At 35.3% G+C, this 72,089-nt stretch overlaps 1 protein-coding gene and 1 non-coding gene across 2 annotated transcripts; one reads left to right on the top strand and one right to left on the bottom strand.

Moving 5' to 3' along the window:
* Window positions 1–49,025: 49,025 nt before the first annotated feature.
* Window positions 49,026–49,132, bottom strand: LOC121228396 (small nucleolar RNA R71). The gene has a single exon (XR_005925972.1). It is a non-coding gene; the product is annotated as a small nucleolar RNA R71 (small nucleolar RNA).
* A 3,321-nt stretch (window positions 49,133–52,453) lies between these two features.
* Window positions 52,454–65,083, top strand: LOC121228077 (uncharacterized). The gene is made up of 4 exons (XM_041111209.1): window positions 52,454–52,698; window positions 63,129–63,171; window positions 63,875–64,367; window positions 64,500–65,083. Exons 1-4 carry the CDS (start codon window positions 52,454–52,456, stop codon window positions 65,081–65,083), a joined length of 1,365 nt encoding a protein of 454 aa, XP_040967143.1.
* The last annotated feature ends 7,006 nt before the right edge of the window (window positions 65,084–72,089 follow it).

Below are 72,089 nucleotides of genomic sequence, written 5' to 3'. Positions count from 1 at the left end.
TTAGAATTTTGTTGGAGCTCCGCTGTAAGTTATAATAATAAGAACAAGTCTTAACTAATTCTATAAGTTAAAGTTAATAAAATTTGAATTAAATCATTTGGGGCTGAATTTGGTAACTTTTTTTACATTGGGGTCTAGACTTTTTTTTTATTTAAGTTAGGCCCTAAACTTGATAATTGTTTTTATACTGAGGCTTGGACTAAGCAACTATTCCTACATTGGAGATTAACTTTTTTGCCCAAGTTAATCCCTGAACTTAGCAATTGGTCCCATATTAGGGCGTGAACTTTAAGGTTTCTCCAAGGATTAACTTGGACAAAAAAAAGAAAACTCAAGTCTCAATGTGGAAATAATTGTCAAATTCAGGGTTTAACTTGGATAAAAAAAAGTTTAAGCCCCAATGTGAGAATAATTACCAAGTTCAAAGCCTAATTTGAACCAAAAAAAAAATCAGGCACCAATGGAACAAAAATTGCCAAGTTCAGATCACAAAAAGTTATTTAAGTCATTAATTTTTTTGGTAATGTCATAAATTTTTATATTCCTTCATAATTTTGGCACCCTTATATTTTTTGATATTTTCTCATAATTTTAGGTATTCTTTATTATTTTTGGTATACTTTCAAAGTTAAGTTTTAATATGATGAATATACTCTTGGAATAAAAATAAATTGTTTTTGCATATTAAGAAAATTTATTGAGATTTTTTTGACAAATCAAAATTTAATGCTTTTAAAATTATTAATCTTACAAACTGATATATTGTCTAAAAATATTATCTATAATGAAAAAATAAAAATGAAAAATTAAAGAAAGGAAGAAAATTTTATAAGACTGTAATGCCCCAAAATCCAGCCTAGAAGTTTAGACCGAATCTCGAAGGTTACATTGATCACCGAAATGATCGTAGGTAAAATTTGAGTTTAACCAGCAAGAACTCATACAGTATTTAAGTTACGTAAAACTCTCTGCTATAAAATTCTGATATTACAAAAAATTTAGTCCAAAAGTCGCTTGCGTGCGTAAAACCCAAAATTCATACCACAATATTCAAAATAAAACTTATAGTTCAAACCATTTATTTATAAATGCGGAATTTATGAAAATACTTTTAAAGTTTATTCTAAACGTGGTTGTCCGAGACCTTTGCACTCCGAGTCCAGTTACAGAAACAAAAAAACGAGAGTACTTGAAAAAGGGAAACTAAAGAGGTGAGCTATACAAGCTCAGTGTGCGATCGAATCGATAGACAAAAAAAAATCACAATGGCAATCCGATATCCAAATAATCATCACCATAAAAAAAGACACATCAGTACTGAACACATCGACCTATATACCGTTAATCTCACAATTAGATAGACAGACAAAATGTGGAACAAAAGTATCAACATGAAACCCACCTATCCAACCAAACACCTCTTCGTCCCTCATTCACACCACAAATGAGTTATAAGAAGCTCAACCAACCCTACACACCACATAGGACCTCGAAAGGCCCATCCAATCCTACGCACCACGCATGTGGAACAAAGCCACATAAATATAATATGTAGCTAAGCTGCCAGAAGTATCATATTGTGCGGTAAACTGCAATACAGACATATTGCAATTGAAACTACTATATCATATCAAACTTCCTTCTCTTCATATCCCAAACCCGAAATCATAATGCAAATGCAAGAATGCACACCAAACACTATCAATTACACAGATGCAGAAGCTCGTAATCAGTCAATCAATTATAAAATCGATGTACACATTTCCAAACAGTCACACACTAGTTAAACAGAATCGGAAGTATGCATGTTCAACTGACCAAATCCAGGATCATACATCACATTAATGAGTCACTTAACTAACGCAAAGATTGCATATAACAGATATGTCCAAGAAAAAAATACAGTCCCAACTACCCTTATTAAAACCTAGCCAAGGGTCGGAACACACAGAACCACAAACAGGTCATAAATCAACACAGTACAAAAATTTGGCAAGCTATGACCACATGGTAGTGTGCCCCAGCCGTGTAGAAATGCTCAAGCCGTGTGAAGGTCTACACACTCATGTGAAGGTCACATATGCTCGTGTTGAGAGGACACACGCCTGTGGGAGCAACCTGTGTAACTCATGTCCAAAAGTCCTAAAAATTAATAGCAGAGGAGACACGGCCGTGTGGAGATCTCACATGCCCATATGGGACACATGCCCGTGTGGCACCAAAATTCACCCAAAAGCCTTAATTCCCAATTTCACACAGTTGTGTGAGCCACCCATGTGGGGCGCACGCCGGTGTGGCCACTCGTGTAGTCACGAAACCACACTAAAATAGGCTGCAAAACATGCCTTTGATGTCGAAACGATCCCCAACCCTCGTTAACTCAAGAATAAGTAAAAAAAACACAGAATTCCAGACGATTCCACAACAACGACACTTCAATTGATAAATTTCAGAAACCAACAAACCATTTCGAAATTCACAAAACCAACTCAAAATTTCGTCAATAATAAAAAGGAAAAGTTTTCGAACCCACACCTGAATTCGTGATTCCAAACACCAAAGAAGTTCGCAACGCCTCCTCAACACAATTCTAAAATCTCAATTACACAAACAAAAACCAATATCATCACCATACCAATCTAACACATATGAATAACCTAAAATTGCTCTACCAAAAACACTAGTTACCTCTACTCGAAACCTTGAACTACCCAAAAACCATCAACAAAAATTACAGAGAAGAACTTAATGGCAGAGAAACGTTTAATTTTTAAATCCCAAAGAAAAACAAAAATAGGAAAAAAAAATAAAAACTGATAAGAGAGAGTGGGGAGAGAAACAAAAGAACGTGAAAGTGACTTTGGGAAGTTTTATCTAAAAAAAATAATTAAAATGGTATTTTGGACTTTAAAACAAAACTAAATCAAAATTATTTCCCTAAACCACACACATGATGACTCAAACTCAGAACCTAGAAGCACACTAACACACAACAAACCACCAGACCAGTAGGCCCATTCTATCACCTAAACACGCAACTAAACACAACAGCACAACCTACTCATTGACTCTAACCCTAAAGCTCAAAACTTCTAGCCCCAAAATTCGGGTGTTACAACTCACTCCTCCTTAAAAACATTTCATCCTCGAAATTTCCAACTAACAGAACGGTGGTATAACACAAGCTACACCACTACACTCCCTCTGCGCACTCTAGTCTCGAAGTGCTACCACGCTAGACTTAAACTCAAGACGTTACACACAACCAGAACACTTAGCCACTGAAGCAGATACATATTTATTCATCACACACACAAATGTTATTCAACGAATAAGCAATCAATGTCATTCCCACAAATAACACACAAAATCACTACAACCTACAATCATATCTGTCTCAATGTCATCGCGGACACTCCCTAATTCGATGCTCCATGGACCCGCATCTAAACACGCTCCCAACTTCTTCCAATAGTTGCCCGAATGGCGCTTCTTATAGTGCCCACAAATCGATACGCTTGCCCCATTTCCAAAACCATTCACACAACCTTTACTAACACCCAATTGTGTTTTTATACGCTTTGTAGATTGAAGCTCCAACCTCAAATGACTACAATCCCTTTTCTTTCCACAATCCACACACCTACCCTAAACTAACTCTCTATTCCTCTCTATACTAGCCTCGAAGACTTTCTCTAACACCTCTTTCACCACCTGAGTTAATGCCTTGGTACCAACCTCCAGGTTATAGCTACCCGAAGCTGGCAGAACCGCATTGACTTCTGACTCCTAAACAAGCTCACGTCCCGGAGAAGCCAATGACTCTTTAAGAGTCTCACCAAATTGACCCTTATGATCACGCTTACCATCAGAATCCATATCGTTCTTGTGACTAATTAATATTTTCAGAAAACGAACACAAAATAAATACGAAAATCTATATTTCTAATCTTACAGTTTTGAATTTCCACCCTGGACCAGCATCTGAATCTCAGACATTTTATCTCCTCAAACTCAGTGAAACACACATAATTTCAAAATACTGTGGTACGGTTTACCAATACCTTTTTTTTTAAATAAACACACACACAAACAGATACGTAAAAACACAGGCCGAGTTTTTGCAAACTTGACTTTGATACCACTAAATGTAATACCCTAAAACTCGGCCTAGAAGTTTAGACCGAATCTCAGAGGTTACATTGATCACTGAAATGATCGTAGGTAAAATTTGAGTTTAACTAGCTAAAAATCATACAGTATTTAAGTTACGTAAAACTCTCCATTGTAAAATTCCGATATTACAAAAATTTTAGTCCAAAAGTCGCTTACGTTCATAAAACCCAAAATTCATACCACGATATTCAAAAATAAAATTTACAATTCAAAACATTTATTTATAAATGCAGAATTTATGAAAATACTTTTAAAGTTGATTCTAAACATGGTTGTCTGAGACATCCACACACCGAGTCTAGCTACAGAAACAGAAGACAAGAGTACCTGAAAAAGGGAAACTAAAGGGGTGAGCAACACAAGCTCAGTATGAGATCGAATCGACAAACAAAAAAATATCACAACGACAATCTGATATCCAAATAATCATTACAATCAAAACAGACACATTAGTACTAAACACATCGACCTATATATCATTAATCTCGCAATCAGACAGACAGACAAAATGCGAAATAAAAGTATCAACATGAAACCCACTCATCCAGCCAAACACTTCTTCGTCCCTCATTCACACCTCAAATGAGCTATAAGAAGCTCAACCAGCCTTGCACACCATATAGGACATCAAAAGGCCTATCCAACCCTACACACCACACATGTGGAACAAAGCCACATAATACAGTATGCAACTAAACTGCTAGAAATATCATATTGTGCAGTAAACTGCTATACAGACGTCTTGCAGTTGAAACTGCCATATCAGATCAGACTTCCTTCTCTTCATATCCTAAACCCGAAATCATAATACAAATGCAAGAATGCACACCAAACACTGTCAATTACACAGACGCAGAAGCTCGTAATCAATCATCAATTATAGAATCGATGTACACAATTTTCAGATAGTCACACATCTGTTAAATAGAATCGGAAGTACGCATGTCTAATCGACCAAATCTAGGATCATACATCACATTAACGAGTCACTTAACTAATGCATGAATTGCATATAACAAATATGTCTAAGACAAAATAGAGTCCCAACTACCTTTACTAAGACATAGCCAAGATTCGGAGCCCACAGAATCACAAACAGGTCATAAATCAACACAGTACAAAAATTTGATGAGGTAGGACCACATGGCCGTGTGGAAATGCCCAAGCCGTGTGGGGGTCTACACGTTCAAGTGAAGGCCACACACGCCCATGTGAGCAGCTCGTGTAACTCACTGTCCAAAAGTACTAAAAATTAAGAGTAGAGGAGACACGACCGTGTGGAGATCTCACACGCCCATGTGGGACACATGCACGTGTGGCAGCAAAATTCACCTAAAAACCCTAATTCCCAATTTCACACAGCCTTGTGAGCCACCCATGTGGGGCACACGCCTATGTGGCCATCTGTGTGGTCACGAAACCACACTGAAACAGGCTGCAAAATGTGCCTTTGATGTCGAATCAATCCCCAACCCTAGTTAACTTAAGAATAAGTCAAGAAAACACAAAGTTCCAGACAATTCCGCAACAACAACACTTCAGTTGATAAATTTCAGAAACCCACAAACCATGTCTAGATTCACAGAACCAAATCAGATTTTCGTCATAAAACAAAGGAAAAGTTTTCGAACCACACCTGAATGCGCGATTCCAAACACTAAAGAAGATCGGAACGCCTCCTCAACACAATTCTGAAATCTCAATTACACAAATAAAAACCAATATCATCACCATACCAATCTAACACATATGAATAACCTCAAAATTGCTCTACCAAAAACCAAGAACACCACTTACCTCTACTCAAAACCTTAAACTACCTAAAAACCATCAATGAAAATTAAAGAGGAGAACTTAATGGTAGAGAAACGTATAATTTTTAAATCCCGAAGAAAAATAAAAAGAAGAGAAGAAAAATAAAAACTGACAAGAGAGAGTGGGGAGAGAAACAAGAGAATGTGAAAATGATTTTGGGAAGTTTTATCTAAAAAAATAATTAAAATAAAAATAGGTATTTTGGACTTTAAAAAAAAACTAAATCGAAATTATTTCCCCAAATCACATACATGACAGCTCGAACTCAGAACTCAAAGGTACACTAACACACTATAAACCACCAAATTGGCAGGCTCATTTTATCGCCTAAACGCGCAACTAAACATAATAGCACAACCTACTCATTGACCCTAACCCCAAAGCTCAAAACTTCTAAAGACAATAATATTTGGTAGTATCTTGTAATTTTTGGGCTAAAATATAAAAAAATGTCATTTAAAAAAAAATAGGCCAAAATTTTAAAAATTTATGGGAATAGACCAATTTAGTTTGAAGCATTTTCAATATAACGCTTCCTGTTAGAAGCGCTTTTTGCCACATCAATAATAAAAGTGGCAACACCAATTTTTTTTTATTTTGGTACCACATATTAATGTGGAAATAAAACTTACAAAACATGCTTTTATATAGACCCAAAGTTTCAATTCTCTTGTTTTTTAAACAATGTGGGATATGAGATATGTGAATATATAGACTCAAGAATAGGTCTGCAACTTGTTCCTAAACAATGTGTGATTGCTTCCTTAAATTATGATATATATAGACCATGTGTATATATAGACTCATGAATAGGTTTAATTATAAAAATTAAATTTAAGATTATTTTTCAATATAAATTGTGATTTTTTTGAAGACATAGATTATGAAATTTAAGTTGTCAATATACGGATTGATTTTTTTCTTAAATATATTCCTTAAAAATCATAACTCTTTTCAGAGTAAATTATAAGCCTTCAAATTAAAGTGCAACCCAACTATTTTAAATATACATTTAGAAAAAACAATTAAAATTATTTTTTGAGTATGTCAAATATAGATTTTAATAAAGTGATATAAACTTTAAAAATCATAAAGTGATTGTATTTATATGATTAATAATAAACTCGATGTCTTTTTTTTTAATGTTTAACTATTGTATTTAAAGTGATTGATTTATATGAAAGTGTGAATCTAAAGTCTATATCTAATATAATAAAGAAACAAAGTTAAATATATATTATTTTTAAAATGATTATTTAAAATTATTAATTTTCACGTTGCATACTAGTTAAAATCTATATTTGACAACTTAAATTTCATAATCTATATGTCTTAAAGAATTCACAATTTATATTGAACAATTATCTTAAATTTATTTTTATAATTAAACCTATTCATGAGTCTATATATACACGTTGTCTACTTATTTTTCTCAAGCCTATAGTGAGTTACAACAGAGCTCAAAAAGGTGAAAATTTTGATGCTTCCATCATACATGATTGAGTTGCGAAAACTTCTGAATAGGTATCATACATTTGAACAAAATTCTTTCTAGTTAAAGAATCTCTTTCTAGTTGCTCTGGAACAATTAGGAGATTCTTTAGAAGGAATATGGGGTTCTGCTTTTGGCGGCAATATGCTATGGGGTTGTGGTCCCGCTTATGGGGTCAAATCAATACGTTCTGAACAGAAATATTTGAATATCAATCTCTTCGATATCATCGATCTCATAAGTATCATACCAAATCCCATCAACCAAATCATTTTTTTGAAAAATATGATATATCTAAGTCATACAAATAAAGAGATCTATTCATTGATAAGAAAAAGAAAAAATGTGGGCGGTGGTTGGATTGATGAGAAAATAGAAACCTGGGTCGCGAACAGTGATTTGATTGATAATAAAGAAAGAGAATTCTTGGTTCAATTCTCTACCTCAATGACAGAAAAAAGATTGATCAAATTCTATTGAGTCTGACTTACAAACCTATTCATGAATCTATATATACACATATATTATATCTTACATTATTCAAGAAAACAAGTGAAATGAGACTTTGGGTCTATATAAAGGCATGTTTTGTAAGTTTATTTCCATATTAATAGGTGGAACAAAAAAGAAATGGTATTGCCACTTATAGTGCTGATGTAGCAAAAAGCGTCTCCAACTAGAAGCATTTTACTGGTGAAACGCAGAAAGCACTTCCAACTAGGGGTGAGTATTTGATTGAGTCGAGTTTGAATCGAGTAAAAAAAAATTAAGTTAATCGAGTTAACGAATTCTATTTTAGCAATCGAACTAGATTTGAAATTTTTTCGAATTGAGTCAAGTCAAAAAAATTCGAGTCGAGTTAACAAATCCTATTATTTATACTCAATGTTGCGTTTACATAGATCAATTATTTAACTAGTAGACAAAAAAGTACAAGATTATTTAACTACATAAACAATATAATAGTTTTGCCTTTTAACTTAATGAGTAAACAATTATCAAAATAACATAGTTTTGCCTTATAACTTAATGGTTTTGACTTTTAATTTTAGAAAAGGTAAACATTTATCAAAACGACAGTTTTACCTGTTCTTATTCAGATTTTCGGATAACTCAAATTGTGTAATTCATATTCGAGTTAAACTGAAAATTTTGATTTTTTTTATTCGAGTTGATCCGAATAACTCAAATAACTCAAACAATTTAATTCAAAATTTGAATTTTTTATCTAGTTTTTTGAATCGAATCAGATTTTATTCACCCCTACTTCCAGCTAGAAGCGTTTTACCAAAATCGGGCCATTTCTATAAATTTTCAAAATTTTTGCCTATTTTTGTAATTTCTTTTTAAAAAATGACATTTTCTTAAATTTTAGTCTAATTTTTGGTATTCCATCACATTTTTTTGGTACATGTTTCACATTTTTTTATACATTCTCAAAATTTTTTATAATCCCTTGTTTTTTTTGTGCTACCTTATATATATATTTTTTTAAATTTTCGGTAGCTAAAAATTAGTATTGAGCATGAGAAATATATTTTTGGAGTAAAAAAATATTACTTTTAGAGATTTAAAATTTTTATTGTGATTCTGTTTGCAAACCAAAATTTATTAAATTTTAAATTATTACCTTTTGCATACTAATACTTTATACTAAAAACATTACTTATAACCCTTTAAAAAATAAGGACAATTTTAAAAAATTTAAAAATTAAATAAATAAAGTAAATTTTATAGGACAAACCAATATTGGATAGTCCCTCATAATTTTTAATGCATGCCTCATATTTTTTTATTCTTTTTTTTGGTACACGCCTTTTAATTTTTTTTTTTACCCATTATAGGCTTTGGTATTTTCTCATAATTTTTTTATATATTTTCAAAATTAGATTTTGACATAAGAAATATATATTTGGAGTAAAAAAATATATTATTTTATATATTAAGTAATTATATTAGAATTTGAGCTAAAATTTGATAATTTTTAAATCATTAATTTTGCATACTAATATTTGGTACTAAAAATAAATTTTATATAACGAAATTAGAGGTGAGTAAAACTCAATTCGACTCGAAAAAATCGATTTTTTTTTTTGAATTTTGAGTTAAACGAATTGAGTTATTCGAGTCAACTCGAATTTTTTTCAAATTTCTACTTCGAATCGAGCTTAATTCTCGAATTTGAATAACTCAAATAATTCGAATAAGCCAAATATCAAACTATAATATTTTACATTTTTACCCTAAACTCCCAAACCTTTTTACTTTCCCCCCAAAAATTTTACTCCTCTCTCATCCCACCCCTATCTACCCCAACCCCATTTTCTCTCTATTTTTTTAATATTCTCTCCACGGTTTACTTTCCCTCCAAAATTTTACTCCATTAACCCTGAAAACTTTTTTATTTTCCCCTTAAACTTTTACTTTTACCTTTACCTCAAATAAAAAATAATCCAAAAAATTCATAAACCCTAATAGAATAATATACAATTTTGATTCAAACTTAGCAAAGTTAATGTTTAATCAGGCTTGGAATGTTGATACTCAAAATATGAAATATTGTCATTTAGTTATATCTTATTTCAGTTTCATATATCATTTTTATGTTAATTTGACTCATGAATTCGTAGATTGAATTTCTACTAATGTAAATGTATTTTTCGGTTTATTCTTTGAAAAATAAAAAAAAAGTGTAACACCCCAAACCCGGCCTAGACGTTAAGACCAAATTTAGAAGTGTTACAAAGAATGAGTTTTGATAACGAAATTTACATGTTAAAACCATTTCAATTTTTCAACTCTTATTTGCTCTTATCTATTGTCAAAACGTTTATTCAATTAATCAGTTTGCCTTAAAACGTGTTTTATAGTAGAAGCTTACGAAAAACGTTGTATTTAAAGAAAGCAGTTAGTATTTTTAGAAAACCTTTGTTTTAGTAGAAACCATAGTTTTTAGATATCAATCGCAAATTAAGTACTAAAACGAAAATCCAAATCCAAAAGAAAATTAGCCAAAAGTCCAGAGAGTCCAGTGATTACAAAAATCCAGAAATAATCCTCAAAATAAAACCATAAAACCTAATCAGTTTACGAACTCGTGGTCACCGAGAGGCTCCATCGCACCAATCCGCCTAAGCTTGTAGATTACCTAAATAGAGCAGACAAACAAATGTGATTTTTCGTAAACTCAGTGTGTAACCCAACAGAATTAAGCATGAAAACATACAAAAACAGTATTAGGCTTATGCCTTTTTTCAGATACAGTAAACAGAATCAGATATATAGTTTAGATATACAAAATCCTACCCCCATCCAATACACACCAACTCCGACCATCCCATCACACCATGATGGGTTAAAAACACCCACCCATCCTTAAACACCATAATGTGCCATTACGACACATGTCAGGTAATGTGTCTGAATCAATAACACAACTCCGAAACATATCCTCCAGTGTCTGAATCACCCTCTCAGGTTGACCATTGATCTGAGGATGGAACACAGTACTGAAGTCCAATCGCGAACCCAGAGCCTCATGGAATTTCTTCGAAAATCGAAAAGTGAAGCGAGAATCTCTATCAGAAATAATTGAAACAGGAAACTCATGCAGTCATAATCGAAACAGGAACCCCATGCAGTCTTACTATCTCGGAGATATATAGTTTTACTAACTTTTGTAGAGAATAGTCTGTCCAAACCGAAATAAAATAAGTAGACTTGGCCAATCGATCCACGACGACCCAAACAGAATCCTTCTTAGTGGGCGTCAAGGGCAACCCACTAACGAAATCCATCGTGCTATCTTGCATAAGCCACAACCTTACCATCTTGCATCAGTACACATCCCAAACCGACGTGCGACGCATCATTGTATACCACAAACTCTTTTCCAGATTCAGGCTGTATCAGTACAGGACCCTGAGTTAGAACAGACTTGAGCTTCTCGAAGCTCGGTTGTTTCCTATAAGTCCAAACAAAAGGAAGAACTTATCGCAGAAGCTAGTTAAAGGAGCTGCAATCAAAGAGAACTCCTGGACAAACCACCGATAATACCCTGCAAGACCCAGAAAATTACGGATCTCAAAAACGTTCTTAGGCTATTTCAATCAAACACAGACTCAATCTTCCTCGAATTATCACGGATCCCCTCAGCAGAAACCACATGCCCCAAAAAAGTTACCTCTCGTAACCAGAACTCACACTTGCTCAACTTTGCATAGAGCTACTTTTTCAAGGAGAATCTGAAGCACTACTTTAAGATGCTCATCATGCTCATCCTTACTCTTAAAGTAAACCAGAATATCATTGATGAAGACCATGACGAACTGATCTAGTTATGGCTGAAACACTCAATTCATCAAATCCAAGAATGCTGTCGAAGCATTCGTCAGACCAAAAAGCATAACTAGGGACTCGTAATGTCCATAACGAGTCCTAAATACAGTCTTATGAACATCCACCTCCTTAACTCTCAACTGATGATACCCAGAATGAAGATCAATTTTTGATAACACTGAAGCCCCTCGGAACTGATCAAACAGATCATCGATCCTCAAAAGTGGATACTTATTCTTCACTTTTAGCTTATTCAGTTGCCAATAATTGATGCACATCTTCATGGTGCCATCATTTTTCTTCACAAACAGAACCGTTGCCTCCCACGAAGACACACTAGGGTAGATAAAACCATGATAAAAAAGCTCTTGAAGTTGAGCCTTAAGCTTTGTAAGCTTATTTGGTGCCATTTGGTAGGGAGTGATAGACACTGAAGTTGTACCCGGTAGAAGCTCCATTCTAAACTCAACTTTTCGATTAGGAGCTAAAACTGATAACTCCTAGGGAAAGAAATCTGAAAAATCCCTCACTGTTCTAATATCCCCAACAGAAGAGTCCCCAGAAATAGAAACACTGACATAAGCCAAATATGCCTCACACCCTTTTCGAACCAATTTCTCAGCCATAAGCACGGAGATCGCATTGGATAGATAATCTCGACGCTCACCTATCACAACCACTTCTTTATCATCCTCAGTCCTTAGAACAACCCTCTTAGATGTGCAGTCCAAGCTAACACGGTGTTCAACCAACCAGTCCATTCCTAGAATTAAGTCGAACTCCCCAAACTGAAGCTCCATTAGATTAGCCAAAAAAAAAAACCCCTGCACCAATAGCGGTACATCTCTATAAAGTTTACCAACCCAAACAAACTGCCCTAACAGATTCAATACTGTGATCTCACTAAAAGTGCTCTCGATAGAAATTCCCAAGTTTTCAAAAACAGACTAGTTACATAGGAGTGTGTAGAACCTATGTCTATCAAAGCAATATAAGGTACATAAAAATTAAGAAATGATAACATCTGGAGCATATCTATCCTCTCGGCGTCGAGCAGTATAAACCAATGCAGGCTGCCTTACTTCAGTCTGACAGGCACCTCTACCTGGTGCTCTCTGTCAACGACCTGTACCATTACCACCCGTAGCCAGTCCACACCCCCTAGGTGGCTGCTGAACTACCCTCTAAGTCTGTACAGAACCCAGTCCCGAAGCTTGCATCTAATCAGCCTGCTGAGGACACTCTCTAATACAGTGCTCTAAAGATCCACACCTTAAACAATCTCTAATCCTCCTCCAAAAATCGCCCGAATGACGCCTACCACAATCCCTAGAAGGTTGAATCCCAATAGAAGCAATAGGAGCTACCACTCTAACCGGCCCATCAGGTCTGGCCTTTTTCTTAGGCCTTAGAAAAAACTAAAGGACTCTGAATCCCTCTTATTCTTACCTCTCTCTTGGTCCCTATTCTAGCGTTTCATGCACTTAACATCCTTTGTGATCTTCGTTTTCTCCACCAGAACCACGAGCTCCCACTCCCTCTGTGGAGCAATCAGTACCCTCAAGTTATCCTTCAAGCTACCCTAACCAAAGCACCTCTCATACTCAGACGCCACTATGCCTCGAGCGTAGCGGCTCGGTCTCAGAAACTTAGCCTCACACTCAGCCACAGATCTATCACCTTGTGAGAGATTCATGAACTCACGCCTACGAGCATCCATATAGCTCACCCCCACGTACTTACTCTGAAAGGTGGTCTTAAAGAAATCCCAATTTAGACGATCAGCCTAAGTTCCTTCCTCAATCATTAACCACCACTGATATGCCTCGTCGCGAAGTAAAGAGGCTACACCATTAAGTTTTTACTCAGGAATATAGTATAAATCATTCATAATCATCTCTGTGGCCTCCAATCAATACTTGGCCACAGTAGGGGCGACTCTAGTGACACCCCTAAATAGCTCAGCACTATTAGACCAGAATCGTTCAGTTACCAACCCACGGCCCCCAGGTCCAATATAGGGCCCAGCGACCCTCCCCAATATATCCTCAACATGACTTGAGACAGTACGTCATCCCTAGCTGAACGGCTTTGAGACCCAATCTCAGTGGCAGGCGAAATCGGTGTCTCACCCGTGTCTAGATTTGACATACTGCCCTCAAGCCCCTTACGGCGTCTATCCTAGCCATGAATACCACGTTCACGAGTTCCAAGAATGCTCATTGTATAATTCAAATTTATCTACATTATAAAGTTTATGCATCAGTTCCAGTACTTATTAACAGATATTTTATGCATACATTATCAGAAGTTCAGAGATGTTTTCAGAAGTTTCAGTCTCTAACTATTTTGGTACAGTTTTAGAAAGTGCTATCTACAGTGTTTTCATATTGTACTATTTAAGTTTTAGAAATACTTACGGGATCGATGTCGGAAACTCGGTGTACCATAAACTTTCTCAAATTATTCAAATTACTAGAAACCAATTCTTTCTAAAATACAATTTTGGAACCTAAAATTTCACAGCCTGAATTTTGTAACTTGACTCTGATACCACTAAATTTAACACCCCAAACCCGGTCTAGATGTTAGGGCCAAATTCGGAGGTGTCACAAAAAATGGGTTTTGATAACGAAATCTACACGTTAAAACCATTTCAGTTTTTCAACTCTTATTTGCTCTTATCCATTGTCAAAATGTTTATTCAATTAATTAGTTTGCCTTAAAATGTGTTTTATAGCGAAAGCTAATGAAAAATGTTGTATTTAAAGAAAGTAGTTCGTATTTTTAGAAAACCTTTATTTTAGTAAAAACCATAGAGAGCACCGGGCAGAGGTGTTGGTCATACTGAGGTGAGATAGCCTGTTCTTGTTTATACTGCTCGTTAGCGTGATGACAGAGATGCTCCCGTCATCATAGGTACGTTTTTAATTCATAATGTACCTTATCTTGCACTGATAGACATAGGCTCTACACATTCTTACTTAGCTAGTACTATGGTTGAAACCTTGGGGATTTCGGTTGAGAATACTTCTAGTAGGGTGGCTGTTGTGAGTCATTTGGGGCAATCTGTCTAGGTTAGTAGACTGTATAGAGACATTCTGTTAGAAGTTCAAGGGACAGTATTTCTGGTTGATCTGATGGAGATTCCATTTGAGGAGTTCAACTTAATTCTGGGTATGGACTGGCTGGTCAAGCACTTAGTAAGTCTGGATTGTGCGACTAAGAGGGTCATTTTGAAAACCGATGAGGACGCTGAGGTAGTTATGATTGGGGAATGTCGGGATTTTTTGACTAATGTGATTTTGGCATTGGTGGAAGAAAATTTGGTTTGGAAAGGATGTTAGGCATATTTGGCCTGTGTAAGTGTTTTTGATTTTAGGGATTCTTCGATAAAGGATATCAAAACTGTAAAGAATTTTCCAAACGTCTTTCTGGAGGAGATACCGGGTTTGCCTCTGAACCAAAAGGTAGAATTTAGGATCAAACTTATTTCGGGCACAACTCTAGTGTCTATCCCCCCTACTGAATGGCACTGAAGGAGCTTACGGAGCTTAAAGCTTAGATTCAGGAATTATTGGATCACGGGTTCATTCGTCCCAGTGTGTCTCTGTGGGGAGCACCTGTGTTGTATGTGAAAAAAAAAGATGGGACAATGAGGATGTGTATCAACTATCGATAGCTAAACAAGCTAACGATTAAGAATAGGTATCCACTTTCGAGGATTGATGATTTATTCGACTAGTTCAGAGGGGCTTCTGTGTCTTCTAAGATTGATCTACATTTGGGTTATCATCAATTGAGGGTTAAGGAGGCTGATGTGTATAAGATGACATTTAGGACTCGTTATGGTACTACGAGTTCCTAGTGATGCCCTTTGATTTGACTAATGCACCAGCGGCATTTATGAACTTGATGAACCGAGTGTTCCAGCCCTACTTGGATCAATTTGTGGTGGTGTTCATTGATGATATCTTGGTGCATTCAAGGTTTAAGGACGAGCACGATGAGCATCTGAGAATGGTACTACAGACTCTTCATGAAAAATAGCTGTATGCGAAGTTCAACAAGTGTGAGTTTTGGCTCCAAAAAGTGACATTTTTCAGACATGTGGTTTCTGCTGAGGGGATACGAATTGATCCTCATAAAGTTAAGGCAGTGTTGGATTGAAAACAGCCAAAGAATATGTTTGAGATCCGCAGCTTTCTAGGATTGGCGGGTTACTATCAGCATTTTGTAGAAGGGTTCTCCTTGATCGTAGCTTCGTTGACTAAGCTTTTGCGTAAGAGAGTTCCTTTTGTATGGACTGATGTGCAACAAGAGAGTTTTGAGAAGCTCAAGACTGTACTGTCTCAAGCTCCTATTCTGATTCAGCCTGAGTACAGTAAGGACTTTGTGGTTTATAGTGATGCACCACTTGTCGGTTTAGGTTGTTTGTTGATGTAGAATGGTAAGGTGGTGCCATATGCATCTCGGTAGCTCAAAACTCATGAAACGAACGATCCGACGCATGATTTGGAATTGGCTGCCGTAGTTTTCGCTCTAAAAATTTGAGTATTATTTGTATAGTGAGAAGTGTGATCTACACTGGTAACAAGAGCCTCAAATATCTCCTCACCTAAAAGGAGCTAAATCTTAGGCAGTGTAGATGGATAAAGCTACTTAAAGATTACGACTGCACCATCGAGTACCATCTTGGCAAGGCCAATGTGGTGGCTGATGCACTAAACCATAGAGCTATGACTGATTTGAGGGCCATGTTTGCTCGCCTAAGCTTATTTGATGATGGTAGCTTATTAGCCGAGCTTCAGGTAAAACCAACATGGATCGAGCAGATTCAAGGTAAACAGCAGGGGGATAAGACTCTTGAGTTACGTTTGCGTCAGGTTAAGAATAGTGGCACTACTGATTTTGGGGAAAACAGTGATGGGTGCTTTATTTCTGCGGTCAAATTTGTGTACCGAATGATGAGGATTTAAAACAATCAATTCTGAGGGAAGCGCATAGTAGTCCCTATACTATACACCTCGGTGGGAATAAGATGTACCGAGGTCTCCAAGAGTTATACTGGTGGCCAGGGTTGAAGCGTGAGGTTATTGACTTCGTTGCTCACTGTATAACTTGTCAGTAGGTTAAGGCTGAGCATCAGTTACCTTCGGGTTTGTTGCAGCCGGTTAAGATTCCGTTGTGGAAATGGGAGCGAATAATGATGGACTTTGTTAATGGGATGCCTCTAACACCCACTAAGAAGGATTTTATTTGGGTCATCCTGGATCGATTGACCAAGTCTGCTCACTTCATCCCAGTCAGGACGGACTTTTCTCTTCAGAAATTAGCTAAGCTCTATATATCAGAAATAGTGAGATTGTATAGGGTACCAGTCTCAATCATTTCGGAAAGGGATCCTCACTTCACGTCTTGGTTCTAGAAGAAACTACATGAAGCTCTGGGTTTAAGGTTGGATTTCAGTATTACTTTCCATCCTCAGATAGATGGCCAATCTGAGAAGGTGATTCAGATACTAGAAGCTATGTTGAGGAGCTGTGTGATTGATTTTTGAGGTAGTTGGGAAGAGTACTTACCGTTGGCCGAGTTTACTTATGATAACAGTTTCCAGTCAAGTATTCAAATGGCACCTTACTAGGCTCTGTATGGTCGTAAGTGTCATACTCCTTTTTATTGGACTGAGTTGGGCAAGCAACGTGTTCTTGGTCCTGAATTAGTCTCTAAGTCAAAGGATAAAGTTAAACTAATTCGGGATCGTTTAAAAGTAACTTTTGACAGGAAAAAGTCTTATGCAGATCTAAAGAGACGCGAAATTGAATATTCTGTGAGGGACTTCGTGTTTCTGAAGGTCTTGCCATAGAAGAGGGTTCTAAGGTTCGGCCACAAGGGCAAGTTGAGCCTTAGGTTTATTGGGCCATACCAGATTCTGAAACGAGTGGGACCAGTTGCTTATTAGTTGGAGCTACCTCCAGAGTTAAACCGTATTCATGATGTGTTCCACATCATGATATTGAGTACGCTACCGCTCTGATCCCACGCATATCGTCCTTGTTAAGGAAATTGAGGTTCGGCCAGATTTGACCTTCGAGAAGGAGCCAGTTCAGATCCTGGATCGTGACGTAAAGGTTTTGAGGAGGAAATCTATTCCACTGGTTAAGGTTCTATGGTGTAACCATAGTACTGATGAAGCTACATGGGAGTCAGAGAATGTGATACGTCAGCAGTATCCTCATCTGTTCTGATCAGGTAAATTAGAGGAAAAATTTTCTTTTAGGGGATAGAGTTGTAACACCCTAAAAATTTATTTTTCGACTTTTGTAAATTTTTGACATAAATGTGTATCTGCTTCAGTGGTTAAGTGGCCTGTGTGTATGTGAGAGGTCCCAAGTTCAAGCCTTATCTTGGGTAAATTTTGGTATTTTTCTAAATAAAGCCTTAACTTTACTAAAAGGGTTTAAATTTAATTGTTGGTAAGCTAATAACATAATGGACTTGCTGGTCTAGTGGTTAAGTTGAGTATCAGATTGTTGAAGGTCTTATGTTCGAATCCTTGCGCGAGCATGGGAGCATATTTTTGCTCATTTGACCGAGAGAGTTTTGGTTAAACAGGAATTCTAAGTAGTGAGTTAGTGGAGAGAAATTATTTATATATGATCATTTTTTCTGTTTCCCCAAAAAGTATCTTTTCTTTCTGACGTCAAATTTCTTCCTTTATTTCTCTATCGATTTCTCTTTCATCTTTTCCTCTTTCACTGTTTTCCTTTTTTCTTTCTTCGTTATCGGCAACTGTTTGCTTTCAATTTGCGGTTTCCCTATTCAAGATTCTTCGTGTGTGGGTAAGTACAGTAGTATTCTTTTTATCGAGTAGGGTGTTCTTTTGAATCAATAGAACTATTGGTTCTCTTTTCTTTTTAGTAACGGAATTGTGTTTTGGTATCAGCAAATCAAGAAGGTCGTGACGTTACTTTTACGGAATCATAGTCAAACCGTTTGTGGTGTAGGGGTAAGTGAGGAACGCTTACTTAAACTGTTGTTAGTCTTGTGAGATGCATTTACTTGAGAATTAAAACAAATTATGGAAGGTTTTTGGTATTGATTTTAGGTTCTAGAAAGCTCGGGATAGTTTTCACATCGAAACAGAACCAGGTGTGTACCTAAAACGTAGAAAACAGGGTTCGATGAAAAGTCAAAAAGGCTTACTGTCGATGCTACACGGGCGTGTGGTTGCCCTGTAGTAGGCCGTGTAATGGAACATAGGCGTGTGATCGACGAGCTAAGCCGTACACATATGACACAACCATTTGATGGCTAGGCGGGCCGTGTGCGACAGACAGGCTTGACCGATTTGGGCCATTTGGGCCACACAGGCATGTGGGCCCACACGAGCGTGTGGGATTCTGGGCCAGGCCGTGTGGATAAAACAGTCAAGGCCAATTGGGCCGTGTGGGCCATACGAGCCTGCGGGCCCACAAGGGCATGCCACATGAGCATGTGAACCCATTTTTCTAAAAAGTTCTATAGGGTTGCACGAGTCGCTCAAGTCGACTGTGGACCTACTGTAGGGTCAGTAAGTATTATTTAGACCCCTATATGAGTGATCTGCCTGTCTGTTTTCTGTACTAAGCATGAATTCTGAAATAGGAATGTATGAACTGTAATTGCATAATAGCATGACATTTTATGTATGTTGCATTACATCGGGGTGGGTTGATTATTTATTGGAGGAAGTGTCTGAAAGGCTCTTAAGCCTGTTATCTGGTAGCTTTGCTGCAGTATTCTGACTTTGTGTTGCATTTCACTGCAAATATCTGTTTATGTGCCGTATTCGGTATAGCATGGAGCGTAGGGATGGGTGGGTTGATTTAATCCTCACATGGTGTGTAAGGTTGGACGAAGATGGTGTGTAAAGGCTGGTGGGTAGGATTCTGATATTCTGTTCTGATCTGCATATCATATCTGAGATTGGCTAAGGCCCTAATTTATATCTGATTTTGTATCTGAGTGGGCTAAGGCCCACACTGATTCTGTAATGGGCTTAGGCCCAAACTGTATATACATGATTGATTTCTGATTTTATGCTGTGTGCATGTATTCTGTGGGGATTACACACTGAGTTGCAAAAACTCACCCTTTTCTGTTTGATCTATTTAGGCAATCCCCAGCATTAGACAAATCGGAGCAGCGGAGGACTCGGCGGACCACCACTATTTCGTTCTATTTTAATTCTATTTTTTGAGTTAATTAATTTCTCGTTAATAATTTGGTTATTTATTTTTGGAATTGGGACTTTTGGGACTAACTGTAACACCCCGTACCCGAGACCGTTGCCGGAGTCGGACACGAGGGGTTCACAGACCAAATTCACTTACTATCGCAGTCCATTTTAAAATTTTGCAGGCAGTTGGCTAACTGCGACACTGTCACCTTAAAAATCATATCTTGAGTTTCACAACTCAAAAATCAGTTTCGTAATTTTTCCCTGAAACTAGACTCATATGCCCATCTACATATTTTTTTCTAGAATTTTTGGTTGGGCCAATTAGTACAGTTTATTAGTCAAAGTCTCCCATGTTACAGGGATCGACTACACTGACCTTTACGTATTACGACTTGGATATCTCCCTGCACAGAGCTTCAATACTGATGCCGTTTGTTTCTATAGAAACTAGACTCAGAGAAGAATCTATACATATATGGAATGACTCCTAATTATCTCTGGTTAATTTATAATGAAATTCCAAAGTCGGAACATGGAATCCAGAAACCGTTCTGGCCCTGTCTCACGAGAACCTGAATATCTCTTAACATACTATCCATATGATCATTTCGTTACTTTCCTATGAAAATAGATTCATCAAGGTTCGTTTACATAATTTATTAATTATTTAATTCCAATCCTACTATTTTTAGTGATTTTCCAAATCTACATCACTGCTGCTGCCAGCATCTGCCTTTAAGGTAGACTTTACCTATTTCATAGTTTCCATGATTCAACTAGCCCGTTTAGCATAAATAGCACAAATTATGATAGTGATTAACCATTCCATACCAAATGATTATAACATTATGCTCAAACATATATAAGCCATTTTCGCATGGCTATATACATTAACCAAAATATTCTTCCGCCACTAGTCTATTTTATACATGCCATAAGATAATCCGAAACATAGCAGTACCAAACAGTGGATAGTGATAGTGTGACTAGTTGCTGACGATCCCCGAGCCTATAGCTTCGCAATGAGATCTATAAAACAGAGGAAACAGAGTAAACGGAGTAAGCATTACAATACTTAGTAAGTTTTAAGCAGTGTCAACAGATAACAATCAAATTATAACATAGTTGTTCGTATTTTTATTTCACTCTTCCTTCGGGCATACCATCCCTTTACCGAATATGCACATCTCATCATATACAATATGCAGATAAACTTTCACATAAAAGTGAGCTCATGTGACATAGATATATCGTATGATTTCACATCGCCTCTCACACTGATCCGATGTCACATAATCATAGGAATAGTCTCATAGATTGCTCTCGTATGCATCACTTAACTACCTTATGATTTAGTGCAAATCAAGCTCACATATAAACTTGGAGTACATACCTGTTTAACCTTTCGCATTGAATATATTTATAAGCAATTCTTATTACGAAGTCTTACCCGGACATAATCTCCACACGAAGTTATCGGGTCTTACCCGGACAAAATTCCCACACGTAGTCATCGGGTCTTTAGAGCTCGGATATAGTACGAGCACAAAGCTTACGGACATTAATCAGTGATAATATTCTTGCATAAAGCCTGCGGGGTTTTAACCCGGATATAGTACTGACACAAATGCCCTTCGGGACTTATCACATTTATGCACTTTCACATCCATCACGTTGGCCACTCGGCCCTGTCACATATATACACTTTCACATTCATCACATCGGCCATTAGGCCTTATCACATATATACACTTTCACATTCATCACATCGACCATTAGGCCTTATTACATATATACACTTTCACATTCATCACATCGGCTATTAGGCCTTATCACATATATACACTTTCACATTCATCACATCGGCTATTAGGCCTTATCACGCATATACACTTTCACATTCATCACATCGGCCATTAGGCCTTATCACATATATATACACTTTCACATTCATCACATCGGCCATTAGGCCTTATCACATATATACACTTTCACATTCATCACATCGGCTATTAGGCCTTATCACATATATACACTTTCACATTCATCACATCGGCTATTAGGCCTTATCACATATATACACTGTCTTGGCTGAATCTACATCTATCATTTTCCAATATCACAATTTAGAATTCACATATGGGTTTAATCAATAGCTTATGAGCAACTAGAACAAGTTTATCAAGGTTTACAACACAATCTCAAATTCAGCACAAGCTGTTTTTCCTGAGCAATAGTCACTAAATCATTTATAACTGGAGCTACAAAACTCCAAATCACTTTCCGTTAATTTTTCCTGAATATAGACTCGTATATCTTCCATCCATAAAATTTCAAGAATTTCAGGTTTGGCCAATCAATACCAGATTTTTCTTAAAGTTTCCCCTGTTTCACTGTTTGACTAATCTGACAACTCTTCACTACGAATCAGATTTCTCATTTTACAGAATTCAAAATGTGTTGTATTTGATTTCATTTGAAACTAGACTCATTAAGGAGTCTAAGCATATAAATTTTATCTTATAACCATTTTTGTACAATTTATAATGATTTTCTAAAAACGGAACAGAGGATTACAGTGTCATTCTGCACTGTCTCACACAACTTTAAATATCTCATTATCGGAAATAAATTTTCTTACACGGTTTCTTTTATAAGAAACTAGACTCATTAAGCTTTAATTTCATAATTTATTCAGCCTTCCATTCAACTCCAACAATTTATGGTGATTTTCTAAATTTATGTTACTGGTGCTGTCCTGAGCAGGTTTATCACAATTTTACTCTTCTGACATATCCTTTTAGCACTTCATAATATCATATCCATTTGGCAACATATCATATCAATAACTTACCTATACTTCATAATAGCCATTAGGCTATATGCATAAAAATTTACAATAGAGTTATGATTCTTTTAATATGTGCTTAACATATCATACTCAATCACATTATAGGCTTTAATACTTAAAACTTACCTCGATCGCTAATGTACGTCAATTCCGACTATTCGACCAATTTCCCTTTTTCCACGATCCGACTTTGTTTCCATAAGCTCTTGATGCTCAATCAACAATTTTTAACTTCAAATTTGCAAACAGCAATGTCATCACTTTACATAACAGAAATTAAATTTCATTACTTAAACTATCCACGACGATCACCTTCCGAGCACCTTAATTTTCTTTAAGCTAAACCACCTCATAGTATACATATACACATTCGGCTAATTATAAAACAAATCAGCACTCATAACCGAATCATTGACTAAAATCACATTCGGTAATATGCTTTTAAATAATTTCAATATTTATTAACATCTAAAACTAATTTGCTTGGGGTGCCATGAATTATTCAAATCGGCCGAATATCATTGAATCTCTAAAATCATGCTTATAACCACTTGGCCGAGTTTCACATTTCAAAGCCACGTATATATATTATTCAAAGTATTTAACAACACTTAAAAATCCAAAACCATAAAACTCAATTCATATAACACCAAACTCAATGCTAAATCACCCTAGGCACATTCGGCACTAGCACAAGCACACACACATTTAACTTTTCTAAAATTCAACTTTAACAAGCTTCCTATGCTTCCATGATAAAAACCGAATGCTCATCTTACCACCAACATGCATATTTAATTATCTCAAGCCTCTCTTAGTCAATTTTATTCATAATAGCATGAACTCAACAATCCATTACTCATACAAAACAACATAACCGAAAGTCTTACTCATTCCAAAAATTCAAATCTCAACTTGGTCACAAAAATAACTTGATATCTCACCAACACAACATCAACACCAAGCAAGAATGATGCATCCATGGCCGAGTGTCATTTCCATCACATAGCAAGATTTAGACCATGGGCTAGGTAGAACTCAAGCTAACAACTAAAACATGCATGCATCTCATGGAACATCATCAAACATACCTTAGCCTAGTTACATGCATGGCCGAACCTCTTCAATCTTTCTTCTTCCTTCCTCCTTAAAATTTTCGGCCAAGGATGAACCAAAGGATGAACACTTTTTTTTTGTTTTTCTTTCCTTCAACTCACGGCAAGGGGGGGACAATCACACATATCCTTTCTTTTTTTTTTGTTTCTCATCCTACTAACACTAATATTTTATTGCCCATGCTCTTTATTTTATTGTTTCCTCCCATGATGCACCAACACAACATGTCTATGACATGTTTTGCCCATCACCCTTTGTCCATCCTAATGTCATGGCCGGCCACTACTAGATGGGGGGGGAATTGACATGCAAGTCCCCCTTTTTCAACATGCACTAATAGGTCCTTATGTTTTGATCTATCACATTTCAAAAATGTCACACATAAGCCCTATTGACTAAATTCACATGAAATTTACTAAATCGAAGCTTAAAATTTTCACACATTTATTTTAGACAATAAATATCATGTTCAAATAATTTGGTTACTCGGTTTAGCGGTCCCGAAACTGCTTTCCGACTAGGGTCAAATTAGGGGTGTCACAACTCTCCCCCCTTTAGGGATTTTCGTCCCCGAAAATTTCCACCGATGCATAGTTTAGGATAACGTCCTCTTATTGAATTATATTCATATAAACATTAGCTCATCGATGGCAATTGTAATTCATTATTGATTTCGCATCGATCTATAAAATCATTTTCTTATCTTAAAACAAATACATAAACATTTCTACAGGTATGCACAAATATCTCATTTTCTTGATTTCATAAGCAATAATCACTTAACTTAATTCACAAATGCATTTCAAACACATATTAAGCACATATTAACATGTATAATTCACATCATCAACCCACATTTTCATTCATGAATAAGCTGTAACCTAACCGAAAGTACACATATACTCAAACATCCCAATAAATATCCTTTATAACTTTATCACATCTCAATATTCAACTTAACTCATTTCCAAAAGAAAAGTCAAGTTCCACGTACCTGAGCATTTAGTTCATTTAGCACATTCAATCATAGTTAACGTTACCCGTATACAGTCGAATAGGCACAAAGCCTAATATAATACACTGGCATGAGATTTATTCTAGCGTATAACTCGTATATCCAAAATTATCAACATTCATCAAAAATTCTTTCAAACTTTCGAATGTCGAAACTTAATCAAAATAATTTCTTGAACAAGATTAACAAAATAGTGTCCATTCAGCAATAGCACATATAGCTCTTACAATGCCATATCCTAGATATGGTCTTACATATTCTCACATATCGAGCCGATGCCATGTCCCAGACATGGTCTTACACACTATCTCAAATCAATGCCTTCGTCCCAAACGAGGTCTTACATGAATTCCACTTTACACACTTAGTGCCCACTGAACGATCTCGCACTCATAGTGCTCGGTTAAAGGAATTCGCACACACACAGTGCCTTTAATTATTCACATACATAGTGCTCTTATTCATTCGTTAATACACATTGATATGACTTAACCAAGTCTATAAACATCATGTATGTACACTTTTAAACATATCATCTCATTTAAATTTGAATTCGTATAGTAATGAATACTTAAACTTTGCTCAAATTACCGGCACGAAGCCTACTAGGCACGAAGGCCCGAATACACGTCACCAGCATGATTGCTCTTCGGGATTTAGCACGAATATATCACTAGCACGAATGCTCTTCGGGACTTAGCCTGGATACACCACTAGCATGAATGCTCTTCGGGACTTAGCCCGGATTTAGTAACTCGCACCAATGCCTTCGGATCTTAGTCCGGATATAGTCACTTAGCACAAAGCCTTCGGGACTTAGCCCGGACATCATTCGAATAACCATGCACATTTAACAATAACTCATGACACATTCGTATTTCATTTTCATTAGCAAAACTCAAACACAAGACACTTATCATTCTTGCAATTTCGGCTCAATAGCCACACACAAAGAGCATGATTTTGATTTGCTTAAAACATGATCTAATCAAATCATAATTTAAGCTCTATTACTCAAGAACTTACCCCTTTCCGCTGTCCGAAATCGTCTTGGTAAGGTCACACCCTTAATATAAATAATTGATAGAATATATATATATAGTGGGTTCGCACACATAGTGCTTAATAATCAACCACGCACACTTAGTGCCATGTACTTTAAACTCGCACACTTAGTGCCATGCATTTCAAGCCCGCATACTTAGTGCCAATCTCACAACCGTGAACACTTATTGCCTGCACACTTAGTGCCAATCTCACAACCGTGAACACTTATTGCCCGCACACTTAGTGCTGAAAACCAACCACTCTATACGCTTCACTGCCTTTTTACATTCGACAATTTCGTCTCTACATACATGTACACATACAGCAATACACATTAGTATATCATTTACATTACTTGAATACAAACACAACATGCTTATCGACCATTCAACTTCCAGTTCCATAGCCACATACAAAAATCACATTTATAGTCATAACACTCCTTCAAAATTGCATCACTTATACCCTTATAATTCAATCCAAATCGAAATTCAAATACGAGTACATGATACGTACCTGATCAACTTAATAATTTAGGCATATCTAAATGAAGTTATATCGCAAATTCTCATAGTCAGAAGCTTGCTACAGCTCGATCGGGATCAAGATTCATTACAATACAGCAAACACATTTTAATAGCCAAAAATCTTCACACTATCATTTTATCACTTTATGGCATGTATAAATAGACTCACGCGTGCTACGTTAGTCCTAGAATCGTCTAAACCTGGCTCTGATACCAATAAAATTGTAACACCCCGTACCCGAGACCGTTGCCGGAGTCAGACACGAGGGGTTCACAGATCAAATTCGCTTACTATCGCAGTCCATTTTAAAATTTTGCAGGCAGTTGGCTAACTGCGACACTGTCACCTTAAAAATCATATCTTGAGTTTCACAACTCGAAAATCAGTTTCGTAATTTTTCCCTGAAAATAGACTCATATTCCCATCTACATATTTTTTTCTAGAATTTTTGGTTGGGCCAATTAGTACAGTTTATTAGTCAAAGTCTCCCATGTTACAGGGATCGACTACACTGACCTTTACGCATTACGACTTGGATATATCCCTTCACAGAGCTTCAATACTGATACCGTTTGTTTCTATAGAAACTAGACTCAGAGAGGAATCTATACATATATGGCATGACTCCTAATTATCTCTGGTTAATTTATAATGAATTTCCAAAGTCGGAACAGGGAATCCAGAAACCGTTCTGGCCCTGTCTCACGAGAACCTGAATATCTCTTAACATACTGTCCATATGATCGTTTAGTTACTTTCCTATGAAAATAGATTCATCAAGGTTCGTTTACATAATTTATTAATTATTTAATTCCAATCCTACTATTTTTAGTGATTTTCCAAATGTACATCACTGCTGCTGCCAGCATCTGCCTTTAAGGTAGACTTTACCTATTTCATAGTTTCCATGATTCAACTAGCCCGTTTAGCATAAATAGCACAAATTATGATAGTGATTAACCATTCCATACCAAATGATTATAACATTATGCTCAAACATATATAAGCCATTTTCGCATGGCTATATACATTAACCAAAATATTCTTCCGCCACTAGTCTATTTTATACATGCCATAAGATAATCCAAAACATAGCAGTACCAAACAGTGGATAGTGATAGTGTGACTAGTTGCTGACGATCCCCGAGCCTATAGCTTCGCAATGAGATCTATAAAACAGAGGAAACAGAGTAAACGGAGTAAGCATTACAATACTTAGTAAGTTTTAAGCAGTGTCAACAGATAACAATCAAATTATAACATAGTTGTTCGTATTTTTATTTCACTCTTCCTTCGGGCATACCATCCCTTTACCGAATATGCACATCTCATCATATACAATATGCAGATAAACTTTCACATAAAAGTGAGCTCATGTGACATAGATATATCGTATGATTTCACATCGCCTCTCACACTGATCCGATGTCACATAATCATAGGAATAGTCTCATAGATTGCTCTCGTATGCATCACATAACTACCTTATGATTTAGTGCAAATCAAGCTCACATATAAACTTGGAGTACATACCTGTTTAACCTTTCGCATTGAATATATTTATAAGCAATTCTTATTACGAAGTCTTACCCGGACATAATCTCCACACGAAGTTATCGGGTCTTACCCGGACAAAATTCCCACACGTAGTCATCGGGTCTTTAGAGCTCGGATATAGTACGAGCACAAAGCTTACGGACATTAATCAGTGATAATATTCTTGCATAAAGCCTGCGGGGTTTTAACCCGGATATAGTACTGACACAAATGCCCTTCGGGACTTATCACATTTATGCACTTTCACATCCATCACGTTGGCCACTCGGCCCTGTCACATATATAAACTTTCACATTCATCACATCGGCCATTAGGCCTTATCACATATATACACTTTCACATTCATCACATCGGCCATTAGGCCTTATTACATATATACACTTTCACATTCATCACATCGGCTATTAGGCCTTATCACATATATACACTTTCACATTCATCACATCGGCTATTAGGCCTTATCACACATATACACTTTCACATTCATCACATCGGCTATTAGGCCTTATCACACATATACACTTTCACATTCATCACATCGGCCATTAGGCCTTATCACACATATATACACTTTCACATTCATCACATCGGCTATTAGGCCTTATCACATATATACACTTTCACATTCATCACATCGGCTATTAGGCCTTATCACATATATACACTGTCTTGGCTGAATCTACATCTATCATTTTCCAATATCACAATTTAGAATTCACGTATGGGTTTAATCAATAGCTTATGAGCAACTAGAACAAGTTTATCAAGGTTTACAACACAATCTCAAATTCAGCACAAGCTGTTTTTCCTGAGCAATAGTCACTAAATCATTTATAACTGGAGCTACAAAACTCCAAATCACTTTCCGTTAATTTTTCCTGAATATAGACTCGTATATCTTCCATCCATAAAATTTCCATAATTTTAGGTTTGTCCAATCAATACCAGATTTTTCTTAAAGTTTCCCCTATTTCACTGTTTAACTAATCTGACCACTCTTCACTACGAATCAGATTTCTCATTGTACAGAATTCAAAATGTGTTGTATTTGATTTCATTTGAAACTAGACTCATTAAGGAGTCTAAGCATATAAATTTTATCTTATAACCATTTTTTTACAATTTATAATGATTTTCTAAAAACGGAACAGAGGATTACAGTGTCATTCTGCACTGTCTCACACAACTTTAAATATCTCATTATCGGAAATAAATTTTCTTACACGGTTTCTTTTATAAGAAACTAGACTCATTAAGCTTTAATTTCATAATTTATTCAGCCTCCCATTCAACTCCAACAATTTATGGTGATTTTCTAAATTCATGTTACTGCTGCTGTCCTGAGCAGGTTTATCACAATTTTACTCTTCTGACATATCCTTTTAGCACTTCATAATATCATATCCATTTGGCAACATATCATATTAATAACTTACCTATACTTCATAATAGCCATTAGGCTATATGCATAAAAATTTACAATAGAGTTATGATTCTTTTAATATGTGCTTAACATATCATACTCAATCACATTATAGGCTTTAATACTTAAAACTTACCTCGATCGCTAATGTACGTCAATTCCGACTATTCGACCAATTTCCCTTTTTCCACGATCCGACTTTGTTTCCATAAGCTCTTGATGCTCAATCAACAATTTTTAACTTCAAATTTGAAAACAGCAATGTCATCACTTTACATAACAGAAATTAAATTTCATTACTTAAACTATCCACGACGATCACCTTCCGAGCACCTTAATTTTCTTTAAGCTAAACCACCTCATAGTATACATATACACATTCGGCTAATTATAAAACAAATCAGCACTCATAACCGAATCATTGACTAAAATCACATTTGGTAATATGCTTTTAAATAATTTCAATATTTATTAACATCTAAAACTAATTTGCTTGGGGTGCCATGAATTATTCAAATCGGCCGAATATCATTGAATCTCTAAAATCATGCTTATAACCACTTGGCCGAGTTTCACATTTCAAAGCCACATATATATATTATTCAAAGTATTTAACAACACTTAAAAATCCAAAACCATAAAACTCAATTCATATAACACCAAACTCAATGCTAAATCACCCTAGGCACATTCGGCACTAGCACAAGCACACACACATTTAACTTTTCTAAAATTCAACTTTAACAAGCTTCCTATGCTTCCATGATAAAAACCGAATGCTCATCTTACCACCAACATGCATATTTAATTATCTCAAGCCTCTCTTAGTCAATTTTATTCATAATAGCATGAACTCAACAATCCATTACTCATACAAAACAACATAACCGAAAGTCTTACTCATTCCAAAAATTCAAATCTCAACTTGGTCACAAAAATAACTTGATATCTCACCAACACAACATCAACACCAAGCAAGAATGATGCATCCATGGCCGAGTGTCATTTCCATCACATAGCAAGATTTAGACCATGGGCTAGGTAGAACTCAAGCTAACAACTAAAACATGCATGCATCTCATGGAACATCATCAAACATACCTTAGCCTAGTTACATGCATGGCCGAACCTCTTCAATCTTTCTTCTTCCTTCCTCCTTAAAATTTTCGGCCAAGGATGAACCAAAGGATGAACACTTTTTTTTTTGTTTTTCTTTCCTTCAACTCACGGCAAGGGGGGGACAATCACACATATCCTTTCTTTTTTTTTTTTGTTTCTCATCCTACTAACACTAATATTTTATTGCCCATGCTCTTTATTTTATTGTTTCCTCCCATGATGCACCAACACAACATGTCTATGACATGTTTTGCCCATCACCCTTTGTCCATCCTAATGTCATGGCCGGCCACTACTAGATGGGGGGGAATTGACATGCAAGTCCCCCCTTTTTCAACATGCACTAATAGGTCCTTATGTTTTGATCTATCACATTTCAAAAATGTCACACATAAGCCCTATTGACTAAATTCACATGAAATTTACTAAATCGAAGCTTAAAATTTTCACACATTTATTTTAGACAATAAATATCATGTTCAAATAATTTGGTTACTCGGTTTAGCGGTCCCGAAACCGCTTTCCGACTAGGGTCAAATTAGGGGTGTCATACTAACTGTTTAAATTTTGGATTATATTTTTCTTTCTAGTTTTTTTCACTACAAAGACACGACGTTTTCTTGAAATTAAAGTTTTCCTAAAAACGAACATTTTTCTAAAACAAAAAGTTCACAAGCTTTTGCTAAAAAGTCACGTTTTGAACCATAACAACGAACATGCGTTTTTCTGAGTTAATTAAAAACTAATTAACTGGAATGGTTTTAACTCAACAAACTAGTTTCGACTTCCATTCCATGTGACATGTCAGTTTCAACCATAACGTCTAGGCCAGGTTTGGAGTGTTACATTGGTAGTCCAAAATGCCTCAACAATCTAAGCGCACAACCTATATCATTCTGCAACACCCCTAACCTGTCTCCGTCATCGAATCAGAGTTACAGAGTATTACATAACCAATATTCAAATCTAAATATCATTCATAGCATAAATACATTTGCGGGCCTTAAATCGAGCTTACGGGGCCTTAAAAATAGTTAGGAAATAATCTAGGACTAATTTGAAACAAAATAGAAAATTATAGAATATTTTGAAAAATTTGAAAACAAAGGTCACACGACCGTGTGGCCACCCCACACACCCGTGTGCTCAGACTGTGTAACTAACTGTGACCGTGTGAAAAATCCTGCACCTAAAATCAATAAGGTACACAGTCGTGTGGCTAGGCTGTGACAGCTTGTTTTTCAGTGATGTCGGAAATAGTGGTTTCAGGGCCACCAAATCCGACGAGTAAGTTCGTAAATATATTTATTTAATATTTATGAGTCAAGTCAAATAGAAAATTATAGAAAATTTTGAAAAATTTGAAAACAAAGGTTACACGGCCGTGTGGCCACCCCACACACCCATGTGCTCAGACCCTGTAACTAACTGTGATCGTGTGAAAAATCCTGCACCTAAAATCAATAAGGCACACAGTCGTGTGGCTAGGCCGTGACAACTTGTAACAGCCTATTTTTAATTATGTTAGAAACAGTGGTTTTAGGGCCACCGAAACTGACGAGTAAGTTCGTAAATATTATTATTTAATATTTACGAGTCAAATATAGTTTTCAAAAGGTTTTTGATTTGATAAATTATGTTATATAAGTGATTTATTAAGTTTAAGTGGTATGACCCTAAGGTCAAGTGGTTTTAGAAAATGAGGTATCGGGACCTTGTTTCTATAAACTGAGTCATAAATATTTATAAAAATATTTATAAAGTGTCATTAAGGTGGTATTAAAGTTTCATTGAAAACTTTTTAACATTTCAATGGTTAAATAATTAAAAAAGACGAAATTGTAAAAGATGAAAAATTTGACCGCTATTTAATTTAAGTAATTAAATGGCTTATGAATGAAAGTATTGGACTAATATGGTAAATATACCATATTACATATGAGTGGGAGGTTGGCTTTGTCTTATTATGAAAATATGTATGTTCTATTAATTAAAAATAAAACAAATTAAAAGGTAAATAATTAAAGTAAAAGATATCATCTTTTTCTTTTTATGTTTTGCTGAATTTGAGAAAGGAGAAAGCCATTGTCAGACCTTCAAGCTTCGGCTAAACTTCATAGGCTACATGTAAATCCGATTTAGCCCCATTCCTTGTAATTTTATGTTTTTGAGATCGTTGCAACTAGGTCTAGTTATTCCGTGCCGTTAGTTTTGAAACTGTTAAAGATTTTGAATGTTGCCATTGATGAATCTTGTGATTTTTTTATGTTAAATGATGAATTTTGAATGTTGATTGATAATTAAAAGTATTTTGTTAAGTGATTTTTGATGAATTTTCTGATTAAGGATTAAATTGTTAAAATAGTAGAAGTTTGATATTGGTGCCATGAATATTTGGCTATTATAATTTGGCATTAAAAATGGTTAATGTACATGTTTTGGGCTCATGGACTAAATTGAATAAAAGTAAAACTTTAGGGGCAATTTTGTAAAAATGTTAAAAATGACCAAATTGCATGAAATACATTGTGTTACTATCTAAATTAATAAATTGAACGAAATTATTAATTTAGATCAGTGGAAAAACGAGGAAAATAAAAAATTACTAAAATGCCCCTGAACTTTGGTATTTCTGCAATTTAGCCAGATAAGTTCGTATGAACTATAACAACCCGATTTTGGGCCTAATCGGAACAATGATTTTGGAACCAAAAATCTAGGGTCAAGGTCAAGAAATTATTTTTAATATTTTTTATGTGTTATAACATAATCATATGAGTGCATGAAAATTTTGGACAAATAAATTTAGCGATTGGAAGCTTAATTTTGAAAAAAGACTAAATCGCATAAAGGGAGAAAGTTGTGATTTGCTAGCGAATGGTCTTAGATGGCCATGGATTATAAATTAGAGGTATTTAATGTGCAAATAGGCCAATATTTAAGGCATAGCCAGCCATTGAGACAAAGAAAGTAAAAAAAAAATCAAGAGTTGTTGGCATTAGGTGATGTATTTGACTAAATAAATAAAATAAAGAGAAAAATATTGTCATATTTTTACTCTTCCTTCTTCCACCAATTTTTCGTCCAAGAAATAACCATGGGAGCTTGAAACTTTCAGCCACTTATTCCTCTCTCAAGTAAGTGATTTAGATGGTTATTTTTGATGATTTTGGTACTTTTGGAACCCTTGTAGTATGAGCTATCTATTGAGGGGACTATTTTGCAAAATGGTTGAAAGCTTAGAGATTTTCCATGAGAGCATTTATGATATTTGCTGAAATTTTATGGAAGAAAATAAATCTTAGTCGTTTAATAAACAACTTTTGTGAAGTGGTGTTCATGAAAAACACCTAAAAAGGACTAGTTTGTAGTAATTGTAAATAGATAGTAATGTTGTGAAATAATGGAAATTTTGGGATTCTATAAGAGTAAAAAGGGTTCGACTAGGGTTAAGACATGAAGAAATTTGATAAAAATTGATTTTCGAGCCTAGGGGTAAAATGGTCATTTTGTGAAAGTCTAGGGGAAAAATGTCAAAAATGTGAATTTTTGATTGTCTAAATTTATTTAGTGATTAAATGAATGAATTTTTATTATTTTAGATCAAGAATTACAAAATTTGAACCTAGATCGGGGAAAGGCCAAGCTAGTAGATTAAATCGACTAGTCGCCTACGTTTTGTAATCTGAGGTAAGTTACGTGTAAATATTTCAACTATATTGTGTTTATGCACTAATAAATTTATATAACATGAAATGTTCAATTGTGATTGTGGAATTGCATGATGAGAATGATATAGTGAAATCCCGATTAAACCATAGGAATAGATTGGTTATTCCGTGCTGTAATACTTGGGTTATTCGAGAGCTAGTGTAAGGCCATGTTTGGGATATGGTGTTGGCCTCGATATATGATAGTCAATGTAAGACCATGTCTGGAACATTGTGTCGGCAGCAATAGATGAGAGCCAGTGTAAGGCCATGTAACATCTCAAAATAGGGTCTAAATGGAATAGTGGTTGCGAAACCACAAATTCGAGATAGAAAAGTTTATTCCAATTAATTTTTATAATTTACTGAGTGATTAGATGCATGTGTTAGAGTGTCGATGGAAAATTTTATATAGCATGCTTAATTTGCCTACTAGGGCTTAATTGCAAAAGTTGATAAATATGAGTTTTAGATGCTACAGGATTAAATTGAAGAGTATAATTGAAGTAGAGGTCCTTAAATGGTAATTAGACAATTAGGTTTTCATGAACAAAAATGGACATACATAGATAAAATTAACTAAAGTTTTAATGAAGGGTATTTTAGTCATTTGGTAATTAAAAGATTAAAAAAGGGAAAAAGATGGAAAAATGTGCCCATATTCTTCATTAGGCCAAAATTTCAAGGGTTCTTCATAGTTAGGGTTTTGTCAAGCTTCCAAGCTTTATAGTAAGTGATTCCAAGCCCCGTTTTTAATGTTCTTTACGTTTTTAAAGTCCCTGTAACTTGATTTAGCTTATTCTAGCAATAATTTAACCTAGGGTTCATATTTGGAAAAATACACATAGGTGAAATGTGTTTATTTTGATATTTTATGGTAGAATATGAAGCTTGAAATTATGTTAAATGACTTGAGCTAAGCAATTTTAAGTGAAAACGAGTAAAACGACATAATCGGTAAAAATACCTAATGGTCATAAGTACATGTTAGAGTGGGAATTTGATGTTGCCGTAGGTAAATAAATGATCAGCATGTCATAAAAGATAAGAATTAGGGATAGAGTTTCATTTCCGAACCTTGGGGCAAAACTATAAATATGCAAAAGTTTAGGAGCAAAATCTTAATTTTTTAAAAGTTAAAGTTAATGACTGTTTTGATCAATGTGAATATTAAATAAGTTAAATTTGCTATTATAGATCAAGAAGAATGAAATTCAGGGTTAGATCGAGAAAAGAAAAAGGTTGAGGACTAAATCAAAATATTTGATCGTATTTTATATTGAGGTAAGTTTACGGTAAATAAATGCAATGTTTTATTATTTATAATTAATGATGTTATTTTTCAGCATCTATATATTTATTTTGTAAATTTATTCCTTGATGATTCAAGCAAGAATTGACGGAGAAATGATACTTAAAAGTCCTGGTTGAACCTTAGGAATGTGTAGGATACAAATGTCATGACATTAGGGTTTAAGGATACCCAGAAAAACCATGCCAAGGCATGGCATTGGTAAGTTCGAAAAGGCAAGGAAATCATGTAAGACCTTGTCAAGACATGGCATTGATAAACTACTATAAGGCAAAGATCCCATGTAAGACCATGCCAAGGCATGGCAATGGTGAGTTCATAAGGAAAGGATACCACGTAAGACCATGTCAAGACATGGCAATGGTAAATTTAAAAAGGAAAGGTACCCGTGTATCGGTTCGAAAAATTCAAAGACTGTACCAAAGGGAAGGTAAGATAAGTCAATGTTCGAAAGGTTCAGGATATCTTGATAATTCATTTAGAATGTTGTTATTTATTTATATGCAAACTTACTAAGCATTATGCTTACTCCCTTTCTTTTCTCTTTTTTTTTATAGTATCACAAAGCCAACTCAGAAAATCTTAAGCACGTTGGAGATCCCTCACACTATCAACGAGTTATTTTGGTATTTTGTGACTAGAAATACTTTAAGTTATGGCATGTATAGGGACTTGGCTATTTTATGTGTATGTCCTTATGATATGATTAAAGAATGGCATGTGAATACTTGGTAATGATTAGCTTATGATATAGCTAATAAGAACATGTTTTGGTATTATGTATGCCTAAATGAGGTTTGATGCAAAGAAACTATGAAAGAGTAAGAGTTGGCCATGGAACAATTAGGAAATAGCAGTAGTGACGTGATTTTGAAAAATCACTAAAAATTTTAGAAATAGAATTAAATGGTGAATGAGATATAGAATTAAATCTTATTGAGTCTGTTTTCATAGGAAAGAAACATAACAAGCAAAGAAAGTCTATATTCTGAGATATTTAAATTTCTGTAGGACTGGGTTAGAGTGACTTCGTGATCCCTTGTTCCAACTTTGGAAAATCACTAAAAATTGTAAAAAAATAATTAATAGTCAAAGTTTATATGTTTAGATTCCTTAATGAGTCTATTTTCATTAGAAACAAATAGAAACATTATCCAATTTCTGTATAATGAGATAATCGATTTTTAGAGAAGAGAGATTAGGTCTGCTGAACTGCGAAACAGGGGAACCTTTAATGAATAAACTGTACTAATTGGCCAAAACAAAAATTCTGGAAAATTATGGTAAGAATATATATGAGTCTAGTTTCAGGGAAATTTACAGATTTAAATTTTGAGTTTCGTAACTCAAGTTATAATTAATTTAGTGACTATTACGTAGATGGAAAGTTTTATTATGAATAGTGAAATAAATTGTTTTCATTTGTGTAAGTAATCGAAAAATTTTTAATGTTCCTGGTTTGGTCTCGAATCGTTCCAATTCACGTTTTAGGGCATCGAGGGCCCTTTTGAGGAATTTATTGGATGAATGTGAGCGAATTAATATTTTTTTTAAAAAGTAATTGTTTTTTATGCCTCAAACAGGTAAGATAAGTCTGGTAACGCCTCGTGCTTGACTCCCGCGACGGTCTCATGTAAGGGGTGTTACAGACCATGTCTGGGACATGGCATCGGCTATAAGATGTATCAGTGTAAGACCATGTCTAGGACATGGCATCGGCACAGATGGACGAGAGTCAGTGTAAGACCATGTCTAGGACATGGCATCGACCTCAACATACGAGAGCTAGTGTAATACCATGTCTAGGACATGGCATCGACCTCAACATACGAGAGCTAGTGTAATACCATGTTTGGGACATGGTGTTAGCCTCGATACATGATAGTCAATATAAGAACATGTCTAGGACATGGCATCGACTTTGATATGTGAGCTAGAGTAAGACCTTGTCTGGGACATGGCGTCGGCCTCAATACATGATAGTCAGTGTAAGACCATGTCTGGGACATGGCATCGACTTTGATACGTGAACTAGTGTAAGACCATGTCTGGGACATGGCAGCGGCTTCCTACCCTAAGTATGAGGCTTATCAGATATCTTTTAATATTCTAATGGTTCAACGGAAAATTGAAAGTTATGTTGAGAATGATAAATGCTATGACCATGTTGTGAGTGTACAAGTACCTAAACGATATTTATGAGGATTGAGCTTAAATTGTATTGTGTAGATTTGTATGGGTGAAAATGAGTAAGCTATGCCTATGCATGTTTTTGAATATGTGCAAATGATGATATGTTGTGAGTAAATTATCGCATGGTAATTAGTAGTAAATTATTTATATGCAACTTACTAAACCTTGTGCTTACTCTATTTCCTTTCCATTTTCTTATAGTGCCGCCTAAATAGCTCGTGGATCAAAGAAAGTCGGAGACATCGCTCACACTATCCATTGAAGCACTTGGTATAGTTAGTTTTAACACTCTGAATATGGCATGTATAGGACCTTATTATTTTGATTAAGTGTCATATTGTTTTGGAGCCAAATGTGTTGGATTGCCTTAGAATTTGGCTCATTTTGTATAAGACCATGAATGATGCTAAAATTGAAAGTTGATATATGATTATAAAAAGGTCTTTCACGAATGTGAAATTGTTAGTGTGGTTGAACATGTGAATTTCAGTGCATGGATAACAAAGTGCATAAATTGGTTGCTTAAGTATATGTGAAATGTGTATAGGCCATAGTTGTGGTTGTTTGGTTGAGAAATCATGTTATGTTGGACTTTGGTATGATGGATGGTGTTAGATTGTGTTTCAGGGTGGCAAAAAGGCTTGGTAGATAGCATTATATCGTCCACACAGGCTTGTGTCTAGGCCGTGTGTGACACACGGTCTGCCCCATGGGTGTGTGGCTTGATCGTGTGTCCCCTGCACTTTAAAATTTCAAGTTAGTATGCATGTAGTAAACACACGGGTAGAGACACACCCGTGTGTCTCAGCCATATGGAGGACACGACCTCTAGGCACGGGCTTGTGCCTTGGTCATGTACCCTTAAATGGTTGCTGACGTCAGAAATAGAATGTCAAGGTTTTTAGACACGGGTGTGTCATGGCCATGTGAAGGACACGGTCCATGGACATGGGCGTGTTCCAGGCCATGTGAAAACCCTTGTAGGTTTGAATTAGGAAATAAATTCGCATGGGCTAGAGACACGGGTGTGTCCCGATATGTTCAGGTCGTGTAAGCCACACAGGTCTTCAACATGGCCATGTTAATGAAACACACGGGTGTGTTGCCTATCCACAAGGGTGTGTGCCCCTGTCAGCTTGAATTTTTACAAAGTTTTTAGAGTGCACAGATTCATCCTGAATCAAATCCAAAGTGTGTTTGGGGCCTCGTAGGCCCATACTAGGGGCATTAAGGTATTATTAAGAGTTTTAAATTGGAACAAAATTTCATAACCAGGAAATGTATGTTTGTGTATGTTTAAGTTCGGTAACATCTCGCATTCTGTTCCAGTGTTGAACTCGGGTAAAGGGTGTTAATGAACTGTATTCTATATAATTTTGATTACATTGAATGTTTATATATGATTATATTGTGATTAAATCCATATACATGTATATGTTAGTATGCAATTTACTATGTTATGAAACGACGTAAATCCAACGACTTACGATAATTACCGAGCCCCGTTTGAACCTTAGGAATTCGTAGAATACAAATGACATGTCATTAGGGTTTACATGATTCAGGTGCTGGTCTTGAACGTGCTATCGATGGCTGAGGCTTGACATGTGTTGCGGAACTCCACAGCTCATGTGAGCAGCATCGTGTAGCTACGTTTCAACCCACAACTCGTGTGAGCATAGTTATTCATATCTCATGTGAGCATACATGTACAAGAACTGGCGGATTACAGTTATATGAGTTAGCACACTATGTGTGAGCTATTCCGGGTATCCAACGGTATTCTAAATGGTTCAACGGATATTATTCAGATAAGAAATGGTAAGAGAATGATATGTATTATGAGATGTACATATATGAACATCTTTGACATGATGATACATGGAAATTATGTAAGTTGAGATAAGTAATAAATTCAAGTGTTACATGTTGAGAATAAATGGTTTTCAATGTTTAATTTATATAAAATATGTTCAAATATGCTAACATGTATTGTTGTTTGATGCTTAGGCATGTGCCAAGCTATTGGTTGAATGGTATTATGTTTACGTATAAGTTGCATTGAAATGGTAAGTACTCAAATGGAAATATGCTTGTGTTCATGAAAGAGTGGTAAGGTTTAAATTATGTGATTTCTTATGAAATGGTTTATCATGTGATTAATTCGAAAAGAGCTATGTTTAAATGCACTAGCTTGTGGCTATGGTTTAATGATATGCTTATGTCTTGTGTGTTATGCATATGTAACGGGTGTGGAAAAGGTAATGAAATAGTGAGTTCATACTTGAAGTGTAAAATGATGAAAAAGGGAATGATGTGTTGAATTGATGTTGTTATTTAAGTTAAAGAAATTAAATGCAATGGAAAGTAATGAAATGCAAATGAAAATAAAAAAATTTAAAAGGGTTTAAAGTTATTTAAAATCCTACTATGCTAGGGATGATATGTATATGTGATGCTGTGGATTTATTCACTTTGTGAGTTATTGAATATGGTTTCACGAATCTTGCGGTATTGGTATAGGATCATTCTTGATATGTATAAATTTCATATTTGAAATGAATTGATATGACTAAAGTTTATACGAGATTACTAAGCATTCATTGCTTACATAGTTGTTTTTCCTTACTTTTTAGATTATTGAAAGCTCGATCGGGTTGAAAGCTAGTCAGAGATCTATCATACTATCCAACGATTATATCGGTAGATTTTAATGTCTTGGTTAGGGTTATAATGGCATGTATAAGTGAAATTATGGTTGATGATTAGTTGAATGTTAGTTGATGCGTTTGGAATGTATATGAAATTTTGGGGGATGTAGCCCTAGTACATCTGGTGCCTTGTTGATATGTGTTAATTTGATAATGTGTTGAAGTATGGTTGAATGGCCAAAGTGATATATAATGAATTGACCTCAACATGGTTAATATATGGTATGCTTTGGAAAGGTTTTGAACTAGGTATGGCATGAATCTAATATGATGTGGTGATTATGTAGCACGTATGCTATATTTTGACATGGAAACAAGTTAATTGATAATTGGATAAATATGCACATGTATAGGTGTTTTTGGTTGATGTTTTAGCCATTATGTTTTAGCTTGTAAATTTGGTATTTAGAATGATTGAAGTGGTTGATATGTGGATATAAGTATGTGGACTTTTGATGGATGCTTTATAGTCTTTATGGTGCTTAGATAATGGAAGTTGAACATGTTCATTTTGGTATTAAAAATGTAATTGGTATTTATGGCTTATGATGCTAAATGTTAAATGGTAAATTAGGTACATATGAGCGTGGATTTGATATGTGTACAAAATGATAAGTTTTGGCTAAACTAAGCATTTAGTTATACATGTTTAATTGTTGTGATTGAGATGCCTTTTGGGCATATTGGTTGTATGAATATGTACCTATTTGGATAGATTGTTATTGTATGGTTTGGAGTACTTTGGGATGCTTGATTACGTGTGGTAAATTGGTTATAGGTGTGTGCATGAATGGGTGAAAGGGCTTGGAAATGGCCTATTTTTTGTCTACACAGTCAGAGACACGGGCGTGTGTCTCAGCCCTATGTGACACACGGCCAGGAGACACGGTCATGTGTCCCTTGTAGGTTTTTAAAGGTTGCATTTCGAGAGTTACACAGCCTGGCACATGGGTGTGTGGCTTGGTCGTATGACCCAAGTCAGAGAGTTACACGAGCTCAGACACAGGCTGGGACACAGCCGTGTGTCCCTACTTCGAATGTCCATATGGCCTGAGACACGAGTGTGTCTCTCAACAGTGTGAGTCATACAGTTGCGACCCTTGCAAAAAATTTTCATCTTTTTCTAAAAAATTCTATATGTTTCTGATTTAGTCTCGACTTATTTTTAATGTATTTTTAGGGCCTTGAAGACTCGTATAAGGGACAATATGTATGTTATTAATTGGTTTTACTGTGATTGATGATATGAATTAAATGTTTTAAAATTTTTGATAGTTTTGAAATGTAAACTCCGGCAATGCTCAGTAACTTTATTCCAGCGACAGCTACAGGTTAAGGGTGTTACATAGCCCATGACCCAAGCTATGATAGCTCGTGTCTCAAGCTGTGTGTACCTTAAAAAGCTTCCAAAATAAGGCAAACTTTCATCCAACACTTAGGTACCAAGCCAAATCAAAATCAACTATTTTCATACTTGTAAAACACATTCAAACAAGCCTAAAACATGTCAAAACATTCAACCTAAGTGCTTAACCAATGTATCCACATTGACACTGCAATTCAAATATTAGTCTCAATTCACATATCACACCAAACTAATTTGCATTCAAGTTCATAAGTTCATACATAAAACTCATGCCAAACTTATCACTTCTTCTTATTCTTTCACATTCATTCATACCATGATTCAAACTCTTCCAAGAGATACATACCAAAGCCAAAGGCACAAACACAAGCAAGTTCAAACAATTTTACACCAAGCTAAGATATAACATATGAAATAAGTATCCAAACATATACAATCACACCTATTACATGCCATATAACCCAAAAGTAAACCATCAAAAACTACCAAAAGATATCTGGATAGTGTGATCTTCAAGTTTATCCGATTGCCCGATTTCACAAAATGATATCTATAAAATAAACAGAAATACGAGTCGAGTAAGCTTTTACGGGATTAGTAAGTTCACAGGTTGAAACATTACAACTTACCGCATAACCATAGTTTAATAATTAAAAAAATCATTAACTAATATTAACCCTGTCAACCACAACAATTCAACAAGTGAGTTTTGTAATTACGAGTCATTTTAATCATCACATTTATATAGGTTCAACCATTATCAAGTCACGATATATTATTGAAAACCATGAATACATATATAAGTCACAATCGAAGCATCATTACTGAAAATCAAATACATGTTAATATCATGTCATTTAACCGTTAAATTTTTTAGCCTGATGAATGATATAAACAAATTTGGATACATGGTTAACTATCTCAGAACACACAAGAACGCTCAAACAAGCCAAATCAACTAAGAACACACCTGGACACTAAGTGCCTAGCTCATAGGCTAACATCCCTCCAGAACACACCTGGTCACCAAGTGCTAAGCCTGTAGGCTTTACATTCGCCCCCAATAACGCGCCAGAATCATTGTAAATATAACATGATAGTCCATAACAAATGTAAGACTTTAGTATATTCAGTAGGCAGTAACAAATCAATAATCATCATCTCATCACAAGCCAAACCCGTACCACGCGCAATATAACCTATTAACATGCCAATTGTATCCTATCCTAAATTCATCTGGGATCGATACAGATAATTGTATAACATTTTACAATTTAATTCATTTTCTGACAGTGAATCATATTTATGATTATTTCATTATATATATAATTATTCAAAAATCATAATTCACAAGTCAATAAAATATTGAAAATTATACTAAATTAAACGTATGAACTTACCAAAGCTAAACTGTAGAGATAGTAAAATTCAGGGACTATTCAACAACTTTTTCCTTTCCACGATTTTCTATCAATTCTTGAATTATACGATATTTTATTTCAATTATTAGCCCAATTATTTTTTAAACAATTTAATTTAAAGCACATAACTTCTTAGATGGATTTTTACATAATTTCCCCACACTTTTATATTTATTTAATTTAGTCTCTAATATCAAAACAAGCTTATTTTCACAATTAACTCAAAAAACCTAAATTTTAAAATTTTTAGCCATCTCTAAACAACCCCTAAATTTTGAAATTTCTCAAAAATAGCCCACACTTTTAATTTAGTCCTTAAACTTAAAAACCATACAAAATCACTTAACAAAATAGTCCTAAAACATTCATAAGCTTCAAAATCTTCCATTTAACATCAAGAACATAAAAAAACCATCAATGGTAATTTTAAAAAACTTTAACAGTTTTTGAAATTAGAGATACGGGTTAGCTGAACCTAGTTGTAATGATCTCAAAAACATTATTTTAAAAAAAGTGAGAAAATATATACCACGCACACCAAAAAGACTTGGCCGAAAGCTCTTAAAATTAGCTATGGAGTTTTTGGTTTCTCCGCAAAGAAGTAAAGAAGATAGTTGTTTTAATATTTCATCTTGAAACCTCCCAAACCCGACCTAGACTTTATGGCTAGATTGAAAAGGCTACATTAGCTACCGAAATGGCTAAGTTAACTTACGTTACTTTTGAAGACCTTAAATAATCTCATTTTAGAGAAAACCATGGTTGTACTTTGAGTTATCTTAAAGACATTCATTTATTATGTCGTGTATACTTAGGATTCATTTTATTGGTGAAAGTGTTATTTTAGAAAAACCGTTTTCTTGTAACTCTTCTTTAAAAAAAACACTCAATGTTAAACTAATTTAGTGGAAAAAGCATTTTTCAAGTCATTATTTGTTTTTCAAAAATGGTTCCTTTGCAATGTAGTAGAAACTAGGGAACAATATCAAATTTTACATAACCCTGATATCATGTATTATCCGGTTATTATGCTTGAGTAATCCATGCATGAAAAAATCCCAGGAGAAAAGTTGTCAAGCCACAAACCAGAAGTCATTAAAAATTACAAACCAAAACCAATAAAGATTGATTAATACCTATAAAAAATAATCAGAGGTCCAAGGTAATTCTCCGAATGCTGAGTCCGGTCCTAATTTTGAGGTTTACCTGAAAAGTTAAACACTATAGGGGGTGAGCTTATGAAAAGCTCAGTGTGAATCAAACAATTCTTTAAACGGACAAAAACATCAAATACAAAAACATATTAGCATTAACAAAAGAAAACAAAACCATCATAGGAATTTCATATCATTACATAGCCATTATCAAATTGATGTCAAATGGTGTATGAGCATGAGACATCATTCATTTGAGTAACAATCATTAAGTTTGATACCATTCAATACAACACAATGCAACACATATCATAAATCAATAACATTTGAATATGTCGTGAGCATGATGCAATGCAAAAAGATTCCTACCCATACCATCCGCTACACGCTACGAGTTCCCTAAAATCCGTCATCCGAACTCTAAAACATTATAGGCTTAAGCTCATTGTGGTTAAGACCACCGATAACAATATGCAAAAAATTCTGTCAGTAAAAATACAGACAAGCTGCCAGTAAAAATACGAAAATGGTCATTCTCCTCAGTACTCCAAGTGTAGTGCACTGACTACAAATAATACAGACTTAATATGCTGTCGGTACTCCACGGAACTCCTCCGTCAACCATAAAATCCCAACCCAATGCATATGCAATATGTTACACAATCTTATAGATAATCATATCTCAATACTTTTCACATTCATTTGACATGCTCAGCATGTCCTCAATAATTACATACTTTTAGTAAATGGAAATAGTGTTCTAGTCTTTCAAATTACCATTATGTTGATATCGATCAATATCGTTCAATTTCACATACTTAATGGATTTTCATTATGCATAAATAACACTCTTTTTAGTACACAATATAACAAATATCACATACGTTTAAATTATACATAAGCTTAATATCTCAACACATTATATCATTCAGTCAAACACTCTCATATCTCATAACTCAAATCTGCAATTACAAACTCAATCAAACATTCATACTATCAAACTAGCAATTTTGCCAACATGTCAATCTTTTAAGGCTCGAAACATAACTGGTTTGATCACTCACAAAATCAATAATTTGGATATTAAGCCAATCCAATCAGCAAGCTAATTTATCAAATATAACATGATATTTAACATTTTCAAACAATTTTATGATTTTAGGACTCATACCTTATTTTTCGCTTCCTTGTAGCATACTAGCGAATCTTCCAATTTTCCTTAATAATTCCTTAAATGAACCTAAACCAAAATTCAGTATAAATTCAATCAAATTACCATTAAACCAGCCCCCAAACACCCACTTGTGAGTTCAAACCAATGGTTAAAATTATAACTATTTTATGAATTTAAACTATTTAGATTCTTTACACCGTATCATGCGAACCGTACGTACAATCGTTCTTTGCCTTTGAGGATGATTTGGGGCGTTTGGGTCAACACCTAACACAATTACATACTGGAAAATCAGTAGCAAATATTGTTCAAAATCCCTCATTTAATCAATCCATAACCTCTACCTAACAACTATGTTGAATAACAAACTAGTTATCCTTAATTGCACTTACGCTTCTGATTTGTGGGATCCGATTGGCTAATTAATCAAGAACGTCTCTCCCTAATTAAAAAGTGATTAAAGGCTGATTAGGAAGGTTAAAGAACGTAATTTAATGCAGGAAAAATATTGGTAAGACCCAAGAAACAAAACAGCCCCCTTTCTTGTACATAGGCACACGCACCACCACCCATGGTGGCCAAAATTGGGTTTGAATTTTAAAATGATTTGAGATCTCATTAAAATATAAAAAAAATACATTTGAAATAATTTAAAATCCTTAAGATCCCAGATCTGGAAATTTTGGTGTTTAATTGACAAGATTAATAATAAAGAGAAAAGAGATCTTACCCAAGCTAGTTGAAAGAAACGGCAATGGCACTTTCGTGGCAATGTTTGGGATCAATCCTGGGGTTCAAGACTTCAAATTTGGGGCTGATTTAGATGAGGATAAATGGAAGCAATAGAGTAAATGATATGACGCACAATCTTGATGCAAAAAGAAGAATAATGAGATGGGAAAATGAGAGGTGTAGGCAACGACAACAATAGGAAAAAGAAAGAAAATTGAAGAGAAAATAGGAGAGGAAGAGGGTGAACGGCTAGGGTAGGTAAAATTGAATTAAATGCTGAAAAATACAATAAAAATTTGTATTTATACTTAGGGTTCAAGGGTATGGATGACACACAAAAAAATAAGGGATTTTGCAAAATTTAATTATTTCGCAAGGGAAAGTATTTGAACTTGGGACCTCATTTAATTTCCATGCTTTCTCATATTTCTTTTAACCATTAGGTTTTCTTCTCATTTTTGAAATAATTTTGCTATATTTATTTTAAAAACAAGGCATGTCACATTTGTAAACCGTAATTTATACAAATTTTTATCCCATGCTTAGCACATTCATGGATGATTTCTCCTTAGATTTGGTGCATTTGATGCTCCTAAGCCTTTAGTTTCATGTTTTATACCTAGGTGAGCATAGGAGAGTAAAAAGAGCGAGAAACGGACCAAAAACAGAGAAAATGGGCCAGCATGGGAAATCAACATGGCCTGGGCTTCCTCATACGAGTAGACCACATGCCCGTGCCTATTTAACTGCCTTGACCATAGTCTGAATTAATCGCACACAAGCGTGTCCCTGTCGAGCCCAAGTATAGTCCTATTTGGAAAAGGCTACTTTTTAGGGCTTTTAGGCATTCTAAAGCCTATTTAAACACCTGAGGAGGCACTTAGAAGAGGAACACAGAGTAGGAGGCAAGGAATTACTCAAGGAAAGCCGATTGATCCATCTCAGAAGCTGGATTCATCGTCAATACTGAAGATCTCCCTTCAATTTCCTTCAGGAGTTTTGGGTTTTCTTTATGTTTTGTTATCTTTATTCTTTTGAGATGTTTTCTTTCATAAGTATGAACTAAACCCCCTAAATACCTAAGGGGAATGAAACCTAAGACGGACCTTGTTATTATTATATGAATTGTATGATAAATATTTGACTTGTTCTTAATTATGTGTTCTTAATTTTTTTTTTAATATTCCAGGATATTAATTCAAATTAATGCGCTTATTCAGAGGAGATAAAGTCCCTGTCTAAGAGTAAATTTGTTGTAATTAAGCGGAGTTGATTGCACGCCCAGAGATAGGGTGACAAGATTTTGCTGGATTAGGGTGAAACCTAATAAGAGAGTCTATAGATCAAGTTAATTCAACACTTGGGTGTTAATTAGAAAGAGATTTCAATTAATCAACCTAGGGTTAGACGTTATTAGTCTCGAGAGAGATAATAATATAACTTAGGGGTTTCTATGGATCAAGTCAAATGAATAAATCGTCTAATTCAGAGTCAAATAATAAGTGAAGTCTAGGTGGATTTTTCCTTGGGTATTGTCTTAATCAATCGAGTTTTCCCAAAAGCTTTTCTCCAATTTTCACTCTGTGCACCCTTAGTTTAGTTAATTAATTTAGATAAACAAATCCCTTAATTTTTAGGCTAGATAATAAAAAGAAAGTAATTACTAGTACTATTGGTTCCTTTGGGTTCGACAATCCGATCTTGCTAAAGCTATACTACTGTTCGATAGGTACACTTACCTTCATCGTGATAATAGTTTGTTTCAAGAACGATTAATTATAAATTTTTAAAACCTATCGCGAATATCACGTATCAAGTTTTTCGCGCCGTTACCGAGGATCTTAAGATATTAGGAACACTCAATTTTTATTACTTTAGCCATTTTACTTTTATTGCAATTTATTTTTTAGTTTAGTTTAATTCCACTTTCTAACTTTTCTTTTATTTTATAATAGGTTTTTCTAGTTTATGACCAGAAGAAACCCGTTAGGACCATTACTTTTTTATAGTGAGATCGATCGCATAGCTCGTAGAAACTGAAGAGAAATAAAGTGAAGCTTAAGATTCATAGAAGAAGAGCAAGAGGATGATATTCAAACCACAACCGAGGAGATGGCTGGAAATCAGGAAAATCCGCTACCTCCTGCGATTGCCTCTAATCCAGTAAATCAGAATCATGCTCCACGCACTATATATGATTATGCTAAACTGAATTTAACAGGAACTGAGTCAAGTATAGTTAGGCCTGCTATTGCTGCAAATAATTTTGAACTGAAACCTAACACGATTCAAATGATACAACAATTTGTTCAGTTTGATGGTTTGCAGGACGAGGATCCAAACACCCACTTGGCGAATTTTCTGGAACTCTGCGACACATTTAAAATCAATGGCGTCTCTGATGATGCCATTCGCCTTCGGTTGTTTCCCTTTTAACTGAGGAACAAATTTAAATAGTGGTTGAATTCGTTACCACGAGGTTCAATCACTACGTGGGAACAAATGACTGTGAAGTTTTTACTAAAATATTTTCCACCGGCTAAAATGGTTAAATTAATGAATGATATCTCTTCTTTTGTGCAGCTGGATTTAGAAACACTATATGATGCATGGGAGAGATACAAGGACCTGTTGAGAAGGTGCCCTCACCATGGATTACCACTCTGGCTACAGGTTCAAACTTTTCACAATGGGTTGAATCCTTCGGCTAGATAGATGGTTGACGCAGCGGTTGGTGGGACTATCAATAATAAGACACCTGAGGATGCTTATGAATTTATAGAAGAGATGTCACTGAATAATTATCAGTGGCAAGTCATGAGGACAAAGCCAACAAAAGAAGCCAGCGTTTTTAACGTCGATTCAGTCACCATGCTCCCTAATCAGATAGAACTTTTGAATAGAAAAATTGATGGTTTCCTTGGTTCTTCACAGGTTCACCCAATAATGCAATGGAATGCAAGTGAAGGAGGAACAAGCAATTCAGAGTACCCACCTTATGGCCACAACATGGAAAATGAGCAATTAAATGATATGGGTAATAATCCTCGACCTCAAAATAATCCCTATAGCAACACTTACAATGCAGGATGGAGGAACCACCCAAATTTCTCATGGGGAGGCCCAGGAAATCAGAGACCACCACCACCTCTAGGCTTCCAACAACCACCTTACCGACAAGAGAAAAAGTTGAACCTTGAGGAGATGCTAACAAAATTCATCTCAGTGTCAGAAACTCGTTTTCAGAATACCGAGACAGCACTTAAGAATCAACAAGCGTCAATCTAAAGGCTCGAAACTCAGATAGGTTAGCTCACTAAATTGATATCTGAACGACCACAAGGTAGCCTACCGAGTAACACTAAATTTAACCTAATAGAGCAGCTCAATGCGATTACCATTCAAGATGAGGAAGGGTTAGTTGCACTTGAACCAGAACCAAGGCAAGAAACTATGGTAAGTAAAGGTAAATGTGAGGTGGACCACATTGACCAAAAACAAGTAAGTAAAGAATACAAACCCGTGTACCATACCCTAATACGACAAGGAAAGACCACTCAGACGAACAATTTGGTAAATTCCTCAAACTTTTAAAGAAATTACATATTAACTTACCGTTTATTTAGACTCTTTCGCAGATGCCAAACGCAGTCAAATTTTTAAAGGAGCTTTTAGAAAATTAGCGGAAGTTAGATGAGGCGTCGCATGTGGAGTTAAATACAGTTTGCTCTGCCATTCTACAGAACAAGCTAGCCAACAAATTGAAAGATCTAGGGAGTTTTATGATTCCTTGTTTAATTGGTAGCTTAAATGTTAAAAATGCGTTGGCTGATTTAGGGGCTAGTATCAATGTCATGCCTTACAAAATGTTTAAGCAACTAGGTATTGGGAAACCCAAACAAACTAGGATGAGCATTCAATTAGTAAATAAAACAATCAGATTTCCTAGGGGTATTATTGAAGATGTACTCATTAAAATTGACAAATTTATATTCCCAGTTGATTTCATTGTTTTAGACATAGAGAATGATAGTAACGTGCCTTTAATTTTAGGGAGGCCCTTTTTAGCAACTGCTAGAACGATAATTGATGTTGGTACATGTGAACTCACACTTCGTGTGGATGATGAAACAATCACTCTTCAAGCTAGTAATTCGAGTAACACCTTAAAAATCAAGGGTGATTGCATAAATCATACTACTAGAATTGATCATGTGGTGAAACCCTCTGTGCAGAAAATAGGTTCGAAGAGCGCACATGAGCCTTGTTCAAGCAACAACAAAGGAACTATCTATGAAGAATGAAGACTACGAGTTGAGGAACTAGATGAATGGCAAACACATAAACCAAAACCACGCCTTAACGAGATCAATATTCCACCAAGTCAACTTAAGGTTGGAGACAAAGCACTACTGGATGCAGCAGATCCTCATATTGCCACTTCTGTATCTAATAGAGAAATTCCTCTCACAGTACTCAATATTTTTCTATACGGTACAGTCGAGGTAATTCATCCTAAATTCGGCACTTTTAAGGTAAATAGTACTCGTTTAAAACCTTATTTTGATAAAATTGATAGTAAGGAGGAGGAGTATAAACTCCTCGCACCACCATGACTACGTAGCAGAAAGGTAAGTCGAGCTTAGACTATAAATAAGTGTTTCTCGGGAGGCAACCTGAGCACTAATGGTGTTAACTTCTTTAAATTTGAGTTTTTAACATTTAATCACTAACTGAGTACTTGGCCACAGGTTTTCTAGAACCACAAGGCAAGGCACACGGGCGTGCCTTAGGCCGTGCTCACACCACGGGCTGAAACACAGCCATGCGATACTGTCCTGTGAAAACAGGGTAAAATTTTTCCCCAGCACGAGTTGCGCTAAATTGCCATGGCCGTGAGACGTGGCCCTGGGCGAGTCTGTCAAAACAACACGGGCGTGCGACACGACCGTGTCTAGAAACCATGGTTGAAACTGAGAAGCTCAAGACTGATAAAACAACACGGGCATGGGATGAATCTCAGACACGCCTAAATTTAAAAATCGTGAAACACACGGGCTAAATTAGGGCACACGGGAGTGTCACACGGCCGTGTGCCCCAAAATCTATAAAAACCCCTCACTATTCATCATCCCTTTCCCCAAAATCCCTAACCCTAGCCGTTGCAACTCCTTCACACGCCCTTCCTGCCACGCCCGTGCGCTGATCACAACACCACCATCGACGACCCAAGCTCCTCCCTCTCCCAAGCTCTTACGTTTTTTTCATTCTTTTCTCTTCATTTTGTTTACTAATTTGATTTTTCTTGTTTTATTTTGACTGTTAATCTTCATAGTTCTAATAATAGCAATGCTTATACCCTTTGTTTCTTGCTAATCTAGTTGATGGATTATGGTACATTCATTCTTGGGTTACCATGGACTTCAAACTATTTCCCATATTATCATTCTCATATGCATCCATTCACTAGGCATTATTCTCGTATTCATATTCGTAGTAATGACTTAAAATATCTTATTGGGTTATCTTTTAGCATAATTATTTTTAGTACATGACTCCTATGAAGTATCTCTATTTAGTTCTAACATGCATTGCATATTTTTCCATGCTATTGCTTTATTTTTATTTCGTCTTGCCATTGTAGACACATGTCAAATCGTGGTAAGAAAACCGTCGTCCCCGCCTCGAAGAAGAGGAAAGGAGTAGCTTCATCCTCGGGTCTTACCGCTGAAATCAAGCACCCATTCCTCCAATTCCCACCAAGACCACAGAAGGAACTTTTTCAAATACTACGAGCCCGACCCCTAGGTGCGGGCCGCTGCATTGACTGGGTCGCACTTGAACAAATCTAACTGGCTGACGCGGTCCAAGCCCTCCTGACGACTGACCCGTGGGGGCTATTCTTTGAGATCATCGAGCCGACATACCTCGAGCTCACACTCAAACTCTGTTCGACTTTCCACATCCAAGTAGTTATGATGGAGTTTGATGATCCCGGAACAGTCCAGTTCTGTCTCGGAGGTTTAGTCCACCAGTTGAACGTACCTGAGTTCGGGGTCGTTCTGAGGCTCTATATGGAGGAGTTCATGGACGACGATGATTTTGACACACTCCATCGCCACATCCACATGTCTTCCTCCAACTGTTGGAGGGCCCTCGTTCCTACTTCGGCCACCTACGACTCTACTCACTCCAAGGCATCGGCCCTCGCCCCATCCCTGAGGTACTTACATGCCATCTTGGCCCACATTCTGACAGGGTGACGAGAGAGCACCGACGTTGTCAACACTCACGTTGCCTACTTTTTATGGAGTATGGAGAATGGGCACGTCTTCAACCATGCCTATTTCATTGCCCTCACCATTCACCATCAGATGGAGCGGTATAGGAGAGGAGTCAACTCCATTGGCCCCTATGTGACTAGACTGGCATGGTACTTCAGGCTCCTCAACACAGCAGCACAATCATCCTCCCTCACCCTCATCGGCCAGATGTCCTCACAAGGTATCTCGAGCATGCTTCATATGAGGATGATCGAGCAACGACGTGGATTTGACCCTCCCAGTATCGCCTGGTCCAGTCCGCTGCAGAGGAGGACCCAAAGGACATTACTGATGATGTCCCTCCACAGCACGAGGACCCACCGTCTCAGCCACCACTCATCCATCGTCCAGTTCATGCGGCGGCTTCATGCTCTGACATCTCTGAGCGCCTTACTCAATTTGAGCAATAGTGTTTTCAGTGCTTTGATCACATTGATGCTACTCTACATCAGATTTGTCAGCACCTTCACATCTCATCGCCACCACCACCTCGCGAACCATCCGGCGATGACGATGTTTAAGAACTTTTTATTTATTATTTTTATTTTCACTTTTATCTTTATTTATCTTCTTTAAGTACTTTTTATTTTATTTTCCTTTAATATTATTTCATCTTTAGGTTTTATAGTTTCGGCTATTTCATTACGAGTAATTATGCTTCGTTATATTTCCTAAAGAGTTCTTGATGTTATCATAGTTATAAAGAGCTCCAAAGCTCATCATCACCTAGGAACTCGAAACTCCACTAGAAAAGGTTCTCCATGATTGCCATGTCCTGCCCGACCCCCACAATAACCTCTTCACTGAACAGTGTGGTTGTGGAACCCAACCTCTACCACCACCGAAGTATCCTTCTCCAATCTTATCATTGCCTAGATTGATTATTCTCCATAACTCCAATTCAATGAGTCTATTCATCATTCAGGAAGTTTCACTTCTCTCCCTATCTTATGATCTTATATCTATATCATCGTAAATCCAACTTCGTACATTGAGGACAATGTACATCTTAAATCTAGGGGTGGTCTTTTATATCACTATCAGAAAAATCTCTGAATTTTGTCTTATTCTCATGTGATCTTCTCATATCATTATTAGAATGAATTTTGATTGATTTATGATTTTCTATTAATATGTCTTGAATTAAAACATAGGCATTTATGCATTGACTGTTTAAAATTTAAGGAATTAGAGAATCAAGCATGATAAGTTGATTTTTGAGAATTAAAAAAAAAATTAGGTTGTTTCCCCAAGTTTAGGTATTATCTTGAGTTGAAATTCACAGGTTAAACATTAAAAAGCCATAATTTTTGTGAGATCTTGAACCCTTAAGAGCATATATTATTTCTTTCATGCTCACTTTTATTGTTACTTTGAGTGCGTTAATATCAAATCGTTATTCTAGAACTTGCTTGATTATGCATGTCAAGACCACACCATTGATTTGTTATGTCGAGATGATAAAGACACTTGGGTTTAACTCACTTACTCCATAAAAGCCTAACCTCATAATTAACCCTTCGTGAACCCCTTTGAGCCTAATAAGCCATTCATTAATTTACCCTCAATATTAACCCATGACCTATTATTGTTGAAATCCCCTAATTTGATTCCTATTTTTGTCGAGATTTGATTTGAATTAATTGCTTATTTATGTTTTATTTTTCGTTGTAATAATTAGCAAAATTCTATGTTATATGACTTGTTCTTAAAAAAAATTTACAATTAATTCATATATATTAGTAGTAATTTGTTGTTTTTGAGCGTAAGTGTTTAATTCCATATTCTGAGAAGAAGCTCACTTGTATTCAATTGATAATTAGTTATTTTTCTAGTTAGGTAATTTTTCAATTCAATCTCGATTCTAACCTTCTCTTTCAGCTTATGAACACACCCCCTAACCAAAGCCACGTTACAACCCTCTAAAGACCTTTTGATTGATGTATCATCTCAATACATAGTGGTGGAGATGTGATTTTCATGCAAGCCTATGGTAATAACTTTTCATATTGACTAATGAGTGCTTCATTTATTGTCCTTGAACACCTCGAGTGATTTGAGTGAATCTTTAGTGAGGATGTTAAACTTTGTGATATTTTGAATCAAAGGTAATCACTTAGATGGGGGAGACACCTATATTTTCGTGATAAAATGCTCAACTTGGAATGTTTGAAACTTTAATGTTCTTCTAGTTGAATTCTCAATGTATGATTACTTATGGTTTATTTTGAGATATTATTTATGGGGATTATAAATTGAGAAGAATTTATTTTGATTGTGAGTTGAGAATTTTGCTTGAGGACAAGCAAACGCTTAAGTATGGGGTATTTGATAAACCGTAATTTATACATATTTTTATCCCATGCTTAGCACATTTATGGATGATTTCTCCTTAGATTTGGTGAATTTGATGCTCCTAAGCCTTTAGTTTCATGTTTTATACTTAGGTGAGCATAGGAGAGTAAAAAGAGAGAAAAACGGGCCAAAAACGAAGAAAATTGGCCAACATGGGAAATCAACATGACCTGGACTTCCTCATACAGGTAGAGCACACGCCCGTGCCTATTTAACAGCCTTGACTGCGGTCTGAAGCAATCGCACACGGGCGTGTCCCTATCAAGCCCAAGTATAGTCCTATTCGGAAAAGGCTACTTTTTAGGGCTTTTAGGCATTCTAAAGCCTATTTAAACACCTAGGGAGGCACTTAGAAAAGGAACACAGAGTAGGAGGTAAGGAATTACTCAAAGAAAGCCGATTGATCCATCTCAGAAGCCGGATTCATTGTCAAGACTGAAGATCTCCCTTCAATTTCCTTCAGGAGTTTTGGGTTTTCTTTATGTTTTGTTATCTTTATTCTTTTGAGATGTTTTCTTTCATAAGTATGAACTAAACCCCCTAAATACCTAAAGGGAATGAAACCTAAGACGGATCTTGTTATTATTATCTGAATTGTATGATAAATATTTGACTTGTTCTTAATTATGTGCTCTTAATTCTTGTTTTAATATTCCAGGATATTGATTCAAGTTAATGCGCTTATTCAGAGGAGCTAAAGTCCTTGTCTAAGAGTAAATTTTTCGTAATTAAGCGGAGTTGATTGCACGCCTAGAGATAAGGTGACAAGATTTTGTCAGATTAGGGTGAAACCTAATAAGAGAGTCCATAGATCAAGTTAATGCAACCCTAGGGTGTTAATTAGAAAGAGATTTCAATTAATCAACGTAGGGTTAGACGTTATTAGTCTCGAGAGAGATAATAATATAACTTAGGTATTTCTACGGATCAAGTCAAATGAATAAATCATCTGATTCAGAGTCAAATAACAAGTGAAGTCTACGTGGATTTTTCCTTGGGTATTTTCTTAATCAATCGAGTTTTCCCAAAATCTTTTCTCCAATTTTCACTCTGTGCACCCTTAGTTTAGTTAATTAATTTAGATAAACAAATCCCTTAATTTTTAGGCTAGATAATAAAAAGAAAGTAATTACTAGTACTCTTGGTTCCTTTGGGTTCGACAATCCGGTCTTGCTAAAGCTATACTACTGTTCAATAGGTACACTTGCCTTCATCATGATAATAGTTAGTTTCAAGAATAATTAATTATAAATTTTTAAAACCTGTCGCGAATATCACGTATCACACATACTAGGGTTTAAGGCAAAATTTGCAAAATAATAAAAGTGGTGAAAGAGAAAGGATTTGAACTTGGATTTCAAGGAATGTTTCCCTAACAGTTAACCAAAAAACCAATACCTTATTTTATTCCTAAAAACATGTACTTGGATCTAAAAAATTAGGGCATGACCACTCTCTCTCAATTCACAAACCCAATTCTACTAACCCCCGATTTTTGGGATGTTACACATTTTAATTTTTTTTATTTACTTACAAAATTTCCATTAATTAAACATACTTTTAATCTAAAATACATATATCTACCATCCATTATCTTGACTATGGCTAAATTGCCATAAGGATCCATTCAATTATAATTTTGTACTCAATTAACCCTTTTAAAATTAACTTTTGTAGCTTTTACGATTTAGTGTTTTTTTCCTTAATTAACTATTAAAACATCAAAATTTCAAGACCAAATTTCAATACACATATTTAAACACCCTGTAAATATTTAATACTAAATGTTTATTAGCTCGGGTTACAGAAAGAGATCATGATACCTCATTTTCAAAAACCACTAGACTTTAGGGACATATCACTTGTACTTCACTATTTGTTCAATTAGCAAAATTTATTAAATAAAAATTAAATATAATACTATATTTGACTCGTAAATATTAAATAACTAATATTTACGGACTCTCACGTCGAAATTGTGATCCTGAAACTACTATTTCCGACACCACTAGAAAACAAGTTTTTACACCTTCTCAACCACCCTTATACCAACTAATAGAAGTAGCCTCAAAATTCTCCTTCAACCGCATAGCAACGCCTCTACTAAGGGCCAATTTCTAATAATTTTTTAGAACTATTGTTAAGAAGGTTTATAAAAACTTTGAGTCACACCCCAAAAAATCAAGTTAGAAGAATCTGGTTTGTGAAAAAAAACTGAAAGTGGTCACACCTTGATTTATAAGGTTATCTTTGAGCGTTTGTAAATGAGGGTTTGAAACATATACCAAAATTAAGGTCATAAATAATTAATTAAAGTATTAAAATAATATAATTAAGTATTATTATATTAATTAATCTAAAATGAAACTTGATTACGATGTTTAATATGAAAATAGTGTGTTTTAATTGAGTTAGGACCTAATTGGAAAATGGTTAAAATGAATTAAAATATTAATAATGAGACTTGACTATGAGTATTAATTATTGTATGTAAACTAAAATAGGAATGTGTTAAAAACTATAAACTTAAATAAGGTAATAAAAAAATTTTGAGTAAATGTATAAGCTAATAAAGAATAGGTAAGTTGAGCCCGAAATAAATATATACGATTAAGAAATAAAATTAAGCAAGAAATGAGTCTTAGGTTTGGTGGTTAAATGTTATTGCCTTATCCTAGATGTCATAGGTTCAAGCTTCTTTCTCCCATTTATTTTCAGCAACTTAGGATAAAAGTCACACTAAAACAAATATTATTTGAGGTAAAAACTAAACAAGAAATAGACTTAGGCCTACTGGTTAGCACTTTAGTTTCCTTCCCAATTGACCCAGGTTTGAATCCCTTATTCTTTTTTTATTTCATAATTTCACCCAAGACATTCCAATATATATCTATATGATTAAGTGTAAAAAATAAACAAGAAATGGATAGTAACCCAATGTTTAAGGTGTTAAGGTTCAAGCCTCCTCCTCCTCTTTAATTTTAATTTCAAATTTCAACAAAATATTGGAAAAGTTGTAGGTGACACTCTCGGTGTTTACAAACCCTAAGAATTGACCCAATTCTATCTTAATTAAAATTCATATCTTACTCTTTCTCAAAATCCCAATAGAATTAAAATTCTATCATCTTTTTATCTTTTTTTCCTAATTCGAATTTCAATTTGTCCATTTTCAAATCCTAATAGAATTTGCCCTCCATCTTTCTATTTATTCTCCTTCCCTTTTCTTTACACCATATTTTCATCCTAATTGTTGATAGTTATTTTTTCTTTCAATATCAAATCAGTCCCCGATAAATAAATTCTCTATAGATTGTTGAATTCATCATTGACAGCCTTCGTAATTCCGTCAAGTTCAGTAAGTGCGTCTCATTCTATAATTTAAACCCTAAATTTTGTAGAATTTCCATCCGATGTTAATCCTTCAAATCAATTAAACAATCTTTCATGGTTCTTAACAAATCTATTGTTAATATAATTGAATCTTGACAAATTTTAGAAAACAAACGTTAACCTGTATGAAATTGTCGTTTGAATGACCTAATTTAGTTGAATCGGACCAGATTTGAACACGGGGAGCATCTTTTGATATCTCGGTAACAAGTGTGTGTTCTTTTACGAGAAAATCGTGGCAAAATCAAGCTTAGGTTAGACCACACAACTAGCTATACGGGCGAGTGGGCTACCCATGTAGATCACACAATCCCTTCACACGGCCATGTCCCCTTGAAATGTAGGTTTTCCCGCTTCTCACACGGCCTACCAGACGGTTGTGTCTCCCTTGTAGGTTGAAATTTTAAATGCCACATGACCACAGCCTCTCACACGGCCTAGTCACACGGCTGTGTACCCCCTCCACATGATCCAGGGTTTCACATGGTCCGATCACATGGTCATGTGTCCCCTAAAACTCAAAAATTACAATTTTGACCCAAAATTTTATATCTATAGTCGTGTGTCCCTTATAACTCAAAAATTACAAATTTGACCCAAAATTTTATATCTATAGTCGTGTGTCCCTTATAACTCAAAAATTACAATTTTGACCCAATATTTTATATCTTACGCAATTTAGTCCTTGATAAATTCCTGAACAGTTTTTAATGTTTAACTTTCTCCAATTAAGACCCTATCAGTATGATTTATGCTAGAATATATGATTGATTTATTTATTAAGATATATATATGAATATATAAATTTGCATGGATTATGAATAGCTTGCATATAACTATTGTATCTAGAATTGTGATCGTACTTAAGACTTGCCCTATGATTCTGTTAAATCTGAATACATGAAAAGCATGATTTTGCTAGTGATTTTTCATGTGTTAGTACATTAAATGCTATCATATGTGATCTATATTAAATTTGCTACATTCAATTGCATGGGATTGGACGACATGATCGGAGGAAGTATTGGTAGTATATCTGCATTTATTTTTGTTGTGTACCCAAAGCCATAGTAAATTCCACCTACGACATTTTGTTGTGCATTCACAACCCTTTCACAACTATCATTTGCAAGCACGTTGTGCTTCCATGGCCATTGGTAGATTTCATCTACAACATTTTGCTATGTACCCAAAGCCATATGCAGATTCCATCTGCGGTATTTTGTTGTGTGTCCATAGCTATTGGAAGTAAAACTAAAAACTATTGGTGGTTAATCTACAATTTGTTGTGTTGGTGGTTAGAGTTATGGAGAACTCCTATTGTGGTATGCAGCAATAGGATAGGATCTTTTCTATTAAAAACCTGAAACTGTATAGCATCATTTGAATCATGTGCATGCAAATCTTGAAATTATGTTACGATACATTTATGCATGAAAATATGCATATATATGTGTAATGTGGGCAAAATATGAATTTTTGGCTATTCTAATATATGCTAATAATGGTTGCATTGAAAAAAAGAAACAATACTTTGATCTGATATTTGATTATGAATATTTTATGCGATATTATTTAATGTCTTACCAACTATTTGTACTGATTTCTTTGTGGTGAAACTGACACTGAACGTCATAGTTTACTCTCGCTTTATTTTTCACCCTTACAGATAACCCACCAAATTAGGACGCGGACACAACACTCAGAGAGACTCAACTTGGTTTTTTTTTAATTAAATATTTTAGATTTATCATTTGATACTTTTGTTATTTAGAAACTATAATGTTTTAATTTTAATGTGGCATGAGACTTAAGAATTGGGTTCAAAAAGCATATATGACATTTTTAATTATTTATGCATATAATCTAATTAAATCTAAATTGAATATCACTTTTTCACTGCTAGATTGTAGATAAATTATTAATTAATTAATTAATTAACTAAAATTTCTTAAAAGTAGTCACCGTTATATAAAAAAGTTAAATTAAATAAATTTTGATAATTCGTGAATTTTTTTTAAATAGACCGTTTTTTTTTCAAGGTAAATAAATATTTAAAGTTAACTGTTTTACTTTAACTTTCTGGAAAATGAATTTGGAATTCTAAGAAATATAATTCACTGAGAACATGATAAATTTATTTTTTTATTAGATTGAATTTAAGAATTCTTGTTATATATAACTAATATATTTATTTTAAGATTATATTTATATATTTGTTTAATTTATTTTTATATAATTGTTTTAATTCAATCAAGAAAATCATGAAGAGCTAGTTTTTCTTTATATATTGATTTATTATATGATTGCGTAGTTATGACTCATTTTCCTTTTTTTCATGATTGTTTCCGTTGAAAATCTATTTTAACATTATATGATGTTTTTATATCAATTAATAATCTTGGAATAATTTTTTTCCATCCAATTTTATAAATAGAAAAAAAGTAATTTAAACTTGCATTGTTTATCAAAACACCCCAAAATAAATATAAAATTTAACTTTCTCGACTTTGTGATAGCATGTTAATTTGCATGACATACCAAATTAGTGTTTTTATAATTCGGTTTATTTCTGAATTGATCCATACCAAATTAGTGTTTTTATGTTTTAATTTTGTCAGGGATACAATTGGAACGCTAAAAGACAAAAACGAGCAAAAAAGGATCAAATTGAAATACAATCAATAAAATGGGTCCAAATAAAAAATGTTGAGAAAGCCAAGGACTCGTTAGATTTTTTGACTTTGTAAAAGTTAAAAATAGAAAAAAAAAATCTTTTTTTTATTTTTTTATTTGATTTTATGTTCAAGTAGTTAGGGCAAAAATTAGTAAATTTCAAAAAGCCAAAATAAATTATTTTAGCCCTTATAAAAAGAAAATGGATTCTTGAACCCCTTACACACTCATGTCACGTCGAGGTACTGCAAAGAAAAAACTGCAAAATTCGATCCAATTTATCGTAATTGATTAGTTGACACATCTAATTCTGCATTCTGATTTCAATTCAGAATTGAATAGAATTATTTTCTTTTTTCTTTCAAATTGGGCGCGTTAGTATCCTGTTGTTTCCATTTACATTTCTTTGTTCTTTCAAATTTTGTCTAATTGCTTTCCAAGTACCTTTCTTTCCCATTCATCACCTTCCAAAATCTACAAAGCATGAATAACATGCTTCACTAAATTCTATCTTAGCTTTAGGTCGGTGTTCTTTCCGGTCAGGAATCGTGAGATATGTATTCGTGCTAAAAATTCTTCAAATCAGTATTCACATTTTTCCTAAGTATCAAGATTGACAACTCATCCCTTAAAGTTAACTCGATTTCAAGTCAAAAAGCACGCGTTGGGTTGGAGTCGTGTTTGCTGACAGTTGAAGAGACGAGTCGGCCCTGCTGTATTCGATTCTTCTAGAACAAATCAAGGAAGAAGTGATTGGGTTTAAATGACCTATGCGGTTGAGGCCGTTAATTCGAGTTGGGTTCTCCAAAGCGTAAGGCTGTCGAATCTTGAATCGAGAACTCGTGTATCTCTATTAGATAATCAGTAAAGGTTCATTTGTAGTTTATATCGGGACTAGCTAGGATAGGAAGAATTGGTGGTTAGAACATTTTTAACTGCTATAACCAGCTTATCGTTTGGGGGAGAAGATTAATTTTCGAGGATCGATTCTTAATCCAGAATCTACTGAGTCTAGAGCTAAGGCTTATTATCTTTGTTTACAAAAATTTGAATTTATTTCCCGATTTAAATTTATTTCTAATATTATTTATTTATTTATTTATGCTGATTCGGTTATTTACTTTTAAACATTTTCAAAGCCCCTGATTTATTTGTTTATTTCTTTTGCGCAGATACGTTTGGAGTCGTGGGCACGACTTTTGACATGACAAAAATTCTGATCACAAGTTAAATACGGAAGATGATTATAACATCCAATCCCTGTGGACTCGACTCTACTACCACTCTTTACTATTATTTAGAGTTATTTTGTAGGAATTATTTTTTGTGGTTTCGATGCCCAACAAATTTTGGCGTCGTTGCTGGGGATTGGAGATATTTTTTCTAATTTTTGTTTGTTTACCTTATGACCATATCAAAACTGGGAACTCTTGAGTTTGAACTAGAAATTGAGAAAATTGGTTTGACAACTGGAGAAGGAAACCATTGGACGTGGTAAATGACCAAATCTCGGAATCGAAACCATAGCATACACAGAGGAAATTTTCTCATTCGACGAACCAAATGAGATGCCTGAACGGACAATACGTCAACTCGCTGCGGCACTGGATGAACAACAACCTTTATGTATAACCTATTCGGCGGGAGGAGCACCGTTCGAGTTAAAGACGGGTTTGATCCATTTACTACCAACTCTTTGTGGATTACAGAACGAAAATCTACATACCCAACTTAAAGAGTTCCATATGCTGTGCACGAGCATGAAGTATCAGGGAGTAACCGAAGACCAAATCAAACTTCGTGCTTTTCCTTTCTCATTAGCTGGCTCTGCTAGAGAGTGGCTATTTTATTTACCTTTGGGATCTATCAACACATGGTCTGATATGTCATGTTTGTTTCTTGGCAGGTTCTTTTATACAACTCGAGTGGCCAAACTAAGACGGGACATCGTAGGAATCTGTCAGAAGAAGACTGAATCATTCTACGATTACTAGGAGAGATACAAAAAGTTGTGTGCAAGTTGCCCACAACATAGACTGATTAAACAGTCACTGTTGTAGTATTTCTATGAGGGGTTACACCGATGGAAATGAAAATGATAGATGCTGCAAGTGGGGGGCACAATGCTGCAAGTGGGGGGCACTCATTAATATAACACTTCAAAGAACGAGGAAGTTGATTTCAGCCATGGCTACTAACACTCAACAATTCTGACCTACCACAAAACCTATGAGATGGGTTCATGGGTTAAGTTCTTTATCTTTAGAAGATACAATTGATAAGCTAACCAACATTATTCAAACATTACTTACAGATAAACAGGCCTAGCACGGTTGTGTAGAATTTGCACTAAGACAGACCATCCTACAGACTCATATCTAATTTTACATGAGGATTTGACAGAACAAGCAAATGTTATCAGGAAGATCACTCCATAGGCGATATGACCCCTACCCGAACTCGTATAATGTGGGATAGAAAGATCACCCGAATCTAAGTTATGGATCAAATCCTCAATTCAATCAACCGTACCAATAAAGGCTTCCTCAAAATCAACGGTTACCACCCCCAAAGTCATCTTTGGAAGCCATAGTGGAAAGGCTAGCCAATAGTACTAAAAAATTTCAACAAAAAACTGACATGCATTTGTAGGAGTTGGATAAGCAAGTGAGCAAGCTCGCACTCACGGTTAGCAATTTGGAGTCCCAAGGTAAGCTGCCATCCCAAACAGAGCCAAACCCTCGATACAATGTAAGTGTTAAGACATTGAGGAATGGGAAAGTTTTGAAGCCCGTACCTGGCACGAGTCGCGCCTACGACACTAGTCAAGATAAAGAGAAACTTGACACAGAGACTTCAGTAGAGTCAGCACCACAAAAATCATTTGCAGTACCACCTCCGTTTCCTGGAAGACTTGTCCAATGTAAAAAGGAGCGAGAAGAGAAGGAGATCCTCGACACCTTTCAAAAGGTAGAAATCAACATACCTTTTCTTAATGCGATTAATCAGATTCCACGATACGCAAAATTCTTAAAAGAATTGTGCACGAATAAGAGGAAGCTCCTGAACAATGAAAAGGCAAGTGTCAGAGAAAATGTTTCTGCCATTCGGCAAAGGAAAATACCACCCAAATGTAAGGACCAAGGTATGTTTTTCATATCTTGTAAAATAGGTAGTGTCGGTATTAAAAAAGCAATGTTTAACTTAGGAGCATCAATTAATGTTATGCCTTTGTCGATTTATAAACTACTTAATGTGAGACCTTTGAAGGAAATAGGTGTAATTATTCAGCTTGCAGATAGATCTGTGGTGCATCCAGAGGGAGTGTTGAAGGACGTTCTTGTCAAGGTAAATGAGCTAATATTTCCTGCAGACTTCTACATTATCGACATGGAGGATGACAATTCAGCTAATTATTCTGACAGACTCTTTGGGAGGCCATTCTTGAGTATCGCACAAACGAAAATTGACGTACGAAGTGGGATACTCACTATGCAGTTCGATGGGGAAGTGGTGAAATTTAATGTCTACGAGGCCATGAGCCGCTCTAGTATGATTTCTAATGTTTCTAATATTGATATAATCGATCCTTTAACTGAATTACATTTAGAATATCATGACAAGGATGAATTACAAACTATTCTTTGCAGAAGTCTAGACTTTGATGCCATAGAGGAACTAAAGGAGTGGATAACTTTTGAAGAGTTTATTCACGAAACAGTGGCTCATATGGAGGCATCGCAATTACGGAAAAATCCAAGTAAATTCCTTAAATTATCTCCTTCACAAACTCAGCTTTTACCATCTGTTTTGCAGGCTCCAGAGTTGGAACTCAAACCACTTCCGGACCATTTGAAGTAAGTTTTTCTCGGTAAAGAAAATACCATATCGGTAATAATCTCGAGTAAACTCTCAAAGGTAGAAGAGGAAAACTTTGTATAAGTTCTTAGAGACTATAAAGAGGTAATTGGATGGACGATAGCCGACATTAAGAGACGATAACCCCTCGACTTGCATGCACAAAATTTAAGTTGTTCATAATGCTATTCCCAAAAGAGAGGCTCAAAGGCATCCCAATCTGCCCATGATGGAAGTGTCAAGGAAAGAAGTTCAAAAGTTACTCGATGCTGGGACGATCTATCCCATTTCTAACAGTAATTGGGCCAGCCCAGTCTATGTAGTACTGAAAAAACTGACGTAACCATAACTGAGAATTCGATAGGTGAGATGGTTCCCACTCGGGTCCAAAACCGGTGGAGAGTCTGCATCGATTACAGGAAGTTGAATTTATTAACTCAAAAAGATTATTTTCCACTTCTTTTTATTGACCAGATGTTAGAACGTTTAGCTGGGAAGTCTCATTATTGTAGTCTTGATGGTTAATCGAGGTTTTTCCAAATTTTAATGGCACTAGATGATCAAGAGAAGACGACGTTTATGTGTCCATTTGGTACGTTCGCTTACAGACAGATGTTGTTCAGACTTTGTAACGCACTAGCCACGTTTTAGAGGTGTATGGTAAGTATATTTTTCGACTACGTCGAGAAAATAATTGAGGTGTTCATAGACAACTTTACTCTATATGGTGAGTCCTTTGAGGTGTGTTTCTCAAATCTTGCAAAAATTTTGGAACGATGCTTAGAATTTAATCTTGTTTTAAACCATGAGAAATGTCATTTAATGGTAGATAAAGGATTAGTTCTAGGTCATATCATTTTTGATAAGGGAATTTCTATCGATAAAGCAAAAATTAACATCATTAACTCACTGCCGTACCCCATAACTGTGAGGGAGATTCATTCTTTCCTTGGTCATATAGGTTTCTACAAGCGGATCATTAAAGACTTTTCAAAAATTACGCAACCATTTTGTAATCTCTTGTAGAAGGACAAGGAGTTCGAGTTTGACCAATCATGCAGGGATGCATTTGACATGCTCAAACATAAGCTCATTTCGGCACCAATCGTTCAACCACCAAATTGGAATTATCTTTTTGAAATAATGTACGACGTAAGTGACCATAGAGTAGAAGCAACCCTTAGGCAAAGAGTCAAGAAAGAACTACACGTTATCTCCTATGCATCTAAAACTTTGGATGCTACCCAAAGCAATTACCTGACTACTGAAAAAGAGTTTCTAGTTATAGTCTTTTCTTTGGAAAATTTTCATTCTTATTTATTAGGAACTAAGATTGTTGTTTTCTCTGATCATATAGCTCTGAAATACCTGATCGAAAAAAAGGATAAGAAAGAATAAGATAGGTGGATATTACTTTTGCAAGAGTTCGTTCTTGAAATAAAGGATAAGAAAGGATGCGAAAATTTGGTAGCTAACCATCTGAGCCAAATACCTCCATCGAAGGATGTCACACCACTTAAAGACAATTTTCCAAATGAAAGTCTGCTTGCTACTCAGATAGTTTTCCCTTGGTACGCAGACTTGGTAAATTACCTTGCTATAAGTATATTCTCTTCTAACTTATCGCGATCTGAAAAAGATAAGATCAAATGTGAATCTCGATACTATGTTTAGGACGACCCCTACCTTTGGAAATATTGTTCCGATCAGGTAACTCGACGATGCATTGCAGAAATTGAAGTACAATCGATTCTATCTTTTTTTCATTATTATACATGTGGTGGACATTTTGGACCCAAATGAACTGTGCATAAAGTACTTGAATGTGGACTATATTGGCCATATATTTTTCGAGATGCGTATTTGTTCTGTAAAACATGCGAAAAGTGTCAAAGTGTAGGAAACTTGAGCCGAAAAAATGAAATGCCTCTAACCCCTGTACATGTCTGTGAAATATTTCATACATGGGGCATCGATTTTATGGGACCTTTTGTCTCCTCATATGGTAACGTTTATATTTTACTTACTGTTGACAATGTGTCAAAGTGGGTAGAAGCAAAAGCCATTTGTCATGCTGACGCCAAAATGTTAGTCGATTTTTTAAAGAGTTATATTTTTTCCAAGTTTGGCACACCGCGAGCATTAATCAGCGATCTTGGAACACGTTTTTGTAATAAGGTAATTGAGACACTTTTGAAAAAATACGAGGTAGTGCAACAAGTAGCTATGGCTTATCACCCTCAATCAAATGGTCAAGCGGAAGTGTCGAATCGAAAAATTAAATTTATTTTGGAAAAGACCGTTAAACCAGATCAGAAAGATTAGAGTTTGTGACTAAATGATGCACTGTACCGTATAGCTTGTAAAGGATCCAGAGGTATGTCTCCTTATCGACTAATTTTTGGTAAACCGTGTCATCTTCTTATTAAGCTAGAACATAAAGCGTTTTGGGTGGTCAAGCAATGCAACATGGAGTTGGAAGCTGCAGGTAAGCATCGTAAGTTACATATTCAGGAACTTGAGGAAATTCAACGAGAAGCATATGAAAATGCCCAAATCTATAAGGATAAGGTCAAAGCATACCATGACCAAAAGATATTCCATAAACAGTTTATGGTAGGGTAGAAAGTATTACTTTCTGACCCTACATTAAGAACTTTTGTAGGTAAGCTTCAGACTAAGTGGTTAGGGTCTTTTGTTGTTACTCACGTGTTCCCACATGGCGCAGTCGAAGTTAAAAGCAAAGAATCCAGAAAAATTTTCAAGGTCAACGAATAGTGATTAAAGCCTTTCTACAAAAATTTTCAAGTCCACGTGGTTGAGGAATTAGTCCTTGAAGAGCCGGTTATATAAATTTCCAAGTCATCAAGTTAACGACGTTAAACAAAAATGCTTTTTGGGAGGCAACCCAAATTTATTTTCATTTATTTAATTTTGAGTTTTAGAAAGATTTAGGTTGTAAATAAATAAATTTTTATTTAATCCAGTTAATTTGATGTTTTCAAGAACGTAATAGAGGTTGTGAATTTTTCCAAAAGTCCAATAATGATGGTGGCGTAGGCATGACATGCTAAATGGTGACAATTATTTATCTACAACTAAAAAAAACCAATATCCCTAACCTTTATAAAAAAACCCGAAAACCCAAATCAAATACCTATTTACCAACCCATTTAACCCATCTACCCCATACCCAAATAACAAAATAGGCTCAATACCCAAACAAGCCCAAAAAAATAAAAAGAAAATTGGGCTAAACGGCCTAGTTGGCCCAAAAGAAAAAAAGAGAGAGAAAAAAATAAAAGAAAAAAAATAAAACACCTAAATCCCCAAATCCCTAAACCCTTTTCTCTCTTCATCTTCTCCATCTTCTTCAAAATAAAAAAAAACCTAACCCAACACAAACCACACCGTTGTCGCCATCGAGTGCCTCTACCACCATCGTTGTTCACTATCTCTGTCGAGCACGGAGTACACAAATCACGGTTGCGCCACTGCTGCCGTTATCGCCGAGTACTATTTCATGAAGCACAAACGCCATCCCCTTTCTCCATTCGTTGTCCAATACCAATGGCCTTCTTCACCACAGCAACACTGCGCCACTTGCCGATCGAAACCCTTACTCGCGCGTCGCTGCTCCTCCCTTCCCCAAACACTATCTTCTTTATTCCTTCTCTTTCTCCATCACCAAAGACTCAAACCTCCCTCCCACTACCTTAACTGAGACCACACCTCAAATCCCTCTGTCACCCTTCAAAAAAATTAACCAAAACACGCTGCCACTACCGTCCACCGTCGTTGTGGCCGCTGCCTTCGTTCGCTACCATCGTCGCCATAGCAAGCAGAACCGTTTATTCGTGATGCTTGTATAGAAACCATGGTTTTAACTCAGAACCAAACAACCAACAATATTTTGGCTTCACTCAATCAAAGTCGACATTGATTTTCAGCACCTCCAGTCATTAATATAGTCGACGATGACTCAGAACCTTCTCCACCTCCTCTAAGATGAATGGTTGCACGAATGAGAACCCGTTGTAGACGAAGTCTGACTTCATTTGAAACAAAACATTCGAACAACAGCCTATCTACTCCCGAAAGGTCAATTCTTAATCGTCAGCCTATTTTACCTTTACTAACGTATTATGCAGGTTACTCGGAAGAAGTCGGGACTTCTAACGACCATGTCAAAGAACCTTCAACTACAAACGAGCGTGTCTTTCAACGTCGAACACGATCGTCCACCACTCGAGCCCGTCAATGACCGATACATGAGTTAGCGACACCCCTAAACATCAGTACTGACGCTACTAGAAATTCAAGTCCACCCAACTCGCCTAACGAATACGTTCGACCGTCACGAGATGATCAACGTAATAGACGAGGTCGTACAAACACTATTCCTACAGAAGGACAATTACGAGGGTTTCTAAACTTTTTGACCTCAGAGCATCGCGTAAAATACGACAACATCTGACAATGTCCACTCCCGATTTGTAAGCAAATCGATCTTTCCACTCTTGATGTGTTAAATATTCGCAATGCTGTGGTTGGCTATTTTGATGCTATTGGTTAGAATTCATTTGCAAATATTTCTTGTAATGCATATTATGAGTTGATTTATGAATTCTACAAAACATTTAGTTTCAATATTAATGCACTAAAATATGAAATTTTGAAACACAAAGCATTATCTATTTTCGTTTACTTGGTAAGGACTTTCGGATGTTGATTTCTGAATTTAACATTTCCATGGGTTTCGTCGACCCTGACAATATTCAATTCGATTCCTATCATACTGTTTGTTAGATATTCCAAGTAACTTTGATGCTCAAGATGTTTATTGTGCTTTAACTCATTCTAATCAACTTTATAATCCAAAGACCACAAAAGACTTATTGGTGCATGAACCTGCTTTAAGATATATTCACCGATTTTTAGCCATTAGTTTTTCAGGTCGTAATGATTTGTCATCTGTTCTAACTAAAATTGAACTATTTTTTTTTTGTGGTTATGCATTTTGGATTTAAAGTTAATTTAGGATATTAGTTTGCATGAAATTTTCATGCCATTTTGCGATGTAATTGTCCACTAATACTTGGGTCATATATTACGAATTTAACCTTTGAACTTTTTCCTTCTGAAATCGATTTCTTGTCCTTAACATGTGCATATAGTATGGATAGCCTAGATAAATATTGTTTGGATTCTATGGGTTTGCTTTTCGGCACCCCTACTACGTGTTATTTTGTTCCTCCAGGTACATGAACTACTCACGGAAATATGGTTTTTCGCCAACGTCCACACTTCAATACTAAGGAGCAAGAGGAGCAACCTCTATCTGTGGAGGCACCTTTAAGCCGGATCGAAGCTCGACTTGGAACAATGGAAACCCAAGTCTCCACAATCCTCGACATCTTGCAAAGTTTTTACCCCCAACACCGACAACATCATTAAATGACACATGAGGAGTATTTTTAACTTTTCTTTTTACTTGTTCTTTGGGTTGTTGTCTTTTATTTCATATGAAACATGCTTGAGAACAAGCATAGATTAAGTGGGGGTTGAAATGGTAAGTAAATGGTAAATATGCATGATTTTTACTGCATGTCTCTCTTTTGCATATATTCAATCTTATGCTAGAATTATTCGATAGTTTATTCTGACATTGAGCCTCTAATCTCATTATTTAGTAATATGGACAATTGGGAAAATTTTGAATTAAAGTGTTCAAGTATCTAGATTAGTCAACATTTGTGTTTTAAGGTTGATATATGTAACTAGATTTTTCATATAAATTGATTGTTTGAAAAAAAAAATATTTGCTTGTACATATGTAAATAAATAAAATTAAAAATAAATAAATAAATGAAGGCTCAAGTTATGAGTGAAAGTTTCGAAAATGTGACCGAATTTAGTAATTGGGGTAAGGTGCTTGGGTTGTCATTTTATCTCGCATAAAAAGGTTCGAGTGACCAATCAATAACTTACAAACACACAACTAACGAAGCCTTCAAAAAAAAGACTGTTTGAACTGAGTAACCGAGATACAGTGTTTTAATTGTCATCCTAGTTCATGTAAACCATGTCTAAATTTTTCTTTTTTTGCGTGATTAATTAACAATACCTTGCAAATATTGGATTCAAACTCAATTTAGTGAAATGATTTAGTTCACATATTTTGGTTTTATGACGCTTGTTGATCAAACTATATATTTTGATCACTTATTTATTTTTGCCTATGTTGTTTGCATTGATTATGGATACGGAAAAGAGTCTCAATTTTTAATAAATTGTAGAATAATTTCTAATGTTTGAAGGAACAATATGCTTGAGGACAAGCATGAGCTAAGTAGGGGGATTTGATAACATGTTAATTTGCATGACATTTTGGGTTTAATTCGGTTTATTTCTGAATTGATCCCTGCTAAATTAATGCTTTTATGTTTTAATCTTGTCAGGGATGCAATTGGGACGCTAGGAGACAAAAACGAGTAGAAAAGGACCAAATTGAAACATAATCAATAAAATGGGGCTGAATCAAAAATATGGAGAAAGCTAAGGACTCATTAGATTTTTTGACTTTGTAAAAGCTAAAAATAGAAAAAAAATCTTATTTTATTTATTTATTTTATTTATTTGATTTTATGTTAAAGTGGTTAAGGAAAAAATTAGTAAATTCTATCTATATACATAGAGCCTTAATGTACTTAGGAAGGACACATCTAATTCTGCATTCTGATTTCAATTCGGAATTGAATAGAATTATTTTCTTTTTTCTTTCAAATTGGGCGTTAGTATCTTGTTGTTTCCATTTACATTTCTTTGTTCTTTCAAATTTGGTCTAATTGCTTTCCAAGTACCTTTCTTTCCCATTCCTTACGATCATCATCAAGTCACCTTCCAAAATCTACGAAGCATGAATAATTTCATGCTTCACTAAATTCCATCTTAGCTTAGGCCGGTGTTCTTTCCGATCGGGAATCATGGGATATGTATTCGTGCTAAA

The sequence above is a fragment of the Gossypium hirsutum genome, chromosome A04 (assembly GCF_007990345.1).
Source record: "Gossypium hirsutum isolate 1008001.06 chromosome A04, Gossypium_hirsutum_v2.1, whole genome shotgun sequence".
Lineage (NCBI taxonomy): Eukaryota > Viridiplantae > Streptophyta > Magnoliopsida > Malvales > Malvaceae > Gossypium > Gossypium hirsutum.
Note: the sequence above shows the minus strand (reverse complement) of the source record. Positions and strands in the feature narration are given on the sequence as shown.

Coding starts and splice junctions, on each gene's coding strand:
- LOC121228077 (XM_041111209.1), top strand. CDS start 52,454: ATGGAGTTTGATGATCCCGGAACAGTCCAGTTCTGTCTCGGAGGTTTA. Junction 52,699..63,128: donor GCCCTCGCCCCATCCCTGAG/GTACTTACATGC, acceptor GTTTCTTGGCAG/GTTCTTTTATACAACTCGAG. Junction 64,368..64,499: donor ACCCAAATGTAAGGACCAAG/GTATGTTTTTCA, acceptor TGAAGGAAATAG/GTGTAATTATTCAGCTTGCA.